Raw genomic sequence first — 72,089 nt, forward strand, 5'->3', positions numbered from 1 at the left:
GAAGAGAGACTGAAGGAATTGGTGAAAGAATCTGAAAGTGTCTTCAAGAAGAATAACTTGAGAATGAATGGCTCTTGGGAGAATGGATGATTTGTTAAGATACTTGGATGATGGTTGGAGGAGAAAGTAACAATGATAATGATAACTTCATTTCATTAAGCAATGAAGCAGCACAGCAGGAATTCTGTTGGAATATGTTTTCTCTTCTTCTGACTCACTGTCTCTCCTCCTCGTGGAGTTCATCTGATGAGTATCCAGATGAAGTTGCTTGAAAGAGGAAGCAGCGGCAGCGAAGGTTCTTATCAGAGTCACGTTGCCTGGCTGAGGTTTGACAGAGGGTGTCACATCATGTGATCTGCATTCCCCAGTGATAAGGCCACGGATATAAAGCTGGGTGTCCTCAACAGGCAATCAGTTCTCTTGCAAGTGATACAGTGGCCGTCGTCGGCTTCTTCCAGTGGAGCCCTTTGTGAAAAGACTTCTGAGGATTGCTTCACTCACCCTAAGGAATCATCTTCCTTCCTTCCTGTCCCTCAGAGTCAGAATCAGCAGTCACAATGGTAAGAGATTCTTGATCATCTTCTCATCACCCACAAAGACTGGATCTCATCAATGCTCCTTTTCAGGGTCCATCTGGCCCTCTGGTGAGTCATGAAAGTCTCCACATCAGCCTGGTCTCTTTGTTTCCAGTTGAAAGTCATCCCATGAATTCCCCGCCCTAACTAAAGTCACTTTAATAATAATATTCATCTAAAATGATCCATCCAAAATGCATCATGTACCAAAATACAGCCTTGCAACAGACCATTGTAATTACGTAGCTGATAAGGACACAAGTCTGATAATAGGAGGTGTCGCTGAGTGAGGAAATACCTTCCTGATAAGTGCGTTTCATACTAACACAGACATGTATCTATGTATGTATGTATGTATGTATGCATGTATGTATATATATATGTATACAGTATGTATCTATCTATCTATTTACCTATCTATTTATCCATATATTTATATAATTTCGCAATGTAGTTACCATTATAATTATTATTATTCTTGTTATTATTACTATTATATTACCAATGTGTATAACTAGGTTTGAACTGAGCTTCAATAGTAAGAATTTCACCACCAAGCTTGTCCTATCTACTTGTGTGTGTGTGTGTGTGTGTGTGCAGTGACGTTCTGGAGATAAGACAGACAGACAGGCGAGGAGGGCAGCAATTACGATAAAGACTTGGCGAATGGAGGGAGTGGACACGACAATAGACGATTCCTGTGAGACCTCGCAAGAAGGGGATCTAATGAGGTCATTGGTGCTGCTTCCTGGCTGAAGGAAATTAGGTCTCTCTCTCTCTCTCTCTCTCTCTCTCTCTCTCTATAGATCTCTATAATATCCTGAATATATATATGATATTCTGAACGTCATTATTGCAACAACACCTCTTCATATACTTCTATGATGAGTATATATATCAACGATAGGGTGATATTCCGTCCGTCCGTCAGTCTGTCTATCTCTATCTGCCTCTGTCTCAGTGGATGGTCATGAATAGATCATTCCCTTCCCTTCCCTCCGTCAGCCATCAGAAGAAAAACGCTCCCAGTTGGAGGAAGAAGAGACAAATAACAGGACAGATAATGAGGCCAGCCCCACGGGAAGGGAAGGGAAGGATCTATTCATGACCATCCACTGAGACAGAGACAGAGGGAGAGACAGACAGACTGACGGACGGACGGACCTGTCACCCCTCTCGTGATCATATTCACTCATCATAGAAGTCGTGAAGAGGTGTTGCAATAAGTGACGTTATCGCTTATCACAACACTAATAAATGTTCCTCATCTTCCTAGTTAGCTTTCCAAAATGAATCGAAAGATATTGAAGAAAATCTTCTTTTTCTCCCCGAGAGTCTGGTATAAGATAGAAAGTCTGCTTTCTCTTATTGTCCTCTTCTTAGGAGCCCAAGAAAGAAAGAGTCAACGTCATGTCATGGTCTCCTGAAGGAGACGTGCAATTCAGTCCCACAGAGAGAGAGAGAGAGAGAGAGAGAGAGAGAGTGCTGATATAGCCACTAAAACACAAGCAAGGGGGAACCGCACTCAAGCAATTCAGCAACTTCCAAAACCTTTCAGTAATTCGGAATACCTGATTACACGCTACACAGTAAATATCGGTATGAATTTAAATGAACTATATCAGGGTTTACAATACGTATCACACTTAGCAAATTGCACACCTTGGAAAGCGTATGTACACAAACCAACAGTCATACCTCATATCCACATACACAAAAATCATGATAACATTCCTTAAAGGGGACGAAAATTCTTATTAAAACTTAAATACACAAGGTATGAATACCAGGTATAATCTTGAGACTTGCAATGCTATACAAATACTGCATAAGGAGTGACGGTAACTGGAAGACACTGAATATGGGATAAGCATTATCCCTTCAAATGATCTCGGACTGACAGAGAAACTCTCCCTGAGTTTGAGACCACCGATGATATCTTCCTGGGACGAGGTAGCCAAGGCTCACGTGGAGGAAGACTTTGACGAAGTAGAGTTTCTTCCTGGGTGGCGTTAAACGGATCTTACACGGTGAAAGGACTTGTTGTTACTTCAAAGGGCTTGTTGCATTTCCTGTAGGATAAATTGGGGCTCAAAGTATAAGAGTTAGTTACTACACCCTTTGCGAGATCAAATGCTCATTCGTAACTGACTTTCATTTCCACCAACCTCAGGAAGGGAGCAAAAGCAAGAGTGGCTGGTTCGGTCCCAAAATTGGTCAAAGTTTATATATTCACCATTTCAGAGGTTTTTCATCGGCTTTCCACAGCAGCCTTTCTTTTGGGTCTCTCGGAAGGTGATGGTAACATGTCAAGGTTAGGCAAATCCTTTGATTCTGAGTCTCCACCATCATCTAGGGATAGATAAGGTACTAGATTATTAACGTGGAGCTTGCAAATCTGTGTAGTCAGTCTCCCCAAGATCATTGGTATAAGTTCCCTTGATTCGACCTAAAGGGTGATTGTTGATCTTAGCATCATCTTCCTTAATCAAAATAATGTCCTCCTCTTTTAGAAGATGATGAGTCACAGGGCGATCGACATCTATCCTTCCTGTCAACCGCTTGTCTTTAGAGTGCATGCATAAACTCATGGTGGTAAATATCTATAAGTTTATTCCTAATCCAGGATAGCTCTTAAAATCTACCAAGGCAAGGGACGAATTCTTCTTCGCCTGAGGTAAAGGGTGTCAATCTGGAATGACACTGAGAGAAGGAGAAGCTCATGCCCTCTAGCTAACATTTCGGGAGTTATTGGTCCAGGCAGGTCTTTAGCTGCACTGTCTGTCCCTGGGAACCTTTTCAAAAAATACTGACTGTCGGTTCACCAAGTGGACAACGCGACATAGGGTAAACTCCAAATAAAGCAAGAAAGAATATTATCTTTTATGGACCCATACAGAAGCCTCTTTGTTAACTGGACACAAATCTCGGCAAGGGAGCCTGACTGACGACATCCTTTGGAATATTGCTGACAAGTCAAAAGTTTACCACCTCGCTCCTCAGAACACAGCAGTGTGTGTGTGTGTGGATCATTCACGAAGGAAGTTATAACATTAGCTCCTCAGCCTGCATCTCTGGCCTGGATGTGTGTATGTATTTGAGAGGAGAGAGAGAGAGAGCAAAGATAGAGAGAATTAGACCTAAATCCAAACCCAAAAAACCTGATTTCCCAAAAACTGTTTCACTGAGTTTCTTTTTCCCTTTCATTTTTCAAGACAGAGAGAGAGAGAAAGAGAGAGAGAGAAGAAAATAGAGAGAATAATTAGATAAGAGAGAGAAATAATTATGAAAGAGAAATTTGAATAAAATTTTCGACCTGTTCCCTACATCCAATGGACCTGAAATGTTGCGTGGTTATCAATAAATAAATGACAATAAAAAATTACAGGATCAGTAATAATAAGCAGTGACCTCCAGTGACCCTACAGTGACCTCTCCCAGTATCTCAGGATTTGTATGAAACTCTTCTTCGGATTTTTCACAACCTCTTTGCCTCGACAGACTATCAATTTTGTTAGCTACAATCATAAATCGGTTACAATTTCTGTCAAAACCAAAAAGTATAAAAATAATATACAATTTTTTAACACACTTTTATTAAAATGCACTAAAAAATGTGAAAAATAATTTTTAGAAGACACTTACCAGGATTTTCTTGCAATTAATCGTGTCTAAAAATTCAGCTGAGATTGAAACGTGAAGAAAATGCTACAAAAAAAATTATATATATCTCTTTCTTTCTTGTAGCATTTTCCTTCTTTCAGAGATTTGGAATCTATTCTTGATTAGAGGGTAAAAAATCCTATGTATAAGAAATTCTTTTATTTACTTTTTAATTTTAATGAATTTAAACCTTCTTTTACAAAATGTAATTTTTTTACTTAACAAATATCCATTTTAGTCTGACTTTATATTTTGTATAGTATTTAAGTATCATTTTATCTGGTTTAACATATATATATGTATATATATATATATATGTATATATATATAAATATAAATATATTCATAACCATTATATATATATATATAATATATATATATATATATTAATATATATATATATATATATATATATATATATATTATATGAATATATTATCTCATTGGTATATATATGATGTAAGTTGCTATATACAATATATATATATATATATTATATATATATATATATATATATATATATATATATATATATATATATATATATATATATATATATATATATATATATATATATATATATATATATATATATATATATATATATATATATATATATATATATATATATATATATATATATAATATATATATAATATATATATATATATATATATATATATATATATATATATATATATATATATATATATATATATATATGATATATATATATATATATATATATATATATATATATATATATACAATATAAATAATTCCTTTAGTAGCATCATATATATATCTTGGAATATTCATATCGTCAGAGTGTTTTATTCTCATATATCAGTTTCCGGCGAAAAATCTAGACGTCTCTCTCTCTCTCTCTCTCTCTCTATATCTCTCTAAAAATCTCTCTCTAATTAATTCAATATTTCATTTATTTTTTATCACGACAACTCTTTCCATACTCTAAGGCAATTCCAAGCAACTGCTGACTTGCAACTCGTTGGTTGTGATTAAGGTGGCGTTAAGCCAACACGGGCTATTGCTCATAGAGCAGTTTCTCCATGTGGAGGGACAAGTGCTGCGACGTATATGTAACCCCCCTTGGATATAACAGATATAATATTCCTTGTAGGAATATACGTAACATACATATACCGATTTTGCTATCTAACTCCAGAAGGCAATGGGGTTTCGACCCTGTCTCCCTCCATCTAACACTCAACCCACGGGACCTCCCCCTTAGGTCCCTTTCATCTCTTTTTCTCAGCCTTTTGCTGCTCTCTCTCCCTCTCTCTCTCTCTCTCTCTCTCTCTCGATCTCTCTCTCTCTCTCTCTCGATGTCACAAAGATCTCTTTCGTTCTCGCATTCCACATTAAAGAAATGAAATGGATCATTTAAAGAAAACACAATCTTTCCTACAAAAATAGATTTATTATTTAAATAACCCAACAAGTAATGAATAAACAAAGCAAAGATTAAAATGCATCATAAATGAAATTGTCAAGTAAAAAACATAATCTAACCCTGACTAAAAAATCTCATTATGGCTAATAGCCTGTAAATACCAAAAAATTCTCACATATTCCATTATAGACTTTGTAAGTCTAGTCTGGTCTCAAAAAAAACCACAAAATCTACTACATTGCAAAGGTTTTGCAAATGTCCTCTCTATGATCACACCAACATGATAACATCATGTTCCTCACTATGTTCTCAAACCACCACCACCACAGACATCTGTCGAAAGAATTAAGCACAAATAATGATCTCCCAAAAATATGCAAGTGCAAAACACAATAATGAAAAGTCTAAAATGCATGAGTAAATAGCATACTGGTAAATATAGAACACAATAAAATAGAATATTGAAATGGTAAAATATTCATATTAAATCCACTTCCCACACAAGTTCAAAAATGTCTTGAAACATGGTAAAAAACAAGTCCACAATTCACACAGAAAAACAAGAGTCTGAACTGTACCTTATTCTGCCAATTCTAAGAGATTGCAACACTCCAAAGATAATGTCTTCACGATTTCGCTCTAGCTCCACTAATGAACGATCAAACTAATTTTTGGGCAGAATTAGACACAAAATCTAGATTTCTAACGTACGAACTCGTTGTACGCATATACCAACTCGGTCATCACCTGAAAGAGCCAATATTGTGTGTTCATCAAGTTAATTGCTGATGTAACAAAGTATTTGCTGAATACAAAGAATTCTGCAACTGACGACTTTGCCCCAGTTCCATCTTACAGCTAACTCCTTTCATCACACTATATAACTTAGTAATATTAAAGCGGCCATATTTTCTGAAATAGTGCTCGGCCACCCCATAAGAGCGTCTCGCTCTCCTAATGGCAAACTAAAACAAAAAAGCATATGTATAAAACATAACAAATAGAGCTATGCTCAATTAGCAATGTCTACTGAACTGCAGTGTTTAAGTACTGCTCTCATGACGTACTTGCAAAGTCACTGGGGTCATTTTCTTAGAGCCCTTGCATTTAGTCTTACAAACACAAATAAGCTTTACTACTCCCACAACAAGAATTATCAGTAAAATAGCCACTAAAACTATTAAGATGGATGGCATAAAATATTCTGATACTCGACCATCAACGGATCATCGTCTCTCTTCCAACGGTGGAACAGTTATTGGCACCGCTGTTGAAGGTGCTGGAACTACATCATGATCATTATGCATATGACGCATGAATATCTTCTCGGAACTGTTGAACACAGCATGGCTAAGTACGAGAAAGTCTGTGGACAATACTCTGCATGAAGCGTCAAACAGCTTGGATCCTTGAAGATTGAACGACGTCGACTTGTTACCTCAGCACATCGTCGTAACAGGGCATTCTTTGCAGTAAATGGCAGTGAGAGTTCTGGTGGTGATCATGTGGTATTCATGTGGAAACCGTATAAAGTCACATTCTGTCGGAGTCTGTCTATGAACTAATGATAATTCACAACCACCCACAGATACAACTCACTGCAACTGGAAAACATTACTGTCACACACATACTTCTCCCTAACTAAGGTACAACCTGTCTTATAATCAACTCCCAAACCTTGATATTGATCTCCCAAAATGAACATGGTCTCTAATCCATTCCATGTCACTACTAAGTCTCCAAAAGCACTCGGAAAAGGTCTAATAATAAAACTAAGAAAAGGCTTCATTGTGCTGACAAGAACGTATACTATTAATCCCCGATCAGACAATCTCACCCTCAAAACATTATAATATAAATACAAATCTCCTCCGTGAACAATAACTTTCCCCATGTAGATAAGCGGAATTCTTTAGAACATTTTCTAAGTATCCTAAAGGTAACATATCACCATACACACGACCATCTGCTGCAGCAATAATTGCTTTTATCTGCATTTGCACTTCTGTCCTTAGAGAATCAGTTTCTTTCTCAATATTAAGAAAAATATGTTGGATCGTAAGAAGTGCTATTGTCACATCAAGATCTTCTTTCAAACCTTCTACTGTAACTGACAAATCATTCAAAGAATGTCTCATTGTTTCAAAACCACTTCTCAACTTCTCATTACTTTCTTGCAACTGATTTAACTGTTTCCCCTGAGCTATTAAGTCTCTTTGCACTTCTGCTACTTTGACTAAACTTCCAATGGACATCGCTCCAATCGCAGCAATCACGCCAACACCTAAAAGAACTAAAGGTGCTGCTCTTTTACTTCTCCTATTCTGTATAGAAGGTGAATTTCCTTTCCAGAAGTAACGTTTTATCTAATCCATTCAACTAACTATCTAATGTTATTTTATCTATCCCGGGTCAACTCTATCTAATGTTATTCTTATTTCTCTCATTAATCTAGTTAAAGGAACTGGTAAAAATCTCTTATTCTCTAACTTCATCTAAAATGAACACGACGAAAAAAAAAAAAAATCACAAAAAAAAATAAAAAAAATATACAATATATACAAATATCAACCCATTTATCCCTCTAAACTATATACAAATGTTCCATTACATCCCAACTTTCTTTAATTTTGAAATATGGGTTAATTTCGTCACACCAGTATTTACATCTTTTACTACAAATCTATTCCCTTTCTTGATCTCTACAATCTCAAAAGGTCCATGGAACTTTGGACTTAATTTATAATTCAGATCATTCCGAACATTCACTTTAACAAACACTCTATCACCCATAGAAAAAGCTACTCCCCTCGATTTCGCGTTACTTTTCTCTACCATTGCGCGTGAACTAAGTTCAAGTTCTTTACTGATACGCGCAAATCTTTCTCTCGCTGTATTTATCAACGAAGTAACCGTAACATCGCCCTTAACTCGCTCTGGTAACAAATCAAAAGGTCCTTTCAACTTGTACCCATACAAAGCTTCTGCTGGAGATATCTTAATTGTGTCATTCATCATAGTGTTGATACTATATCGCACTTCATCCAAAGATCTGTCCCAATGTGTATCGGAACCACCCACTGTCATGCGTAAAGCTTCGATTATTTTCCGATTCGCCCTCTCACATAACCCGTTCGCTTCTGGTCTATACGGGATTATAGATACTTTCTTTATTCCCAGTAAATTAGCAAGACCGTCTACTAAAGTCTTATTAATAAATTCCCTACCATTGTCTGTGATCAGACATTCAGGAACACCATATCTACAAATTATCCCCTTAAAGAACGCTATAGCAACTTCCTCAGCTGACTTGTATTTCAGTGGGAAAATCTCAACAAAACTAATAGATGTTAACTCGTCAACAACTACTATTATATGGACCCTAGGATAAGACTGTGAATGCAGAGTTAAAATGGATATTCTAATTACAATACACTACGCATAGAATTTGCACAAACACTGTGACAATAATTCTATATATGTCTGTATGTGCATTTTTGAGGGAAACTTACAAATTGGTATTGTATGACAAAGGTTATAAATAAGTGTACCTATGAAGATGAATAGAGTACATATATATAATTCAATTATTTGTGAAAATTGCAAAAATGTGTATGTATTATCATATAAACAAAAACTGCACGAATGTATAAAACATATTCGACAACACAGCAGACCTTGTCAGGGAGATAAGAAGCCTTGCTATCTGTGCTGTGTGCAGTGCCTCTCTTCAACTGGGAGCGCTTTTGTTAGGGCTTGTGGAAGGCAGACGAACAGTGGGACACACACATCTCTCAAACCCTCCCACGATCAAACTGACAAGTCAGAACAATTCATGGTGAGCTGTTGGTGCAATGCATGACAATGCCACTGATCACCAAACTCTGCCTCGAGCATTCTGATACAAGGAGAGACTGATAAGGGAAAAGGCTCCTGTTGTCCCGAGAGTTTGGGACATGATGGAAAGTTTGCTTTCTCTTACTGTCCTCGTGTTTGGGAGCCCAGGAAAGAAAGGGCCAAGGTCATGGGTCACCTGAAGACATCCACTTCAGTCCTAGATGCGGAAAGAGAGTATGTGTGCATTGACGGCATACAAGCTCACATATACACACAGAAGGCGCAGACGTAAAAGTTCTTATCAAAGAAGGAGTTCCATCGCCTGTTGATGTGGAACAGAGGTTGTCAAATCAGATAATCTGCATTCCTGAGTGATAAGAAGATAAGGCCTGGACAGATAAGGGACAAGGAAGGCCTTGTGAGCTGTGTTAAGAACTCTGTTGTCCGGATAAGATAATCAAAAAGGCTGTTTTTTTTCACTTTAAAGTTTGAATAACATATCCAAGGACTTTCTGGGCCTTTCAGAAAAACTGCCTTTACTACGATAGCTTGTGAGCTAAAGAGTAAGATTTACCAGCAGTATGACAATAAAATACTTTTCATTGAGAGGGTCATTGAAAACTTGAATGTAAATGCCTAGATTTATTACAATAAATTATTTGCACATGTCCCTGAATCATTGGCTAAGGGCACAACACATTCACCTACAACCCCCATTCAGACCCACAGTTAACCTTCATGTAAACGATAGTTGGAGGGAAAGTGCTGAGGAGAAGGGAGGAAAAAGCAACTTCTGCACTAAGTCCGTAACAAGTGGGAGATGCAAGAAAGAGGGAAAACCTTAACCCAACTCGACACAATATTACAGCAATATGCCATTATATACACACGGTCCCCACCCCGGACAAAAACACAGCAATAATCTCCGCACTGAAGCAGTTTATCAAATGAGTGATGGTTTCAATGGTACTTCTAAATATTGGTCGTCCCAAGGCACTAATGCTCAACCATATGAGAATGAGTCTGTTTCGGATACAAAGACGGCACAGAATCAGATGCTTACTCTTCTTCGTGACCAAAGGCCTCCTAACGGCCCTCAGAAGATCTCGAGTCAACGTCTGTTCGCAGGAAGATTCTGGAGGCGCCACCATAACAATAGACGAGAGCTCAGGATGTGGGCGATGACGATGGTCTCAGTTTACCTGAGAAGAGCCCGAGAGCACACCCGTAGGCACAAAGGGGGTCAGGTGTGTGCATCCAGTGGCATTAATGCATCAGTAGCAGCCAATCCCACTTGAAGCAAGAAGTCCATCCAAATATAGCAGGGCAATGGTGCAAGGTGGTGATCGCCACACTGAACAACGAGCCGTAAAAAAGACGAGATCTTCTCTGCAGGAGAGCCAAACGCAATCTCTTGTCAATCCAGACGCAAATATGTAAATCGCCTCTTAAACAGTCCAGTGTGGCAGGAGGCAGAAGACCAAACGAACGAAACACTCGTACATGAAAGTAAAGAGAACTTTTCATGGGCGGAGTACCAATTAACAAATAACAACCTTCGGTGGGAGAAGCACAACAAAACAAAGCTCTAACCAAGAATTCGAGGCTCAAATGAACTAATGAAACATTGAACAGCAATTAATAAACAAACGTTTACTTTAACGGAGCCGCGAGGTAAAAACTTAAGTAGCTGCTGCTGATCTTACAGCAGGCAGCAGAGACGAAGCTGGGTGCCCTCTAGTGCTCCTTCCGTTTCCCTGTGGGTGACACAGCGGTCGTCTTCTTCAGTTGTGAGAGAATTTACCTGAGGAGGATTGCATCACCTCCGCCTGTAGGAATCTTCCTTCTTTGAATTCGCATTCCCTCAGTTAGAACCACCTTGTTTTGGATTCAAACTGTCTGGAGAGAAAGAGTGTACGAGAAATTCTTTTTCATTGAGAGACAAGAAGAAGAGTTGGGGATAGAAACATAGACGAGGTGGCAACTGCTGTAGAAATCATGAACTGTTTCCTTTCATCTCCTTTCCTACACGTTTTCCTTCTTCCCTTTGAGTCAGTGGTTTTCAACCTTCTTCATTCCGCGACCCCTTATGAACAACTCAGTATGACTGAAAATCCCTTTAAGATTTTTTATTCAATAATATGTAGGGTTACCACATTTTCATCAACCAAAGACAGTACAAAAGGAATCTACATTCACTATGACGGGTCTCAAACCTATCTACACGTTTTCATTTATTCCTCCTTCCTAATCTGTTCGACAGGTTTTCCTCCGACAGGTCGCAAGTTTATGTGAAAACACTATTTTTTTGCTGTTCATTTCTGCTTCCAAATCTGTTAGGCCTTTTTGCTCTGAAGGGTCCAAAGTCTATTTGCAAACACGACTTTTCGCTGCTCACTTGACGAATGGATACGTTCCCTCTGAACACTGGAACATTGTTGGGTGAATGACTGCTTGTCTTGAGCATTCTGGATCATTTTTCTGCCTGGACGGAACGCCCACGACAAGGCCTCAAATCCGGGACGAGTCCCGGCCAAACTTTAAATTCATATGTAATTGTTCTGGTACAAAAATAGCACTGCACTGTAATAAATTTGCTACTTGCATTAAAAAGATATTGTTATAACTATTTCTGTTAAATAAGTTAAATTAGAGACTGTTTTGGCCTGATGATCAGGTGTTGCTTCGCGTAACGGCGCTGAAGTTGAAAAGAGCTAAAACATACCCTTGCTCAAGAACGATCTCGCCACCCCCCCAAAAAAGGCTGGCGACCCCTCTTGGGGTCGCGACCCCAAGGTTGAAAACCTCTGTTCTAAGTCCTCAGTCTCTTCATGACGACGGTTTGAGGCAGAACTCAAAAGAGGCTCACTTCCTTGCATGAAGGAAGTGGTGTCTGTTTTCTGTGCTTTGAATAGACCCTGACAAATGAACTGAGTCCTACAGCCTTCTTTCTGAAAAGGATTCGTTGCACTGTTGATCACGCAAGAGGAAGTAAGTTCAGAAGAACAAAATTTTCCCATAAGTAGCATCATTTAACAAGTAAAAAATGCGCCTAAGTTTCTTCGGCACAATCGAGTTTTCTGTACAGCATATAATGCTGTATGAAACTTTCAGCCTCGGCCCATGAAACTCTTAGCCTCAGCCATGGCCAATAAAACTCTTAGCCGCGGTCCATGAAACTCAGCCACGGTGTTGTGGTGGCCTGTGTTGTTGGTAGGCTACCTACAGCGGTGCCAGACGCACGATCATGGATAACTTTCACCTTAAATCAAATAAAACCTACTGAGGAGGCTATAGGGCTACAATTTGGTATGTTTGATTGGAGGGTGGATGATCACCATACCAATTTGCAGCCCTCTAGCCTCCTCAGTAGTTTTCAGATCTGAGGGCGGACAGAAAAAAGAGCGGACGGACGGACAAAGTTTTTTTTTTTTTTTTTTTTTTTTTTTTTACAGAAAACTAAAAATGGGTGAATTTGGGAATCTGAATTGGTGGGTTCTCTGTACACTTTAAATCTGGGATGACTAAACACTGAAAAGCTACGACATCTAAAAGGGGAAACCATCTTCATTCTTAGTTTCAGCTTTGACATTCAGACTGAGGCAAGGGACTGAGACTGGACGTCATTATACAGTATGGCACAGCACATGAAAGTTCGCGAACACTGATGATATAGATGGACCCATTAGAATGAAAATGAGAATAGAATGAGAGAGAGAGAGAGAGAGAGAGAGAGAGAGAGAGAGAGAGAGAGAGAGAGAGAGGACAATAATAACAAAATAAATGTCTACTTGATATATAAACTGTCCTTATCTGGAGCTGATAAGGACACAAATCTGATAAGTGGAGGTGTCACTGGGTGAGGAAATACCTTAATGATAAGTGTTTCTCATACTCTCTCTCTCTCTCTCTCTCTCTCTCTCTCTCTCTCTCTCTCTCTCTCTCTCTCTCTCACACACACACACACACACAGAACTCCTTATTAGCTTTTAAGGCAAACATTCCCCTCCTTTTTTGGGATTCGAACTGTCTGGAGAGAGAGAGAGAGAGAGAGAGAGAGAGAGAGAGAGAGAGAGAGAGAGAGAGAGAGAGAGAGTATGCAAGTAAATCTTTTTCATTCCGAGACAAGAAGAGCAGTTGGGGATAGAAACGGCTCACACTGGGCAACCGCCCCGGGAAACGGATAGTTTTACTTCCATCTCCTCCTCCGTTCCTTTGAAGTTTAGAGAATGGTGCAAAGAATTGAGATTCAATATTAATACACAATATGACACAGCATATATGAGAGAGAGAGAGAGAGAGAGAGAGAGAGAGAGAGAGAGAGAGAGAGAGAGAGAGAGAGAGAGAGAGAGAGACGACATTATTTCTAAAGAAAAATTGACTGTTTAGTAAATAAATGAGAGAGAGAGAGAGAGAGAGAGAGAGAGAGAGAGAGAGTATGATTTTTATCTAATATGTCTATTTATTGCATAAACGTCAGAGAGCGACACACAGAGAGATAAAGAGAGAGAGAGAGAGAGAGAGTAATAATTGTATTTCAAAAGAAACATTGTCTATTTAGTAAACATACGAGAGAGAGAGAGAGAGAGAGAGAGAGAGAGAGAGAGAGAGAGAGAGAGAGAGAGAGAGAGAGAGAAGACATGACTCCTAAAAATAATTGCCTATTTAGTAAGTAAACGAAGACAAAGAGAGAGACTTTTTCAGCTATCACGATCTCTCTCTCTCTCGTTTATACGCCAAATAGACGACTTTCAACCTTATCAATAGAATGAGATTTGTCTAGTAAGACCACACTCTAACCTTTGTCTGGGCGAGTGATAACCGAGTGTGAGAGTGATAACAAAATACCTTTCTTGGATCTTATAGTCTCACGACAATGTGAACGTTTTAACACTTCAATTTACTGGGAGAAAACTTCAGATGTTTAGTCACAGCTTTTATGGTTTTAAATTAAACTCTTTATCTACATTACTTTATCCTGCTTTCTCATTGATATCCAGTTGAGAGTTCTTTTCACGAAAAAATCTGTTTTTTACATAAATATTTTATGTGTAATTGATTTCCCCAAAATATTTTTCACACGTATGTTTTCAAACTTCTTAATGAGGTTTTTATTCCAAAAGTCTCCTTACCTCCTGTGTCTAAGCCTCCATTTTATGCAAAAGCACCTTTATTCCATTAGAAAAATTTCTATGATGTACTAAGAAAACTCATATTTAATTATATACCTGCAATTATATTGAACACCATCCCAACAAAACCCCTTCCTCCGGGCAGCTTGCTTAAATTCAAGGATAAACTTGACCCTTTGATGACCACATGTGTTGTGTACAAGTTCAGTTGACCTAGATTTAATCTAGGGACCTACGTGGGATCCACGCAGTGTTTACTAAGGGTCAGAATTGATTACCACAAAGGCGTTAGCTATCGTACTGATATAGCAAACTGGCTAATCCTGAATTTTCCAACATCAGACAACACGCCAAGAAATGCAAGCATATAAAGATTTTGAAATATTGGGACGGACACTGAATGAAAAATTACTGGCAATCTTGACCTTAATTGAGCAGCTGTTGCCTTTTGTCATTTCTGGTCTGTTCCTTTTGACTTTTCGCCCTTCCTTCCTTTCTTGATGGTTGGTTCCGCTATAACTGGTTTTAATTTTTTTATTTATAATGTGTTATGTCTTATATTTGTATTTTAGCACTTTTAATGTAGAGGTTGTGATGGGGATCTCATTATTATTTTTATATAGTTGCTCCATTTCTATCTCAACCCAGCCATTTCATCTTTGACCTTATGCCTACTTCATTTTAAATCTTGTATATATTTCTTTGTGTCGTTATCAACTGTTCTTGTACCTCCATCTTTGTAGCTTATCCCCTGTACTTGACAAATGTTCGTATCTCTTCTGGCCAGGATCTCCTACACTTCCTTAGTGTTTCCTACAAGTATCAAACAATATGACTAACTTCACATAATGTCAGTAAGGAGGTGTGCGAATATTGTGTGGCTAATTACCCAAAAATCACATGAAAATGTTGCATACATATCTCACACTGCAGTAAATGAGCCCAAACATGGTCATTCAACATTAAGGGTGTTTTCAGAAGAATGAGGATCAAATCTACTGGTCACGTCAATGAATGTTTTTACAGTCTGTAAAATACTGTACAAAAGTTCAGAGCAAGATGAGAAACTGAGTGGGGTTTCAGGGTGCAAACTTCCCCCCCTCTACACACACACCAGACATGCTTGATTAGGCCCTCCTCCCACGCCCCACCCTATAAGTAAACCAGTCAGTGCATATTACATATGCACTGACTGGTTTACTTATAGGTACTTTGCCTGGCTGAATATTGGTAGCATTTATGCTTCCGTCCAGACAGTTGGACCTTTGCTCTGTACGTAAGCCACCAAACAGTGTGCTGATGTTCACAATTTTGCAATCACATGGGTAAAAAAGTCATGTGCACAGAGGCATTGTGGAAAGTGCAGTTAACTTAGGAGTCCCTTTACTTGGTTCGAGAAATGCAATTGTAAGAAATTACTCTGTTCCACCTTTGTAGTTTGAACCTCTGTCATATGATATGGTTGTAGAAGTCCATCAAATGATTGTGGTTACAATATTAGTCGAATGGTTATCTGGAGTTAATAAACTTTGGATACTATTTGCATTATTTGTACAGAAACTTTTACACTTTTGTGATTGTTTTCCTGTGGAAAATTCTCTCTCTCTCTCTCTCTCTCGTGTCTTCCATTTGTTTCTGCATTCCTAAGTAAAATTTTCCCCCTTCTCTTCTCCTCCTTCTTCGGGACGTGGACCGGACCAGGTCCCTGAATGGTGTAGTCGGTGGCAGGGCCAATACAGATAGGGTCTGTTCAACTCAGGCGGTGCAGTGGGGGCGAAGCTAATACTGTGACGTCACAAGCATTACGCTTCCGGGCTTATTTATTAAATTAACTAAGCAACCTTTAGTTTTTATATATTTAATCCATTGCATGGTGTGTTTGATAAAATTAGTAAAGAGATTACATGCATGAGATGTTTTTCTAACACCCATTCTATCATTTAGTCACCAAGCCTTGTTTTATTTTCACATAAAATAGAGCAGACTCATCACACATAGCTACTACAGCTTTCTTCTTTATATGTTTATTCTTTACTTACTGATTTACTTACCTATATATGTACTGGTTTGGTGTATTATCTTCAAGTGCATTTTTATAACATGACAACTTGGTTTCACTTATACTCTCTCTCTCTCTCTCAGGTAGTGATATTATCAAGACTATAAATAACTGTTAAGAAATTATGTTATTCCGTCACTATTTTCATATCTCATTTTGATAAACGAACTATTTTTTGTTTATGGTAAAGGTTAGAATGATAGGTTAATTATATTTTCCACACCTTATTATGAATACCTACTAACTGTTATACGATAAATACACAGAAAATGTGGATATGGGACTGTGTAAAAAAAGAGCCATTTTTGGTTATACGAGGGGTTGCTTTGGGGGATACATTGTTACTGGGTCATCCAGCATGTCGGAGACACAAAATCTCGGTTCATACAGGGGTATGTGGTACAACTGTTGAGTACCTGGTGTTTTTGTACCTTACGAGGGAATGGATATAAGTAGTGGATGATGATAATGGATCAGATGTACTGTACAGTCGGCCAAAGAAAAATTGGCGCAGTTTCTTTATTCATAGTTCGTTATGGAAATATTGCCATATGCAGGTGCCATATCATTTGCTTTTCAATCGTGACAGCCTCAGAAGCAATTGGAATTTGGCTTTGCTTCTGCTCGAGTCTTCACGATGACCCAACATATCGTACAGTACTGGTGTGTCGTCGTTCGTCACCTACAGCCGATCAATAATAATGAAGCCTGTCAATATTCTTTAATAGCAAAGTGTAATTCAACTAATTTTGTCCTTTGATCAATGAAATAACTGGCATGGCACATTTAGTTAGCCTAAATTTGACTTCCGATTCTGACCCGTGATTACCTACAGTTTGGATGCGTCATGTTAATGAATGTTTAAACCGACAATATCTATATTAATCTGCTTTATTTGATTATTCCCGTTATTCTTTTTTATTGACAAAGTTCTCCTTTGTTCTTATCCTTTTCATTAGTGCTTAACATAATTTACTCATGTCAAAAAGCAACATACGAAATCAGACGAAAACAATTTAGTCTTTCTTCAATCTAATTCCTCGCATGTCATCCTGTTTCATCCGCACAAGGCGGAAAGCTGTGGGAGTCAAAGCTGAAGAATACATTAGGACAAAAGAATTACTTTCATAAAAGCATTCTTGGGTTAATCTTGATGTAGATATTCATTTCTCCTAAACAGAAATTAATTAGAATCAGCTTCACACGTATGTCTAGACCTACTTCCATGAGCATATTATACGTAGCTGAAAGGTTAGAAAATATGAAAGGTAATTTTCTCATTTAAGTCTATTTCCGATATTTACAATAAAAAAATATATATTATATATATATATATATATATATATATATATATATATATATATATATATATATATATATATATATATATATATATATATATATATATACACACACATAAAGAAAAAAAGTAGAAATCCATGAAGTTGTAATGCAGTCAAATAAGGAGTAAAGCTAACAAACAAATGAAAATAAACATATCCATATTTGTAGGTGAGGTGTATATATATATATATATATATATATATATATATATATATATATATATATATATATATATATATATATATATATATATATATGAGAGAGATGAATTAAGTAGGAATTCAGTCCTAACATAGGCCTATAAGTACGTATAGATTCACATGAATAAGAAAATGTTAGAGTAGTAAATGAGCCGAAATGAAGTCAAATACAAAATAACACTGTTAAACTAAGGAGAATAAAATTATAAAATTGGTCACATTATATGAAAAGGCGGCATAACTCATTAAAACTTTGTATAGGATCCTCGTGCATCTAGCACGCATCTATCCTATTTGGCATTGATGCAACAAGGACTTCACAAGTATTTGCTGCTCCCCTGTTTGGCCCTAAGTTTTCCCAAATATCTATTGCATGCTTTATAAGGTTCTCTTTGGTATAAGCACGATTAACACCCTATTGTTGGGTCATGTAGGCCCATAAGTTTTCTATTGGGCTCAGATCTGCAGACTTGGCAGGCCAGTCAGTTCGAACCACGTCTGGATTCTGCTGGAATCATTGCTTTACAACCTCTGCATTGTGGACTGCAAAATTGTCTATGGCGATATATATTAGCATGGGATACGGCAATAATAGTTTTCGAACTGAGGGTACTAAAATGTCCCGTAAAATTTCGATACACTGATTGGTGTTCAGAAACGGTCATCGATGGCAATTACCCTCCCGGTCCACTGGCAGCCATCCATCCCCATGAGCAACCTGATATTCTGCCACTACGCCTTGAAGTCGCGATGTTATTTTCAGCATGTCTCTCCACAGAAAATATTATTTCAAATGACAGACAATTCAATAGAGAGTAGTTAGTCATAAAAAAAAAGAGAGAACAGTAGGCCTACAACTTTACAGACATGTTCTTCCATTTTTATATGTTACAACATAGACCTATCTTATGAATTATACTCTATAAATGAAAATTATAATGTTTCCTAATAGCCTATAGGCATGCATTGAAATTATATATCAAGACAACTATATGAAGATAAATGTGCAGTATAATGCCCTGTATGAACAGTCAAATACATATAGTTATTGATCATTTCTCAGCTTTAGGTCTAGGATATATATACAGTAATAAGGACAAAATAAAAAAATTTCTTTTTCATTTTGCAACTATGTATTATTTTCACTTTATAGTCGAATTGCATTAGTTTTTTATATATAACATAATGCACTCAAGTATATACTACATATCAGTTTATAATAGGAATAAACAGGTCCCATCCTTTTTTCTTTATGCTGTTGCGTTAGCAACGGTTTCCTTGTCGGAATCCTGTAATGCATTCCTGCCCCATGCAACCTATTCCGCACAGTCTGCACACGTATTTGCAGTCCAAGCTCCTGTTTCACAGCAACTCCTGTCATCTGGGGCTTTTCTTTGACAGCTGCAACTATCATATGGTCTAGCTCTTTTCTGGGGCTTCGAGGAGTTCCACTCTAGGCCTGTTTTTCACACATAATTTTTTTTTTTTTATCTTTGATAGCATTTCGTGAGTTTCCATTGTTTTCTGTAAAATTTAACAAATGAAATCGTTCAACTACTGTCAACTTTATATTGAAATGGTAATATAAGGACTATGTTTATACGATACTGCTAGTGATAGCTGTCTCCTATTGTTGCCGAAACGTGCAAATGTGGCCTCTTCCGGTGTGATAGTTTTGATGCAGAACTGGGGTACTCATTTTACGGTCTGCCAAACCAAGTGTGGAAAAAAATTTTCATACTCTTTTTAGGGGTTTATTGTGGCCAGATATATTAGTTTCTTATATTTTATGAATCGTTGTCCTATATTCTCGGCCATTTGCATATTTATATATCTCTTCATATAAAAACGACTGAATAAAAAGCCATCAAAGAGTGGCTGTTTGCGCCGAATCACGAAGCAGCAGAAGTTGATCGAGCCAGGAATGTCTGATGACTGACACGTCGAATGCAGACGACATCAGAATGACAACAGCTTTAGGGATCCATCTAATTATGGTAGCTTAACTTTATTTAAATTTGTTTTAGTAAATGTAAAAAATTATTGTGATTAACTTAGGGGAAGTTACAGGAAATGATCTTTAGACTATGAAGGAAAGCTATGGGTTAAATGACTAAACTTTAGGCTACCATAGAAGTCAGTCCTGTGGAAATGTGGCAACACTGTATTATGGCAGTGGTCGTGATTCGACGTTTTTTATCACTTCGTTTCGTTCACGTGAATTTTGTTATATGGAAAATAGTTTTACGCAATAATATAACATGATGTTCTAAAGATTACAGTGACTGTTTTTAACGCCATTACACAAGATGTACTCCATCTTCGAACAGAAAAATATATTAATCAGGCATGAATCGTGCGTCAGGCAGGTGATCGAAAAATTATGAAACTCTGCCAATTCTAATTTGGCCAACTGTACATGAGAATTTGTGGGTGGATTCTGAACATGTTTCTATGGGTAGGAAGTGTTATAAGGGGGTTTTGTCGGATGATGTGGTTCTTGGTCCTGGCATGGTTTCTATGGCGAAAGTTTGAATGAAAGGTGTGCATAAATCCAGACAGGTTTGTATGGATGAGTGTAACAAAAAGCTGAGGGGGTTAGTGTGTAGGGGTTCTATAAGCAACGTATCGAGTTCAGGCAATACTTGGGTGGAGTTGTTAAACTGTAATGATTCAGTTCGGAATTCTCAGGAAGGTACCTATGCAGTCGATTTTGTTGACTGGGTTGATGAAGATAATTCTGTTGCTATTGTCGGGGACATGTGTAAATTTTCAGAAGGCAGGTTTTTACATTTAGGCTTAAAGGGGATGGAAGATGTTCTGGCTGAGTTTGTGACATAGTCGCAATTTGTTTTGTTAGAACACAAGGTTCATTTAGAGGATAAGACTAAGCCTATTTTTGTTCCTTCATATCGGATTCCTTTTAAGATTAGAGAACAGATAGAGCAAGAGGTTAATAAGTGGGAGGAGGAAGGCATTGTTAGGCCCAGTTCCTCGCCTTTTAATTTTCCATTGTTAGCAGTGCCTAAGAAGGATGGTTCAGTCCGGGCTTGTGTGGACTTTAGGAAGTTGAACGAGATTCCTGATCATTAACCTGTGGCTGTTTGCCAGATTTATTTGTTGAGATTGGGGGCAAGAATATTTACTCTTCAACTGATCTGATGCAAGGGTACTTGCAAGTACCGCTTAGCGAGGAGGGTCAAAAGTACACGGCTTTCTCTTTGTCGAAGGGGCATTATGAGTTCACGCGGATGCTGTTTGGTTTATCAGGTAGTCCTATGACATTTACTAGGCTAATGAATACAGTTTCGCATGGCTTGTTAGGGAAATCCTTATTCATCTATATGGATGACATCTTAGCTGCCAGTGATTCTGTAGAGGAACATTTAGAGGTTCTTAGGGAAGTCTTTAGAAGGCTTAGGTTAGCGTGTTTGAAGATAAAATTAGCAGATAGTATATTTGGGTCAAGTCATTTCTAAGGAGGGTGTTAGAGTGAATGAGGATAAAGTTGGGGCAATTGTAGATTTTTCTACTCCCAAGAATAAGAAACAAAATTGGTCTTTCTTGGGTATGGCTGGGTTTTTTCGTAGGTTTGTGAAACGTTTTTCTTCTTTAGCGTCTCCTTTGACAGATGTCCTGAGGGATGATGTGCAATTTGTATGGGGTGATGGACAGCAGTCAGCCTTTCAGAATATTAAGGATGCCTTAGTTAATCGCCCAGTGTTGAAGTTTCCTGATTCTGATCGTCCTTTCACTTTGGTGACAGATGCCAGTCACAATGGTATAGGGGCCTGCTTTATGCAGAAGTTCGATGGAAGACTCAATTCGATTGCATTTTACAGTCGGAAGTTTAAGACACAGATGAACGGCTGTGGTCGGTAGTGGACAAAGATGTTATTGATGGGCAATCAAGTCGAGGTTCTTACAGATCTTAAGCCATTGTTGGATCTTTTCAATAAGCCGGATATTTCCACTAAAAGAGCTAGGTGGTATTTAACAATCAAGGATTTTGATGCCAAGCTTAGGTATATAGAGGGTAGACAATGTCGTAGCGGATGCCCTTAGTAGAAGTTTTTTTGATTCGGAGGGTTCTCATGTATGTTATGTATCTGAAGATTGCATACACTGGGTTACTATGTTAGTATTATTATTATTATTAAAGTAGTTTAACCAGACCACTGAGCTGACTTTCAGCTCTCATAGGGCTGGCCCGAAGGATTTGATTAAAATACTAGGTCAAGGCCTGAAATCAAGCGCTAGGACCCAATAGATCATCCGATACAAAGATGAATGAATTAAAATGAAATTAAAAACTGCACATAGGCACATCCTCTCATACAATAAATACATTTACTCAGACTTCCTTAAATACATACTAAAACGGTATATTAAAATTCAGAATATAAATTAAACAAAATGTTAAAAATTTTTCTTTTTTTGTAAAATTCAAATGTTAAAAGGGTTTTCATGCTTTTATTATTTACTTATTTTTATATTTTGTTAATTAAATTACAGTTCTTCAAGAACAACAAAATTGGAATGATTGAAAATGTGAAAGATTCTGACAAAATTTCTTTCACTGATCTATTTCCAAAAGGAGACATTCGTTGTTGGTTATACTTTGGACATTCACATAACAAATGTCTGACCGTTATTATTACTCTGCATTCTGAGCACTCGGGAGCCGGGCCATGTGGGCTGCTCATTAAGTGCCCATGTGTCAGACGAGTACGGCCTATTCTGAGGCGTGTTAAAATTACTTGTGCGTGTCTCTCTCTCTGATATGATGAACTCCATTTTTTAACATTAGGTTTTATTTCTTTCAGTTTATTACTTTCAGGTTCTTCATCCCATATATATTGCCATTTATTTACGATACCCATTTTTATGTGAGTTGCATAATCAGTAACAGGGATATTCACATTTGATCTTGTCATGTGAGTTGCTGCTTTAGCTGCTTTGTCTGCATCTTCATTTCCTTTGATCGCTACATGCGCAGGGATCCAACATATTTCTACATTGTTTCCATTATTGTATAATTTATGGAGATATAATTTAATTTGTTGTACTAAATTATTATTTGATTTGCAACTTTGAATAGCTTCTATAGCGCTTCTTGAATCACTGAAAATCACAAAATTATTGAATGGTGATTCTTTAATTATTTTTATAGCTGATGCAATTCCATACAATTCTGCTGTAAATACAGAAGCATTATTAGGAAGAGAGAACTGATAAGTTTTGTCTTGGGACACTGCAGCATATCCTACTCCGTGTTCTGATTTGAATGTTAGTAGAATCTAAACAGGATGAGGACGAGATATTGGCAGACGCGAAAGCGTTTCTTAGAGCGGAATTAGTTAGGAAGGGTTATAAGTTTCCTTTGGCAGGTCTTGAATTAGAGGGTAATTTGTTAGTTAGGAAGATTAAAAACAGACTGAGAAATAGTGAGGATAAGGGTGATACGACGCAAATAGTTGTTCCTAGGAGTTTAGTACCTATGGTTCTGGATATTGCTCACTGTAGGTCTGGGAGTCTGCATTTGGGTATTGAGAAGATGTATTAGAATATACGGGGACTATTCTTTTGGAAGAATATTCTCATGTCAGTGGAAGACTTTGTGAGAGGTTGTTCAGTTTGTAATGCGTGTAAGTCATCGATGGTCGTTTCTTGTAAATTGGGTTCATTTCCTATTCCCAGTAGACCGCTCTCTAGGGTCCATATGGACCTGTTATCCAATTTCTGTGAATATAGTTATGGCCATATGCCTGTTGGTGGTTGTTGACGAATTACCTAGGTTTGAAGAGATTTTTCCTTAGAAGTATAAAACAGCAAAGGAGGTGGCAGTCGCATTCTTTAATGGATATATTTGTCGTTATGGGGTTCCTGGATTGCTGATTACAGATAATCGGGAGAGAATTTGTGAACAAGACGTTAGAGTGTCTTGCGGATGTAAAGGGCATTCGGAAGGTCACTATTATTCCCTATAGACCAGAAGCTAATGGGCAAATAGGAAGGTAATTGAGGCTCTCAGAATTACTGCAGGGGGCAATGATGTAAATTGGGATCGATATATTCCACAGGTGCAGCATAGCACCAATTCTATGGTTAGTGATACCACTGGAATGTCTCCCAATGAAGCGTTGTTTGGCTGCCCAGTGTGGGGCGCGTTCGATTTATTACCTATTCTATCGGGTGATGATACAGTGAAATTGCTGGTCTCTACTGTTAGAGAGAGATATGTGCCTCTTGCTAGGAATCTTGAAGTGAAAACTCAGGATATGGTTGACAGGAGCAATGCAAAGCCAGATAGAGTTGAAGTTGCTGTGGGAGGTAGGGTTTTTGTGAAAATAAATGTCAGGAATCAGTTGAATTATAAACTAGGTTCTTTTCGGGTTGTAGAAGTAAAGAAGTGGAATAGATTTGTTGTTCAAGATGAAAATACGGGAGTGTCTCGGTTGGCACATATCCAAAATTAAAAAGACAGCTTAATGGGGAATCTTGAGGGTTAATACCAATGATGTAGCCTACTGTTGTTTCTGATCATCACTGGTATTAACCCTCAAGATTCCCCATTAAGCTGTCTTTTTAATGGGTTTCAAAGGGGTATGATTTGTAGTTTTTTTTTTTCTTTTTTTATTGGTTTCTCTTTTTTGTTTGTTAGTTTTTTTCTTGTTTCGAGATCTGGTAACTTATAGGTTTACTTAATGCTACAGCTGTTAGGGTTCAGGATAGGATTAACATGGCTTCCAAATTTAGGTTCTTCGACTTCTCAGGTCTCTTCTAGAAGGAGTAAGAGGGCTGCGCCATTGTTAATTGGAGCCGTTATGGTCATAGGAACGATTGCTAGTATGTCAATAGCTAATTTGGTGAAAATTGAACAGGTATCGGCAGAATTAGCTAGCCAAGGTAAAACTTTGAGAACTTTATGAAATAGTAATGAGAAATTATCGGAAGTTCAAATACAGATTAAGGCAGTGGTTGCTGCTTCTAAGGGGCGAATTTTTGGAGATATTTTACCTCTTGGGTCTTGAGAATCGACTTTTATGAATGCAGCATATCTGTATGGTTCACAGGTAATTTTTACTGGGGAGAATTTGTATTGCTATTATAGTATTTTAAAAGTGAGTGTGTCTGATAGGGGATTCCTTGTGGAAATTCCAGTTAGCAACTTGAAATCATTTCCTAGTTATATCATACGACCTTTCCCTAGTGGTTTTAGTGGTTTAGTAATAGTATGGGAGAGTGAGGAGACTGCATACCTTTTGGGGGGGGTCAGTTTCAATCCTCAGCTGTTAACTATAACTCAGGATGTGTTTTAGTTTCATAATAGATATATTTGTGACAGTAGTATCTTTACGCTCATAAACGTTGACTGGTTAGGACGTGAGATGTTAGTACATAACCAGACTCCTTCTGACTGTGACTTTCGAACGCTCCAACATGAGTACAAGTGGCCTCTACGAAGACTCTCAACGCAGTGTTCTGCAAGCAGTGTTAGGTCTCCATCCAGTGCCATAATTCATCAGATACATTTCTTCTACGAAGATCCGCCTCTTCGATGCGGCGTGTAGACTGGTCACACTGAAGTTTCGAGTCCTGAGCTAGAGTGTCTTCAACTCTAGTACTCATATCATCATGCAGCATCTTCATGGGGAACATCAAGTTGTTCTGGTGCCGCCTTTAAGGGAAGTGATCGCCACAATTCCACCACTTCCTCCAGTGCCGGAAGACGAACATTTCCCTGTGCCAAATCAGTACCTCCTCATTGCTGCTTCATCACTGATTGGGGCCTTCGTCATATTCTTCGCGAAGTGGGGTATTTGTCGCGTACTAAACCCTCACCTGAAGATCAGCCTGCCAGGGGTGTAGCTATCCATTTAGTGCACGAATCTGGAAATTAGTAATTACTATTTCCCTAGTGGTGGGGGCAGCACTTCTTTGGGTGGCAGAGCATCTAAAAAGCTTATAGGTCACAAGTATTTTATGAATTACAATTCTAAGTGTGGCAAAAGACATCCTGAAAAACCTTGAGAGAATGTTTAGCTATTACCTGACTCATTTCCTAATTGGGTGAGTGTGTTCGCCAGAAATGTCCAGGTTCCGGTAAATGCATCTGTATGTGTGTTTCTTTTCAGTGGAGTCCCAGGGTGTGAAGGGATTTGTTATGACACAAATGATCGTTCGAGGATCAGCACTGAACATTATTAAAAGTCTTCTGTGAAGACTCTGTGGTTCAAGACCTGTCAATTAAGACTGTGAACATTGCTGTTTGGAGGTAGGAACCATTTTTGATTTCCTAAACTGTAGATTGTTTCTCTCACTTAATCATTTAACATGTGTCTAGTATTTATTACATTGTGTGTACTTTATCAGTAACATGGGAGGAATTCCCATATCTTTATTTTTATGCATTTTGTTTGATAAGGGTTTTGTCTGACCTCTTCAGATGTTTCGCTGAGAAAGAGGTTAGAGGTGTACTCATTGGGAATGTACTGGACTTTGACTTATTTTGACCTATTGTGGGATCACGATGTAGAGACATTAATTAGTTAAATATGATGGACTTTAACACGTCTGATCGGTTGGTGAATATTAATATCCCATTTCATTTCATCTCTTATTTCTTGCAATCCAGTTATGTTAAATATTTGCCAAATAAATTATTTTGGGTAAAGCTTGTTTCACTGTAGACCTGAGAGAGAGAGAGAGAGAGAGAGAGAGAGAGAGAGAGAGAGAGAGAGAGAGAGAGAGAGAGAGAGAGAGAGAGCGAATGTGTAGGTACAGATGTGAGTTGCCAGTAACCTTTTTGATGCAGTCACTATCAAGCTACCAATAGATGGGACTTCTCGACTTTGCAGGAAAAGCTAAGCAATGAAAATTCCTCTTGACTGGGTAACATATACATCTGAACACATAGGTTTATATATGACACATACTGTATACATAAAGGTAATAATAATTATACATGCATCAAACGATTATAATATTTTCTGGAAAAAGTACAAAAAGTTATTTGCCTTTATTTGACCTCATAAGAAAAATATTTATAATATACAGTCCTTTAAAATGATCAAACAAATAACAAACAACTCAGGATAGTCTTCACTTGAAAAATTTTTGTATGAAATAAAGACACACACATTCTTTCAAGAGATTGTTTTTTTTTTCTTAGTTAACATCCACTTAGTGATACTCTTTTGTGTTTATGGTAAATTTTCTATTTAAAAGACGGATTTTAAAGAAAATACTAATTTTAGCAAAGGAATGCACGATTTCATCAGGCGAGGATAGTTTATCCGATTTCTTTAGCTGCGAAACCAAATTTACTAGGCAGTCTTTGACATGATGTTGCACCTCGCCATTTGTGGCTTTGAATCATTTTCTCATAATAAGTAATTGGGATTAGAAGTGTTCAGACGGAAAGTACAAATTCCCTCGCCTGACGCTCTTCATCCATGTGTTGCTATCAGTAGTCGTGCCATCTTTTGTCCCTAGATATGGGAATTTTGGTGATAAATTTTCTTGCCATATATCCCCCAATGTATCTCAAAGATTGTTCTTCAATCTTCTCACCTATATCTGACATTGGGTTATCAAAATTAGGGCACATAATATCATCACATCAATCTGTTGCAGCATCATCATCGTTATCATGAAATTCGATATCACTGAATAGCATAGACCAGTGGTTCTTAACCAGGGGTGAGAAGTCGGTTCCTAAGGGGTGCGAGGATACCTGTGAACAGTTAAAGCAAAATATATTTTTATATACGCATGTTATTTTTTTCTGCAAAAAAATAAAAAATAAAATAAAAAAATAATAATAATAATAATAATAATAATAATAATAATAATAATAATAATAATAATAATAATAATAATAATAATAATAATTGTTCTAAAGGGTCCACAATAATCTAGCTGTTTAAGGCTCGTGTAATATTTTTAAAAAGCTTTCGAACCCATCTTCAGTCACAATGAGGAATTTTACATGTAATGCACAGAGGTTAACCACCGCTGCTCCCCCAGGGGAGTCTGGTTACGGTACCCAAGCTGCGCCCACTGATGAAGGACCTCTTGAAACGTCGCGTCAACCCGTACGGACGGAGATGGAGTAGAATTGCAGCCAGGACTATTAACAGAGAGGAAATCACCTAGTTAGAATAACTGCCTTCGTTCCTCATCATTGGTCTATTTGGAAGCTAACTGCCTATGTCAACGATCTTTAGTGACTTTTTATTGTTTAATTTTTTTTTTTTTTTTTAAGTTTACCTCTGTACATTACATGTAAAATTCCTCATTGTGACTGAAGATGAACCCAGGGCAGGGTTCGAAAGCTTTTTAAAAATATTACACGAGCCTTAAACAGCTATATTATTGTGGACCCTTTAGAACATTCATGAACTCTCGTGATAGAGAGCTTTTTTCCCAATAATAATAATAATAATAATGTGTTATTATTATTATTATTATTATTATTATTATTATTATTATTATTATTATTGCTACAGCAATTCAGTGGGTGCGAGAACTGACTGCTGATTTGAAAGAGGTGCATATATTGAAAAAGGTTAAGAACCACTGGCATAGACAACGAGATGGAGTCAGGCGGCAGTCTGACTGGATGTTACTGCGATGACGTTTCACAATGGCGGGGCTGGTCGGTGGGGTATGAGGTTGAAATGAACTTTGCTGCAAGGGTCTGCCTTTAACCATTCTAGGTGTAACCTTTGACTTGCATCTAACTTTTGAGAAACATCTAATGAAACTTTCAGCAAATGCCGCACAAAAGTTAGGTATTGTTCGTAAGGCCTCATATATTTATAGCAGTGATAAAATCAGTGCAACATTTTTAAGGGCATTTGTCCTTCTTTTACTGGAATACTGTTCTGCCAGATATTTATCTCTTTGACATAGAGATTTATTTCTTTTAGATAGAGTGGTTTGTGGTGGTAGGTTTCTTTTTCTTAATATTAGCAGTTCTTACTTGGACCATTGACGGTGGTCTTTTGTTTGTCACTTTTTCATAAAATGTGTTTGAGCAGAGATCTTTCACATTCACATATGATCCCTGATCCCCTTTGTCTGCCGAGAGAGAGCAACCAGATTCGCTGAACAGCAGAAGCACCAATATGCAGTAAATGTTTTGCCTCGCTCTCGAACTTCTCCAAAGTTCCAGTGGTCCTCCTTTATTCCTCCTCACACTGTTGGAATGTGGAACACCCTCCCAGAGGATGTCGTGCAACTGGATCTTCTGAAGTTCAAACGAAGATGCAGTGCATTACTACCCTAATACTATTCTCTTTACACCTTAATACATTTTTATCTATTTGTTAATTTATTTTTAATAAGCGACAGCTCTTCTTTCTGTGTTTCCCTTTACCTCCTCTTACTTCTTCCTGATGAACACCATATTTTTTGGAAGCTTGAATTCCAAGTCAGTGGTAATAATAATAATAATAATAATAATAATAATAATAATAATAATAATAATAATAATAATAATAATAATAATAATATGGCTTTTCGAGAGGCGCTGGAGTTTACTTTACTGTATTTAATATGACCTTGAAATGAAACTCTCAAAATATCGTAACCAAAAAAAAGAGCAAATAATCAATGGTAGGTCGCCAAGTGAGAATTCTGGTTCTCAACTCTTACTTTATTTACACAAACACACTGGTAAATTTAAAGGTAACGATCACGCTAAAATGAAAATGTGTGATAAATCAATGAACTGGAAATTAGTACGTTAAGTAATTCCAATGCGCACATAAATGGACCATATACAAGGGGTCTTTAAACTTCCAGTAGTCATGCTGTACAATTATATCAGCCCGGTGGGGTGGACTTCTCTGGACAAATCAGGAAACACAGGAGAAACATCTACTTGGTAAATAACACTGACACCACTCCTGGAAGCAAAATAATTCCAGATGAGACTACTAATAAGGTACTATCTCTCTTAGGACGAGTTAATACACAAGTAAAATGGATTGCATTACTCTAATCACTTCTAGCAAGGGAGTGGCATTTGTAAAAGGAAAAGGGATTGACTTAGATTATGAATTGTGAGAGATACTGAGTTAAAGAGAAAGTTACACTGGCTTTAGAATCACAGGACGTACTGTATTTTGCTTCCTTGGATAGAAGAAGATTCTCCAGGTGAGGTTCAAGGGTCAAAACTCCTCCAGGGGTGGAAAATGAGTGCCTGCTTGGCACAATGGCTCAATGCTCCAACTGGCAGAGCCTTCAGCGGACTCAAGTTAAGTTAAGTATGCCTTAGTTTTACCAGACCACTGAGCTGATTAACAGCTCTCCTAGGGCTGGCCCGAAGGTTAGACTTATTTTACGTGGCTAAGAACCAATTGGTTACTTAGCAACGGGACCTACAGCTTATTGTGGAATCCGAATCACATTATAGCAAGAAATGAATTTCTATCACCAGAAATAAATTCCTCTAACTCTTCATCAGCCGGCCGCGGGAATTGAACTCCGGCCAATCGAGTGACAGTCTGAAGCTCAACCGAGTCGGCCAACAAAGGGCGTTCAGTGGACTCAAACAGACTGAGTGACGAACTCTGTCGCTCTGCCCTTTTATGACAGGAAAATGTGCCACAGGCATGCCTTTAGGCGACGGATGCAGCTACTACCTGTGGATTAACAAGAGAAGTCCTTTCTCCAGAAATTTGGAAGTGCAAAAGGGCACGGTTGAGCTATATCAGGTTAACCGATTTGTTTACCAAAATTCAAGCGATCTGCGCACTACGTCACGAGTCCTTCAGTGGGTTGCCAGTTTCCTGCAGCGAGTTGCCAGTTTCCTTTTTCTGATATATACATATACAGTACAGGCATATATGTACATATGTATGTATGCATGTAGGTATGTGTGTGTATATATATACATACACATACATACATACATACATACATACATACATACATACATACATACATACATACATACATACATACATACAATTTATTTTATCTAGTTCATGAAAAGGGTATTAAAACTAGATATAACTTTGAAATAAAACTTTATCCACTAACAACATTATTGAGTAAAATCAAAGACATATTTCTGAACTTTAAAAACAGTGCATATTACTCTAATCGAAAAATAATCTACTCTTACTTACAAAATTATCTTAGTTCATCAAAAGGGTCTGAAAACTAGATATAACTTAGAAATATAACTTTATCAACTAACAACATTATTGAGTAAAAACATCAAAGCCATGTTTCTGAACTTTAAAAACAGTGCATATTACTCTACTAGAAAAATTAACTAATTCTTACAAAATAATTTATTTTTTAATCTTATTGAGCTTATTTTCCATTTTATTGCATAATTTATTTTTCTTTCTTTCTATGTCAATCTTTTTATTCAGATATCTTATTCTAAAAATACACATAGCTTGGCAAAAATAAATTACATCATCTGGGAGATGAAAGCCCATTGAATTAATTTTAGATTCATTTATGGCTAATTTCATTTCCGAGGCTAGCGTTTTTATACAATGTTTCCCTCCTTAAGACTTTCGCCATGAATGGCTTTGAAAACCTCTCATGAAACTTAAGTGTGAAAAAAAGGCCTCAGACAGTAAATGCAGTTGACTTCTGTTAATCTTTTTAACCCAGGAATTTTCGTCACTTTGACTGGCAGCCGCTTTGTGACCTAAATGCGGATACTTCATCGAAAATTTGTTCACTATGTAACCCCCTATATGTCGCAAACTTTCTTCCTCTATGACATCAGATATCAATTTTGTGTTACTCGGATCTGGCTAACATCTCGTATAGGCCCATAAGTGAGTGACATGATAAAATGACCCCTTTTTGAAAACTATAAAGACTGCTTGACCTTGCGTTGCATAATCGCATTTTTGTCATGAAATCAGTGACTTTACACAAAAGATTTTTCTGGTTTTTTAAGTCAGTTCCATAAGCATTTCGTGATTTAACGTCTCCAATCATATTAGATGAATTCATAAGATCGAACCAATCGTTAACCATTGAAATGAATTCTGCAGTATCCTTCCAGTTTTTGCTTTCGAGCAGTCCTCTCTCTCCTAAATACTCAACAGACTTGGCACAGCTGTTTGACATCAGCTGTACATCATACTTAACTCGCTGAAGGTCAGTGTTTTGTAAGTTTAGATAAATTTCACTGATCTTATAATCTAGACCATATTCTGTATGAGTATTACTTAGCATTTCCCTAACACAAGAATCAGAGATCAGCGTTCCATCTTCAAAACAAAACCCTTTAGTTATGAAATGATTTCTTATTAATTTTATCATATGTGGGACATCTGCAAATAAGAATATTTCCCTATTGTGACACGGATTTTTGATTGACACACGCTTACAGTTTATTGGGTCTATCCCGAAGTGCTTCCATAATTTTACATTGCTTGGCCCAAGATCATGCAAGATTGCAATCACAGGATACCCAGCATTCTCTACTGCCTCAATTATTCCCATCAACATTTCATGTACGCAAGATTTGTCAAAATCATAAAAGATCGGTTGTCTCCATTTACCAATTAAACCCCTAATCATTATCACCTGAACCTTTCCATGAGGTTTATATAGTCTGTCCATTCCCTTATCATAACTATACTGTTTTGTGATGCTCATTTCATCAAATGACATTACCGCAAGCCTCTCTTTTACAGTCAAAGTTTCAGCTTTAGTTTTCATCAGACAAAACTGACGTTAATACACCTGGTTCGTAAGGAAAATTTCTAGCTCTCTCATTAAGGGTGCTTGTTGAAGGCAAAGGAAACCCTTTGATATCCCGCAAATAACTCTTGCATTTTGGACTTATACTTCTTAAGGTAAAAGCAGACGATATGTCATCTACTGTCCAATGCTTGGATTTCTTTTTATTTAAAAGTGCATCTGTCTGAGTCATACTGAAAAGTGGTTTTAAAATATCTTCTATCTGAACTTTCATATTAATGTCATTCCTTTCCTTGAGATGTTGCACTTGGGCTTCCAAAGATTTGATTTCTGCCCCCAGTATCTCTATTTTTTCTTTTAACTTTGAAATTTCCCTTTTACATAAGTCGTGTGACAATGCAAAATTATCGTTTTCGATGCTATTGCTAACAGGCATACCTCCTACGGTTTCTAAATGAGTTACCAAAATATTTTCTTCAATTGCAGCTGGACTCTCTTCTGTTTCAACAGTACTTGGTCTGTCTACTGATGCTACGCTTTCATCTTCCAGAAGATCTTCCACAGTTCTCTTCATCCCTCGCTTTTCTGCTCTCTTGAATCCATCTTCAGAGTTTTTAATTAAACCGCAATCTTTTGAAACGAAAGGAAAATGATATGAATTTTTGAATATGACTAACAAAACAATTCACACATACGCACTATGTGTATAAGTGTGTCTGCATGTGTGTGTCGGTGTGAATATATGTATACGTATATATATATATATATATATATATATATATATATATATATATATATATATATATATATATATATATATATATATATATATATATATATATACAGAGAGAGAGAGAGAGAGAGAGATGTGACTGTGCGCAATATATACAAATAGGTATGCACGTGTAAGCAGGACTTTTTAACGACACAACAGGACTTACCTTGCGTGTAAAGATTCAATGATGGTACTACACGTGCTTTCAGCAGCCTTTTGTTTCTTGGGCTTTCAGTACCAAGCAATCGAGACTTCATGTCATCGATATAGTCTTCTGCAGTAAAATGTGCTGAACAGACTAGTGCATTGTTGGTATTGACCTTATCATCACGACGGCAGGCATTTATCCATTTCTTCCTAAATTCGTCGTCTCTTGGAAATCTAAAAAAATCGAACATCTGAACCATTTCTGCTATTAATAAAGCATCCGTAAACTGCACAATTACTAGGCATAATTCCCGCAAAACTCCTTCCCTGTATGTTCTTGGACGTTTGTCTGGTGCTCTGATTTACAACTGACTGAAAGTCCATACTAAGGGAGGGTGTTTTGAAGGGAAAGTTAGTGTGAACAAGTTAATCTGCTTATGGCCTGTGGCCCGGGGTCAAATAAAGAAATCCCAGGTGTATAGGCCCGTGTTAGCCTCAAGAAATGATCTTCAACTTCATTGACAAACAAGAACATTCTGCCTGATTCGTTGTTCTGTATCTCCTCCTTTCCCTCCCTGTCTAACGCGTGACGTCACGCCATCGACTGTCAGACAGGTACCCTGCGCGTCGGCTAACCTGATATAGCTCAGCCGTGCAAAGGGGTTTAACTAGGTTTGGGGCTTAGCTAGAAAGGAACAGTCCTTATCTTCGCCACGTGTTTTCCCTCGTGTATCATTAAATAGGGGAAAACAGGAACCCACCACAAAATCTCCTCTCGCTCCTTATACTATTGCTAAACAATTAAGAAAATAAATGACACAGTGGCGTAAATTCATAATAATAATAATAATAATAATAATAATAATAATAATAATATGTATTATTTGTTCTAAAACGTTTAGTTTCCTTCTTGTTTCTCAATAAAACTCTCTCTCTCTCTCTTACACACACACACCGTTTATGTACAAATATAGAAGGGCATATGTTGTTTTATAAATATGCTCACACAAGGACCAGTCTGCACAAAAGTCTGTGTCTCGCCCCTTTTCAACTTGGCTCTTTCTTTCTCTTTTGGGGGAAGACTGGTTGGACCTAAGTAAGATTACACACTCTTCTTCTTTTCCAACTATTTATTATTATTTCCTTGTAATCAGATTCGCCCAAATAAAATATCTGTAAACAAGTAATTATTTAGAAAATATTTGGGTCAATTCGTTGTGAATTTTCCTAAAATTACAGCAACTTTCCAATATTTTAGGCTATTTTTTTTTATTTACAGGCAAAATATAGTTGGTAAAAATAGACACGTTTTCTGTAGAATTCATGTCATCTCTCTCTGTATTTGTATCGTTTATATATAATAAGTAGACAATATTTTTGTAGAGTTCACGCCATCTCTCTCTCTCTCTCTCTCTCTCTCTCTCTCTCTCTCTCTCTCTCTCTCTCTCTCTCTTTCGATTACATACTACGAGGAAAAGATTTTGCATAATTCATGTCATCTCTCTCGATTTTTCTTTTGTTAATATACTAAATAAACACGTCATCTCTCTCTCTCTCTCTCTCTCTCTCTCTCTCTCTCTCTCTCTCTCTCTCTTTTTCTTTTGTTTATATACTAAATAATCGCTCATCTCTCTCTCTCTCTCTCTCTCTCTATGCTAAATAAACAGTCATCTCTCTCTCTCTCTCTCTCTCTCTCTCTCTCTCTCTCTTTTGTTTATATACTAAATCAACACTTCATCTCTCTCTCTTTCATTTGTTTATATACTAAATCAACACTTCATCTCTCTCTCTTTCATTTGTTTATATACTAAATCAACACTTCATCTCTCTCTCTCTCTCTCTCTTTCATTTGTTTATATGCTAAATCAACACACATCTCTCTCTCTCTCTCATTCATTTGTTTATATACTAAATCAACACACATCTCTCTCTCTCTCTCTTTCATTTGTTTATATACTAAATAAACACATCATCTCCTCTCTCTCTCTCTCTCTCTTTCATTTGTTTATATACTAAATAAACACATCATCTCCCTCTCTCTCTCTCTCTTTCATTTGTTTATATACTAAATAAACACATCATCTCCCTCTCTCTCTCTCTCTTTCATTTGTTTATATACTAAATAAACACATCATCTCCTCTCTCTCTCTTTCATTTGTTTATATACTAAATAAACACATCATCTCCCTCTCTCTCTCTCTTTTCATTTGTTTATATACTAAATAAACACATCATCTCTCTCTCTCTCTCTCTCTTTCATTTGTTTATATACGAAATAAACACATCATCTCTCTCTCTCTCTCTCTTTCATTTGTTTATATACTAAATAAACACATCATCTCTCTCTCTCTCTCACTCTGTCATTTGTTTATATACTAAATAAACACATCATCTCTCTCTCTCTCTCTCTCTCTCTCTCTCTCTCTCTCTCATTTGTTTATATACGAAATAAACACATCATCTCTCTCTCTCTTTCATTTGTTTATACACTAAATAAACACGTTATTTTTCTCTATCTTTCATTTATTTATATACAAAATCAACACGCCATCTCTCTGTCTCTCATTCTCTCCCTCTCTCTCTCTTTCATGTTTATATACTAAATCAACACATCATCTCTCTCTCTCTTTCATTTGTTAATATATTAAATAAACACTCATCTCTCTCTCTCTCTCTCTCTCTCTCTCTCTCTCTCTCTCTCTCTCTCTCTTTTGTTTTGTTTATATACTAAATAAACGCATCATCTCTCAGTCTCTTTCATTTGTTTATATACTAAATAAACACGTCATCTTTCTCTGTCTTTCATTTGTTTATATACTAAATAAACACATCGTCTCTCTCTCTCTCTCTCTCTCTCTCTCTCTCTCTCTCTTCTCTCTCTCTTTCATTTGTTTATGTAGAAAATAAACACATCGTCTCTTTCTCTCTCTCTCTCGTTTTTTATATACTAAATAAACACATCGTCTCTCTCTCTCTTTCATTTGTTTATATACTAAATAAACACGCCATCACTCTCTTTTGTTTATACACTGAATTAACACGACACATCTCTCTCTCTCTCTCTATCTGTTTCGTTATATACTAAATAAACACGTTATCTCTCTCTCTTTTATTTGTATATAAACTAAATAAGCTCATCGTCTCTCTCCCTATTTCATTTTCTTATATACTAAATGAACACGTCATCCCTCTCTCTCTCTCTCTCTCTTTTTTTGTTTATATACTAAATAAACACGTCATCTCTCGCTCCCTATTATTTGTTTATATATTAAATAAACGTACCATCCCTCTTACAATTTCATTTGTTTATATACTAAATAAACACGCCATCTCTCTCTCTTTCATTTGTTTATACAGTAAATAAACAAGCCAAATCTCTCTTTCATTAGTTTATATACTGAATAAACACGTCATCTCTCTCTCTCTCTCTTTTCATTTGTTTATATAGTAAATAAACAAGTCATATCTCCTCTCTTTCATTTGTTTATATACTAAATCAACACGACGTCCATCCCTCACTCTCTCTCTCTCTCTCTCTTGTTTATATACTAAATCAACATGTTATCTCTCTCTCTCTCTTTCATTTGTTCACATACTAAATAAACACATCATCTCTCTCTCTTTCATTTGTTTATATACTAAATAAACGTGTCACCTCTCTCTCTCTCTCTCTTTCATTTGTTTATAACTAAATAAACACGTCATCTCTCTCTCTTGTTTATATACTAGATCAACACATCATCTCTCTCTCTCTCTCTCTCTCTCTCTCTCTCTCTCTCTCTCTCTCTCTCTCTCTCTATCTTTAAATTGTTTATATACTAAATAAACACTTCATTTCTCTCTGTCTTTCAATTGTTAATTACTAAATAAACACGTCATCCCTCTCTCTCTGTTTTGTTTGTATACTGAATCAACACGTCATCTCTCTCTCTCTCTCTCTGTTTCGTTTGTTTATATACTAAATCAACACACATCTCTCTCTCTCATTCATTTGTGTTTATATACTAAATAAAAGTTTCATTTGTTTATATAATAAATCAACACGTCATCTCTCTCTCTCTCTCTCTCTCTCTCTCTCTCTCTCTCTCTCTCTCTCTCTCTCTCTCTCTCTCTTTAATTTGCTTATATATTTAATCAACAAGTCATCTCTCTCTCTCAATCTTTCATTTGTTTATATACTGAATAAACACATCATCTCTCTCTTTCATTTGTTTATACACTAAATAAACACGTTATTTTTCTCTATCTTTCATTTGCTTATATACTAAATAAACACTTTATCCCTCTCTATCTTTCATTTGTATATATACAAAATCAACACGCCATCTGTCTGTCTCTCATTCTCTCCCTCTCTCTCTTTTTCATGTTTATATACTAAATCAACACATCATCTCTCTCTCTCTTTCATTTGTTAATATACTAAATAAACGTCATCTCTCTCTCTCTGTTTTCTTTATATACTATATAAACGCATCATCTCTCTGTCTCATTTGTTTATATATTAAATAAACACGTCATCTTTCTCTCTCTTTCATTTGTTTATATACTAAATAAACACATCGTCTGTCTCTCTCTCTCTCTCTCTCTCTCTCTTTCATTTGTTTATGTACAAAATAAACACATCGTCTCTCTCTCTCTTTCATTTGTTTATATACTATATAAATACGCCATCTCTCTCTTTTGTTTATACACTGAATCAACACGGCACATCTCTCTCTCTCTCTCTCTCTCTCTCTCTCTCTCTCTCTCTCTCCTTCTCTCTATCTGTTTCGTTTATATACTAAATAAACACGTTATCTCTCTCTCTTTTATTTGTTTATAAACTAAATAAGCTCATCATCTCTCTCCCTATTTCATTTACTTATATACTAAATAAACAAGTCATCCCTCTCTCTCTCTCTCTCTCTTTGTTTTGTTTATATACTAAATAAACACGTCATCTCTCTCTCTCTATTATTTGTTTATATATTAAATAAAAGTGCCATCCCTCATAAAATTTCATTTGCTTATATACTAAATAAACACGTCATCTCTCTTTCATTTGTTTATACAATAAATAAACAAGTCAAATCTCTCTTTCATTAGTTTGTATACTGAATAAACACGTCATCTCTCTCTCTCTCTCTTTCATTTGTTTATATACTAAATCAACACGGCGTCCATCCCTCACTCTCTCTCTCTCTCTCTTGTTTATATACTAAATCAACATGTTATCTCTCTCTCTCTCTTTCATTTGTTCACATACTAAATAAACACATAATCTCTCTCTCTTTCATTTGTTTATATACTAAATAAACACGTCACCTCTCTCTCTCTCTCTTTCATTTGTTTATAACTAAATAAACACGTCATCTCTCTCTCTCTCTCTTGTTTATATACTAGATCAACACATCATCTCTCTCTCTTTAAATTGTTTATATACTAAATAAACACGTCATCCCTCTCTCTCTGTTTTGTTTGTATACTGAATCAACACGTCATCTCTCTCTCTCTCTCTGTTTCGTTTGTTTATATACTAAATCAACACACATCTCTCTCTCTCTCTCTGTTTCGTTTGTTTATATACTAAATCAACACACATCTCTCTCTCTCTCTCATTCATTTGTTTATATACTAAATAAAAGTTTCATCTGTTTATATAATAAATCAACACGTCATCTCTCTCTCTCTCTTTTAATTTGCTTATATATTTAATAAACACGTCATCTCTCTCTCTCTCTCTCTCTCTCTCTCTCTCTCTCTCTCTCTCTCTCTCTCTCTCTCTCTCTCTCGTTCTGTTTGCTTTATTTCTCTTAATTTATTGTTAAGATTGCTTTCCCTCCAGTTATTTTGCCATTTCTTCTTAATCACCGCTTTACTGTATCTAGTATAATCTTCTAATGGTAATAATTCTGCTGATATTGGGAGTGTTCTAGCCTCTTTTGCATAGGTGTCAGCTTTTTCATTGCCTTCTAATCCTATGTGAGATGGTATCCAACATAGAGTAACAGATATCTTTTGCATTTTCATTTCATGTAATGTATGTCTAATTTCATTTACAATTTCATTTTTTGGAGTATAAGAGTTTATTGCATTTATTGAACTTAGTGAATCGCTAAAGATGGTTACTTCATTAAACTGGTTTTCATATATAGTTGTTAATGCTGTTTTTATTGCTAGTAATTCAGCAGTGAACACTGATGCTTTGTTATGTAAAGAGGCTTGGCTCTTTATATTGTTTCCGTAAACAGCGAGTCCAACTCCCATATCATCTTTGCAACCATCATTATATAAATGATTATTGCTGTGTACCTTGATATGTTCCAGAGCATACAGTTTCACAGCAAGTGGGTTATTCAATTTATTAACTGGTATTGTACATAGTTTGTTACATATCTGGGGAGTACTTATCATCCATGGAGGCATTATTTTGTTAAAATTGTAAAATCTAATATTATAAAGATCATTGTTAATAAATAATCTATTAGCTCTAATAGGGAAGGATGGGGTAATTTTTGTATTCCAGAAACAATCTGGTTTTTTAAATAAATCTTTGGTTTTAGCTGGACTATTTATAATTTTTAAACCTCTGCACATCGTTGTTGTTTTGAATTTATAAGATAGTGGCATTTCTCCACTTTCTACAATCAAGGATTGGACTGGTGATGATTTGAATGCTCCGGTGGCTAACCGAATCCCAAGGTGATGTACTGGATCTAGCATTTTGAGAATAGTCTCACTAGCAGAACTATAAATTGGACTGCCATATTCTAAAATTGGTAGAACTGTAGCCTTATAAAGTTTCAATAAAATATCTCTGTCAGCACCCCATGAAGTGTGAGCTAATTCTTTTAATATTTTTAAAGATTTTAAGGCCTTTGCTTTGGTATGTCTTACATGGGCCTTCCAGTTCAAATGATTGTCAAAATATAGGCCTAAGAGTTTGACTTCTGGATAAAATTGGATGGGAGTGTTATTCATGGTAAGAACTATATCTTCGTTTCTGAGCTAACGTTTATCCCTATAAAATGCTATTACTTGCGTTTTTTCAACAGAAAATTTAAATCCAACAGATAATGCCCAATGTTCAGTTTTATTTATGGAGATATTTAAGATTCTTTGGATGTGGCGAAGTTGCTTGAAGTGTAAAAAATGGCAAAATCATCAACATATAAGCTGTTGTTTACATCTTGTGGAAGTGTTTTAACTATATTATTGATGGCTAGTGTAAATAATGTGCTGCTTAGTACGCTTCCTTGAGGGATACCTTCTTTTATTTCAAATGTTTCCGATAATACTGTTTCAATTCTAGTTTGAAATGTTCTTTCTGTTAAGAAATTTCGTATGAAAATTGCGAGTTCACCCCTTAGATTTATGTCATATAGAGTTTTTATAATTAAATGTCTGCATGTTGTATCATAAGCTTTTTGAATGTCAAATAAGACTGCAACAGTGATTTTCTTTTGTACAAATCCTCTTTTGATTTGATCTTCTAGTGATGTTTGTGAGTTTAAAGTTGAATGATTTTTCCTACTTCCAGACTGAGTGGCTGCTAAAACTTTATTTTTCTCTAAATACCACATGAGTATTATTTACCATTTTTTCCGTGAGTTTACAAAGACAACTAGTTAGTGATAAAGGTCTATAATTATTTACTGATGTTGGATCTTTGCCAGGTTTGGGTATAGGAATTACTTTAGCATGTTTCCATGCTTTGGGAAGTAGTTTCTTTTTCCACAGGTGATTATAAAATTTCAATAAGTATTCTTTGGCTTTAATGTTAAGATGTATAAGAAGTTCAAAAGAGATATTATCTTTTCCTGGGGCAGAGTTACTACAGGATTTTAATGCAGCATCAAATTCTTCTAATGTAAATGGGACATTGTAGTATAGTTGTTGACTTGTTTCAAAATTAATTATAATTTTTTCTTCATTCCTTTTTCTATTTCGAAAATGTTCGTCTAAATTCAAGCTATTACTTATTGATTCTAGGTGGCGACCTATTATATTTGAGATTTCTTTTAAATCATGAACTCTTTCTCCATTATGTAATATTGGGGATCTAGGTGATCGACTATATTTGCCATTAATTTTTCGAAATCTATCCCACATTTGTTTAACAGTGTTATTTGAGAAACTGGAAACGTAATTGTCCCAAGATGACTTCCTATTACTAATAACTTTTTTCTGAATTGAGCAGATATTTTATTCAATAAAGGTTTGATATAATCAATTTCCAATGCTATTAATACTAAGACTTTCAATGTATATCGGTTACTTTTATATAATTTGTTATATCTTTGGTTTAGTCTGTCTAATCGTCTACTTATTTTGTGCTTCAGTTTGATAATTTCTGAAAGTTCTGTAGACCACCATGGAACAGGATTTATTTTTGGTTTATAAGTAGTCATTGGTATTGATTTGTGTCCAGAACTAATTAAAAATCTGTAAAATATGAATTAATTTCGTTGTGATCATTGTTACTTTGGAAAGGGGAAATATTTTTGGTAACTAAATTATACTTTTCCCAGTCAGCTTTTTTAAAATTAAATTTTGGTATAAATTGTTGATGATTATCTTCAAGACATGTGATTACAATTGGGTAGTGATCACTGGTATAAAGATCATCTAGAGTATTCCACTCCAATCTGTCTACTAATGAGGTGGAACAAATAGACAGGTCTACAGATGACAGGGTCCCATGAATTTTTGAAAAGTATGTTGGGGTTTCATTTTCATTTAAACAACAATAGTTGTAATTAAGTATTAGACTTTCTATGTCTTTACCTGCTCTATCTGCATCTATGATACTGGCATCCCATAAAGGGTGGTGAGCATTAAAATCACCTAAAACTAAAATAGGTTCATTGAACTGTAATAAAATGTTTGATAAATCAGCCATATCATAATTTTCATTAGGTTGATTATAAAGATTGCAGACTAAAAAGCTAGATTTGTTTGTTAGATGCAGGCGAATTGAAGAAATTTGAAATGAATTACTATTAACTGTAATTTTATCATACGTTCCGCGATTATGAACATATATTGCTGTTCCTAACTTGCCTTCTCCTGAAACGGAGGAGGCTAGAAAGTAATTACATATTGATGGAACTGGATCATTAACATGTTGTAAACATATGCACATTGGTTCATGTTGTTTTAGGAGTCTTTGTATTTCACCCAAGTGCATTCTTGTTTTCAAACCGTTTATGTTCCATTGAATAATAGTATAATTGAATGGGATGAAAGTTAAATGATTTTGTATAGTTGATTATTAATTTTTTCAATAATTTTCAAACAATGGGTAATTATTCTCTTAATTAGATTTAATTTTCTTTTTGGTTTTTTGACATTTCTGTGTAAACTTCTGAATCAATAGATAATTTAATTTCTTCTTTTCTGGCTAAGAAATTGTTTAATACTGCTATTTTACTCTCACGATAATATAGCAAGTGTCCAATACACATACAATCTTTGGTATGTAATTCTAGCTGACTTGAGGTATTATCTTTTCTAGTTAAGAAATTCCTTATTACGTTTGTCAATTTTTCCTTATTTAAGGGTTTTGTTTCTTTGCAATATTGCAAAAAGCACTTATGGCATCCACATCGTTCATGATGAGGTTCAGTTTGTGGTGTTATACCTTCTTGGCTACACTGTTGACACTCACAATTATCATTTTGCCTTCCTTGGATTGATTGAATTTTGTCTTGAAATTTACTTGGAAACACTGGTGAAGGACTTATTTCATCAATGTTATCTAAATTAGTGGATGTTTTCCTGTTGAGTTTGGACATTTTTTTCTTCTTGGTGTCATTGGTGTTAACCTGAGTTTTTGGGGGAGAAATTATTTCTCTACCTCGTTTTCTTCTTGTTTCGTCAGCATGATTTTCTTCCTCTTCAGAGTCTATTGATTGCAATTCTTCATCTTTCATTAGTATTTCATAAGGGTTGCTTATTAGTAATGTGTTACTAGATTCTCCAAGAGACTTTATGTTAATTTCTATGTCTGTTGACCTTGTCGTTTCTTTATCATTTGCTTTTTCAGGTGTTTTAACATTTTTCTTGGGTAATACTTTTTCTACGGCATCTCTATATGATTTATTTCTAGCAGGGTCCATCAAACCTCTTGATTTCAATTCTTGTTTTCCTTCTGGAATTGACATGCCAGACCTGCTTATTAATAATTTTAGTTCAGTGTTATATATGTAGAATGGGCATATCTTTGATCTGGCATGGTGGTCTTGCCCACAATTACAACATTTTGATGCTCCACAGTTCCAAGTAGTTTCGTGATCTTCTGAGCCGCAGAATGCACAAACTGGATCGTTTCTACATTTGTTTTTAGTGTGACCATATTTAGAGCAGTTTGTACATTGAAGAAGCTTTGGTATATGGGGTAATACCTCTCTTCTCTGGCCTTCTATTTTAATATTAGGTGGAAGAGTCTGGCCTTCAAATTTAGTTTTAGCTATTCTCAATTTTTTGCCATGATGCCTTTTATTTGGGATTTCATATACTTTTACGTTTACAATATTGGGATATCTCATTTTTAATGAGTTCAGTAGTAATGTCTCATCTGGTAGGCCATCACTATCATTACTGGGTGGTAACATTACTGTTCCCTCAATACTGTTTAACTTGTCATGTCTTTGGACCGTGACTTTTATTCCATTCATATTATCAAGCTTTTGATAAGTTTCCGACTAAATTTTTGTGGTAGCTTCAACTATCCATTCTTTTCTTGTTATAGATCTGCATGTCATTTCTTTGGTCGGGTACTGAGTTAATAAAATATTTTCAATTTAGCAGCGGTCAGTTCGGTTTCTGTTTTAAAAACCAAGTATCTTGGCCAACTGTCATATCCAAATAATGAATCGAAGTGTATCAATGTAGGGTCTGGTCTATATTCAGGTCGTCTATTTCGAATTCTGTTTATTTTTCAGTTTTTTCATTTGTTACTGGTACAGTTTCCTTTTGTGGCACAGAGTATGGTTCCATAGTTATTATGTTAGATATGGGTATGGGTCTAGAATTATTCACTTCTTTATTTAAGCTTTCCTGAGCCAGTTCCAAGTCCGATCTACGGTCGTCAACAGGAGTTAATGTATGATCCATAGATACGAGTATCTATGTTATTTCTGCCAGGTAGTCCTCCGCTCACCATATTCCCTAATAAGACGGAGCCCAACAAGGGAGGGATGTGTTATGCGACTGTAAGTGGCCACCCCTAGAGGCTACAACCTGATTATACACATGGCTGCCAGAACTTGAGGCGTCATCAGTCCGTCGAGATCAGACCCAGCTCTGGGAGCCATGTTTGACATAAGATTTTCCCCTCGCTCGGGCACGTCAGGTACTCGTATTCTACGGGTGGAGAGGCATGTCAGTCCTCTTTACCCTCCAAATCAGAGGAGCAGTTAGAGCCGTAATTCAATTTAGGTCCAATGTTATCAACTAATGGTCATTCTTGATAGGGGAAGAAGATAGGGATTGAAAATGAAGAAGGCTTGAAAGTGGACCGAGCTTAGTCTGGAGGCTCAGAACTGACCAATGTAGCATGGTTAGACCTCCCAGGGTAGGGTACTACCCCACTACCATAGCCCAGTTCATCCTTGCAACACACAAGCCCCACCACCACATCAAGGTGTCGGGCCATTGGTGGGGTCTCTCTCTCTCTCTGTTTCGTTTATATATTTGATAGACATTTTCTATACAATTCACGTCTCTCTCTCTCTCTCTCTCTCTCTCTCTCTCTCTCTCTCTCTCTCTCTCTCTCTCTCTCTCTCTTTGTTTTTATGCTAAATACACATGATATTTTGTAGACATCACATATTCACTATCTCTCTTTTTCTTTATTTTTTAAACAGACAAATTCTCTGCACATTTCATGTCATCTCTCTCTCTTTCGTCTATATGCTAACTATATAAATTTCTCTATTTCTATATCATTTACATATTGAATAGACAATATTTTTAGTAGAATTCACGTCTGCTCCTCTCTCTCTCTCTCTCTCTCTCTCTCTCTCTCTCTCTCTCTCTCTCTCTTTTGTTTATGTGCTAAACAGACTTTTTTTCGCGGAATTCTTGTTATCTCTGCAGAATTTACGTTCTCTCTCTCTCTCTCTCTCTTTCTCTCTCTCTCTCTCTCTCTTTTTTTTTATATATTAAATTGAGAAAATGTCACATACGCTTTATCATTCAGGAAACTTCTTTAGATCACACTAAATGTAAGAGAGAGAGAGAGAGAGAGAGAGAGAGAGAGAGAGAGAGAGAGAGAGATTTACTATATTCCACCCCTCACCAAAACTTATTTCTCTTCATCTCTTTGGATGACTCACTTTAAACTTTCTTTTCAAGAGAGAGAGAGAGAGAGAGAGAGAGAGAGAGAGAGAGAGAGAGAGAGAGAGAGAGAGAGAGAGATCTGCCCTCACACCAAAAACTGATTTTCCTCCCAACTGTTTGATTGAATTCCTTTTTCCTTTCCTTTTTTTTCAAAAGAGAGAGAGAGAGAGAGAGAGAGAGAGAGAGAGAGAGAGAGAGAGAGAGAGAGAGAGAGAGAGAGAGAATATTATCTGGCCAAAATACCTTTTTCTGATTTGAATGAGGGTAAGAAGGGGAGAGAGAGAGAGAGAGAGAGAGAGAGAGAGAGAGAGAGAGAGAGAATCTCTCTCTCTCTCTCTCTCTCTCTCTCTCTCTCTCTCTCTCTCTCTTCTTTCTTTCTCCTCTTCAAAGTTCCCTTGTTTCTGCTTCCTTCCCTTTCTCCAGTCTCCACCTCCATCAGTCTCTTCCCTTCTTTCTCCAGTTCCTCAGATTATCCCTGGTTCCTCCTCCTCTTATTGATCTCATCACGAGTAGTCAAGTTAAAGCTGATATTAACATTGATTCTCTTGTTATCATTATTGCTGATGTTTCTCTCATTCTATTTCCTGCTTTTAACTGCTCTTATTCTTTTCTCCTTCTCAGGTTGTCTCTGCTTGAAGTGTTTTGCAAGAGAAAATAGGGACGCACAAGCGTAGACTCGCTGTGCCTCTTAGCTTCCCAGTGTTGATTATTGAGAAAACATGGCTTCTACTTCAGAATCACTTTTTTCTCCAGATGATTACATCAACTTGAGATATAACCATTTTGTGAGAAAGTATGGAAAGAAGACAATTCATTTAGTGATGATGAGGCTCGTGTTTCCCTGCGGACAACACAAGAGAATCGACGAGATTCTCATCGACCTCGAAGTTCCACTACAAGGGAAGAAAAGTCCCTTCAATGCCCAGGAAGCAAAAAATCTCACAGATAAGCTTCCAGAAGATCTGGACATCACAATGATGAACAAAATCTGCAAGGCTCTTTGGCGAAAGAGGGTGAATGACCCTGGTGACGAAATAAAAGGGTTATTTAAAAAAATCAAAGATGAGAGGAACTTTGTTAGTCATGAAGAGCCTCATATGTCAGACACTGGTTTGGAAAGTAGACTCAGAGACTTTCAAGCAACTCTCGAGGAAACTCTTGAGAAAACAAAGTCTCTCTTTCCAAAACACAGTGCTGCCATTGACCAGCTTAAAGCAGAGATCCAAGATGCTGTTCCAAAGACCCTAGAAAAGATCCGTGAGAAATACGATCTCTCAAACCCACAGCAGCGACAAAGGTTTGAAAAAGAAATAGAAGAGTGTGGGAGTGAGCTTTCTGACATGATACAAGAATCCTCTGAAGCAGAACTCCTGTCTCTTAATGAACGCCTCTCTCAGATTTTGCCCTACGACTGGCTCGCTCAGTATGGCACTACAGATCCACGTAACATCATGGTCTCTTTACAAGTGGTGGATGATCAGGAGTTAAATGGAAGTCACCATGGCAATAAAAGTATTAGTGCAAATCAAAAAGAAATCCTCAACAAAGACAAAATGGGAAAAGACTTTGAAGTTGTAATTATATCTGGTGATGCAGGCTCTGGAAAGACCACAATTCTTTGTTCCTACGCAGAGGGATGGTGCAAGGGGACAATGGATATGCCAGAACTCTCTTCCTTCAAATTTCTACTTTTAATGCGGTTCCGAGATCATGACCACGCCAACTTTGATGATTACCTTAAAAGCTTGATTCCAAAAACTGTTGCTCGATTTTCTTTTGATCTTGTCAAATTGGTAGTCCTAGATTCAATGTGTTTGGTCTTATGTGATGGCTATGACGAAGCCAACTACAATTCAAGAAAACTCTTTCAAGAAATATTAGCACTTAATTCAGATAACATGAAGTTTGTTGTCACAACACGTCCAGGGAATACAGAGGGACTAACAGATATTGCTAACAAAGCAAAACGTTCTAGAGTCAACCTCAAGGTTTCAGGTCTTCAGGAAGAGGATATGAAATTGCTTACAGAAAAGCTCATTGGCCACCTGGTGAAAGATGATGTCACCCAACAGGAGCAAATGAAAAAAGAGCTGCTTCAGAAAATAAATGAAATGAACACTGGCACTAGAGCCATCCTGCAGACCCCACTGTATTTTAACCTGTTCATTCTCCTTTACATTGACTGTCCAGATTTAAGGGATGAAATGAGCACCAGGACATCAGTCTACTTACAGCTGAGAAAGCACAAGATCAAGAGAATCTCCAACAGGACAGGAATCCCTGCTGAATCACTGGAGGAATTTGATGCACTGTACAGAAAATGGTCTCTGAAACATTATATTGAGGGAAAATATGAATGGTCTGAGGCAGATGTAAGAAGCATTAAAGAAGAGATTAGTTCTCCAGAGGTACTTCAGAACTTTGATGCCATCATGTCATCGTATTTCTCCATAAAGACAACAATGAAGCATCTGGAGATTGTAAAGGTATACTGCCATAGACACAGAAGTGAGCAGGAGTTTGCAGCTGCAGGCAGCATCTGTGATGACATCATCACATCAAGTGGAATGCCACAAGGAGGAAACATTGTTCAAGATGTACTGCAGTCGAAAGGATTATGCGATGGAAATAATCTATGCCGGTTGTTTAGGAAATTAAGAGAAGTCATTTCCTTCATACCAGGAATACTTTATGGTACTGAGAGAGATGTATTGTATGATAAAATACATGAATTACATGAACTCTATGTATCATGCTGCCTCTCTGTTGATGATAGTGATGATGTTGATGATCATAAAGGACATGATGTTTTTTTGGAACCATGTATTGAAACTGGTTTAGATAATAGGGTTTTGGAATCACTTGTGTCACAGATGGGGAGAGAAACTTCTCTGAAGAACCGAGTAATATTCTATAAAACCAAGAGTCTTTATGTCCTACCATCCTTACTGCCTGAACTGAGGCCCAAAATGATTTCATTGGGTTTTTCATCAGATGTACCAAGGGAGCTTTCGCAACTCAATGAAACTCTGGAGGCTGCTGTTGTTCATAAGATTCGTACAGAGATTGGGATCTATATACGTTTAAGGGAATACGCACAACTTTCAGGACAGATTTTACATCCAGTGGATGAATTAAGTAAGTAGGAACTTCAACATTTATTCCCTTAATTATAAAATACTAAAACCTTTAGCATAACTCAAACAGCTTTACCTTTTTAGTCATTCTCTGCTTCTTCTTCATCTTTGGTAATGACCTCATGAGTTATTTTTGTAGAGTAACTCTGAAGAAGAAAAAAAAGAAAAGGCATCGAAAGGAAAGTAGCACTGTCACTGAATTGCTTGTTTCTTTTGATAAGAGATTTTAAAGAGTTATGTCAAGACATCGGCGTGTGTGTGTTTCTCTCTCTCTCTCTCTCTATATCTCTCTCTCTCTCTCTCTCTCTCTATATATATATATATATATATATATATATATATATATATATATATATGTATATATATATATATATATATATATATATATATATATATATATATATATATATATATATATATATATATATATATATATATATATATATATATATATATATATATATATATATATATATATATATATATATATATATATATACATAATATATATAAATAACAAAAAAAACAGCAACAGTTTAGTTATACTGCCGTTCTTCTCTATATATCATTATTATTATTATTTTCTGTTGTTGTAGACGAAAATATCAAAGCCTCTAAACAAAATCCCTTTTTTTTATCCCACAGCCCTGGTCATTTTTGAAGTTGATGGATACCAAGACTTAGAGAGCCTTAGTCCCATTTCTCCGATGACTTCAGCAAAAGAACTGAGACTGATATACTACATGTATTCTGCTCTTGAGGACCGTATTGCCAAAGTCATAAACAGGACGATTCCAACAAATAGGGAAGAAGGCACCACTGATTTAGTGATTAAATTATATAAAGGTGAGTATATATCAGTATCATCAAAAGTCAACCGTTACGAAAGAAACTGTTCCTATTCCTTTTCCCTCTTCTGTCTTCCTCCTCCTCCATTATGAGCAGAAGTAAAAAAATAAAGAGTAGCAGGAGAAGAAGAGACCAGGAAAAGGAAGACTTTCAATATGATGGTGAATAATAGTATTGAAATTAACTACATTTTATGCTATTTCTATTTTACCCTGCTGATTTACTCTGAAATTATAATAGTAAAGTGATTTTTAGTCAATTTATATATACAGTATATATCTATATGTATATGTATATATATATATATATATATATATATATATATATATATATATATATATATATATATATATATATATATATATATATATATATATATATATATATATATATATATATATATATACTGGGTGTTTCAAGAAATTAGAGCCCCCTCCACAGAACAAATGGAAAATTATGAAGTTTTCTGCTGTAGCCTATCTCCAAGTACATTATTTTAAGTTTCTTTTAAGCTATTTTTTTATTTTACATTTCTTGTATTTTCAGACTGACTGACGGAGTTAGGTACAGCCATGGTTAACGACTCAGAGGAAATCAGATGGATTGACTGAATCCAGGCTATAACCTTCAGAGAGGCCAGAGATGCTAGTGCATCCCTCATTTCACATTCCTGAATAGCTAAACACATTAAAAGAGATGAATCCTTTGTTAAAAGAAACAGGAACAAAAATCCATATGACTGTCATTGCAAAAAGAGTGAGAATCTTGGAAGGCCTGAAGTCCTTTCTCAGGAGTCAAAAGACATCATAGCTGAGGCAGTGGGTAGACCAAGAAAGTCTTTACATAAATTGGCGCTTGAACTAGAAACAAAAAGGGGAAAGAAGAGAAGTTATAGTGCTGTATATCGTGAGTTGAAAAAATCTGGTATCAAGCCATTTCATGTTATCAGCAAGCCCAACATCACTCAGCAACAGAGAGAAGACCAAGCATGGTTTTGTGGTTCATTTCTTAAAGATTGGGATGAAGCTGACTTTCTCCATGTTGCTGCATCAGATGAATTCTTCATTTATACAGTCAGAAGCCAAATCATAAAAATGACATCATTTGGGTTGCAAAAGATGATATCAGCGATGACGTGCGCTATCGCCAAGTTGTGAAATTTCCTGAATGTTTGGGAATTTTTCTCTGCTTCACAGCCAAACGGTTAATGTGTATCATCAAAGAAAAAGACAATCATGGAATGGAGAATATGGAGAATACTTCAGAGAAACTGTGCTTACTGGTGGAGTATTTCCTTTCCTCAAGGATCCTGAAAATGTGTTATCTGTTGAAGAAGTCACATTTTTGCATGATAAGGCACCATGTTTCAAGGCTCTTCAGACACAGGAGCTGCTTCAAAAAAGTGGTATCGATTTCTTCTTGTCAAATGAATTTCCAGGTAGCTCCCCTGACCTTAATGTGTGTGAAAACATTGGTAGTATCTTAAAGGATTGTGTTGAAGCGCGCACAGTGAACTATGATGGTATACCAAGCCTCAACGACCTGCAAAGAGAGGTGACCTAAGTGCTCAGGGAAATGGAGTTTAAGTTTCAGCTTTTTTACTATTTGCTGAAATCATACCCCTCAAGAATGCAGGCTGTGGTACAGGCAGATGGAGGCTACACAAAGAGAAACTTAAATAAATACCTGTTCTGAATTACTTTTGTTTTTGTCCATATCAATTTTAGTTTATGCTGTAGAGGAGGGGGCTCTAATTGTGAAACACCCTGTACACACACACACACACACACACACACACATACATATATATATATATATATATATATATATATATATATATATATATATATATATATATATATATATATATATATATATATATATATATATATATATATATATATATATATATATATATATATATATATATATATATATATATATATATATATATATATATATATATATGTATATATATATATATATATATATATATATATTTATATATATATATATATATATATATATATATATATATATATATATATATATATATATATATATATATATATATATATATATATATATATATATATATATATATATGATATATATATGTATGTATGTATGTATGTACATAAATATATACAGTATATGTATATATATATTTATACACACATTTATATATATGTGTGTGTGTAATATTATATATATATATATATATATATATATATATATATATATATATATATATATATATATATATATATATATATATATATATATATATATAATATATATTTTTCATAATGTTGCCTTGTAATATGCATATCCTCCTATAATTTTGACATATTTACTTTTTCATGTGTTATGTTTGATGATAATGGTTGTTGAAGAGTCATATTTAGTTTGGCATCAGATCTCAAAAGAACTAATGATTAAGTAACTTGATAGCGTAATTTAGAATTGTTAATACAATTTTAATAGTAACGTAGTTTAAAACGAATATCTTTCTTGGTAAAAGCGTAGTATTTGAACACGTGTGTGTGTGTGTCCAGGAAGGGCTTGTTTCATTTCAATTGTCATCAGTTGAGATAAGAGGGAGTGCTTTGTTTTGGGTTAGTGATGACAGGTTTGGGATAACAAATGCCGATTCGTCCCGTATGGGCTCAAGACGAGTGATTTCACGTTGTTTCATGTTCGAGTCATGTACGCCACTTTGAGAGAAAGAGTAAGTGTCTTGATCAATTACGTCATGTTTTGTAAGATTGCGTTCAAAACGTTTTGCTGGGATGACGTAACTTTCTTCTAGAAGCTTCTCCATTGTATCTCACACCCAAAATGCTTTAGTGACGTCACCTCCCTGCTTCTAGAACTTCCCTTTTATATCTTGTAACCCAAAATGCTTTAATGACATCATGTAATTGTTTTACGTGTTACTGGAATCCTAAAATTTGTTTCATTCTGATTTCTGAGACCAGTCGAATTGGTTCCCTCTCTCTCTCTTCGTTCTTAGGAAGAGATCACTTTTAACGTAGTATTTTGTGGTCACATATTAACATTAACTTTTGAGATCTGAATTTAGCAAAGTTATTTAGATTGTAACGGCGCCTGGTAAAAAAGTGTGTATTGTGGTAACGCAGCTGCAGCAAGTGGTTTACAGAGGTTTTCACAAGTTGTGTAAGGTAACATGAATTTTACTTATTAATACCATAGTATGATAAGTTAGGAAATTTTGAACGAGTGAAATCATTATTGATAAACCTTATGTGTATTTTTTTCTATTTACAATCTCTTTATATTTTCACATTTTTTATGTTTGTGATGTAACATTTATTTACATAGCATTTTAAATATTTCTTGGTATAATTTAACATTGCATACTTGATTTCATTTATTAAGAGTTTCTTTTCAAATCTTGAGTAATTCTTGATAGTTTAAATTTTGCTTGATTAATTTAAATTCCTGATAAAGTTTTTGTGATTTAGTTTTGTTGCATAATTTAATTCAAGAATTGATTAAGTGTTGTGTTATTTTCGAGTAATAATAAATTTTTCAGATTGTGAATTCTAATTAATTGTGAATTCTAATTATAAACTTTGAATATAAAAATAAATTTTTGTATTTAACATTTTTAGAAAAACAGTGTTTCATTTGTTGATCACTGGTGAATAGGATTGATTGTATGTGCATAAGGCAAAGTGATAAACATGTTTTGTTCTTTTAGTTTTGCTAAAGTGAATTAAGACCAGGGAAACAGTTAGTGATGCCCTTTTACTCTAGAAGATTTCTAGTTAAATTTTTGATACCTCACACATATTCTGATAGACTTAGTTTGATTTTTCAAGTGATTGATAAATAAGTTTTTTCTTAAGGGATCACTGTTACCTTTAGAGTACTCAGTCATAATAATTAATGTTATGAGAGTTCAGGTATCTGGCTGAAGTGAGGTATATTTTTGAATCTTGAGATTAGTTGTGTAATAACCAGGTACTTGATACGCATCTGACAATATATATATATATATATATATATATATATATATATATATATATATATATATATATATATATATATATATATATATATATATATATATATATATATATATATATATATATATATATATATATATATATATATATATATATATATATATATATATATATATATATATATATATATATATATATATATATATATATATATATATATATATATATATATATATATATATATATATATATATATATATATATATATATATATATATATATATATATATATATGTATATGTATATTATATTTTTATATATATATATATATATATATATATATATATATATATATATATATATATATATATATATATATATATATATATATATATATATATATATATATATATATATATATATATATATATATTGTGTGTGTGTGTGTGTGTGTGAGAGAGAGAGACTGTTGAATAAAAGTGAGTGCAGGGCAAGTAGGCCAACAGTAGTTGTTAATATCCTGTCATTTATGTCTTTCCTCAGATCGGGACTTAAAGCTGCTACTCCAGTCGCTAACCGTTTCGCCTTTGAGGTCAATAACTATTCGTGTGTCTCCTGGTACAAAGATTGGTTTTGTTGAAGAACTGAAGGCACTCTGCAGGGAGAAGGGATTTGGAGAATTACATATTCACTGAAGAAGAAGAAGAAGAAGAAGAAGAAGAAGAAGAAGAAGAAGAAGAAGAAGAAGAAGAAGAAGAAGAAGAAGAAGAAGAAGAAGTTGCTGTTGTTTCTTGTGAAGTGCAAATGGTGTCTTTTATCCCAGGTCTCTTTTATTCCTTTAGTGTCTTTATTCTTTGTTTAGTTGTTTAGAGAGAGAGAGAGAGAGAGAGAGAGAGAGAGAGAGTACTGTCAATAATTATACCTATATTGATCATGCCAATGCAAACTCCACAGAGGCTCATCAGCAGCGAGTCTTTCCGTCACCGCACCTCTCTCTCTCTCTCTCCCCTCAACCCCCTCTAAGGGTGGCTTCACAGGAAAAACGAGAGGTTATTCATTGCCTCATTCACACTTCCAATGATGAATCAGGGGGGAGGAGGAGGAAGAAGAAAAAGAAGACCGCTGTGTGGAAGACTTCCATTTTATAAGTATCTGAATATACCTTTATACACCCATCTCCCTCCCTAGCATTTTCTAGGCCCTCCTCCCTCCCTCCCTCCCTCCCTATGGTCTCCCATTCTTCCCACATGACCAAGCCACCTGAAAGCACTTTCCTCCATCTTTTCTGTTGCATTTTTTATAACTGTAATATTGCTGTCAATAGACGTCTATCTATCTATCTATCTATCTATCTATCTATCTATCTATCTATCTATCTATCTATCTATCTATCTATCTATCTGTATGAAAATACTGAAATGCCAAGGATGCTTTTGTCACATTTTATGTGAATGTTTAAGGTTTGCAAATACACTGAATGCTTACATTGTGTATTTTATTAGCCATGTTATGCCACGGAAAACAAGAAAAATGCACTAGAAGAAAGTCCTTCAAAATAATTCAATGATTAATTCAACAGAACCACAAACAGAATTGATGAGAACTGCAATCAGAAAGCAAAGTCAACCAGTCAAAAGATTCAACTTGTAAAAAGTTTGGTCAACTTGTCAAGAGAACAAGTATATTACCAAAATTATTTCATGATAAATAATGCAATAGTGAGTTGGTGAGTAAGTGAGTCAGTCAGTCAGACTGTTGACCTTCCAAAAGCATAACTGAATTAGAAAAGGCAATCAATGAACATTTGGGAAATGGAAATCTGTTTTGAATCTCAAAAGACAAAAACCCCCTTTGTTTCAGATGAACAGCTGAATAATGGAATGAAAGTCTCTATGAACACTTTATCAGAAACTTTGAAATGTCAAAAGTGAGAGACACTTTCATTTTATTAAGGGGAAGGGAGAACAATATATCGATAGCATGAGAAATAAAAACTTGAGGAGATGAAATAAGAGAAAGACTTCCATGCCTAATTGAACTTGCATAATTATGGGCAGAGTTATACTACCGTCTTCCTCCACCACCTTTGGGGAGAGAGAAAGAGACTGTCTGGGACTTTCTCCACAAAAGAGTCTAATAAATTATAGTCCATGTACGACCTTTCTATACATTTTAACGAAGGCAAAAAGTGCAAAGGCTTGGAAAAGGTAGGAAGAGGCCTGTTATTAAAACAAGGGTTTTTTGAGACAACTGGAAAAAAATTATGAATAACTGACCAAGCACTGGAATTACACAACTCAGATTCAGTTGTAAAACTGAGAACTGGAAGGAATTGATCAAAGGCACAGAGAAAATAATCAAACACAAACCAGAAGGATGAGGAGGAGGAGCAGGAGCAGGAGCAGGAGCAGGAGCAGAGAGAGCTGTTTTAGAGCCAAATACCTGCTGCTGATACCACTACTAATGCTTGAGACCACTGACAGGAAGGAGGTCCAGTGTTGTACCAGATGTGTTTTGAGCAGACGACAAATCCAGAGGAGCTGTCTTCTGGTGAGTTTTACAGCCACACATTTCTTCCTCATCATTTGTTTTCTAGAATAAATGAATATAAACTGTGGGCTTAATTAATTAAGCCATTAATGCACATATGCAGGACAGAGGTTGATACAAAATACTAGGAAGTTCAGATCAGAATCACTAGCTAATATGATATTAACAAACATGTCTAATCTTGTTGCTGACTAAGCCACATTTTCGCAGAAAGACTCCAAGTATAAAAAGCCTAGTGCCATTTTGAACTTGAGTGAGTGAAGAAGACAGAATCAGTAGCATCACCACCTTGTACACAAATGGAAGTCTTCTCCTCCATACTCTATGTCTTTTACAAATCCATATGGCTGAATACAATGCTCTAAAGATGAAGAACCTCTTGAATTAGAAAATGTTGAATGCTCTTGCTTTATTTTGAAAGCAGACAAGAACAAAAGATTTTAGTGTGGGAGGATTCCCTGCCACTGGTCATTGTTGTGAACAGATTGACTCCCTATCCGGATTCTTTACTTAATATTCTGATATAGTCATTTCATCTAAATCTTTGCATATGTATAACTTCACACTCCTTCATAAATATGCACACTTGCAATAATAGACTCTTATAAACTTATATATACATGAGATGATGAGCATATTAGTTTAACACATTTTAACACATTTGGAGGTACAAACATTTCAGATATAATATACATACATACATATATATATATATATATATATATATATATATATATATATATATATATATATATATATATATATATATATATATATTATAATATATATATATTATATATATATATATATATATATATATATATATATATATATATATATATATATATATATATATATAATATATATATATATATAATATATATATATATATATAATATATATATATATATATATATATATATATATATATATATATATATATATATATATATATATTATATATATATATATATATATATATATATATATATATTTATATATATATATATATATATATATATATATATATATATATATATATATATATATATATATATATATATATATTATATATATATATATATATATATATATATATATATATATATATATATATATATATATATATATATATATATATATATATATATATATATATATATATATATATATATATATATATATATATATATATATATATATATATATATATATATATATATATATATATATATATATATATATATATATATATATATATATATATATATATATATATATATATATATATATATATATATATATATATATATATATATATATATATATATATACGCATATATATATATATATATATATATATATATATATATATATATATATAATATATATATATATATATATATATATATATATATATATATATATATAATATATATATATTTATTGATTATAATATATATATATATCTTTTGTATAATGATTTATATTTATGATTATAATTTTTTTTATCACACATTACCACAGGTGAAAAATAAGAGACGAGGTGTAGGTCCTGACCGGTTTCGACTTTATTTCCAAGCCATTGACGAATGACTGATACAGAGTATTAGAAGTCACACACACACACACACATATATATATATATATACGTATATATATATATATATATATATATATATATATATATATATATATATATATATATATATATACATATACAGGAACAGTACTGACGAACATACACAACATACACATCGTTAGAGACTACATATCCAGCCACAGGCCGGTGTCAAGGTAGTAGTGGCCTTCAAAACTCATTTGGCTAAAAATCACAGTATACTCTCAGGGGACAATGCTGATATACATACCGACCATAGGCGACATAAGATCTACACCTGACTGGTGTCAGGGAGGCAGTGTTTGGAAACTCATCAGCACTGCTGCCCTGTAATGTGTTTACAAATATGATAATCTTATTTTCATACATCTCCACTGCCTGCCTTTAAAATTTAAATAGTTTACAAATTTCTTTTGATATGAAAGGATCAAGTTTATGCATCCCTTGACTGATATTCATATTATGGCTGTAACTTTCTTTTATAAAGCTAGATTCAATGATACACAATCCTTTTTGCCCCTTCCCAGTTGATAGCATGATTGTTCTCACCAGCATGTACAAAAATACCACTGTTCCCCTGTGCATATCTCACACATTTCTTCTGCTGTTCAGTTCTTTTTTCCAGTGCTTTACCCTTTTGGGCAATATAAAAGTTGTCACAAGACTTACATGGAATTTTATATACACACCCTTTAGTATTGTCAGGGGAGTTCTTGATAAGTACATTTTTCATTGTTTTATTGTTCTTAAATGCGACATTAACACCAAAATTCTTAAGAAGATGGGGGATATCTTTCATATTATTATTATAAGGCAGTACAAGCAAATTTTTTTTGTGTTGTAAGGTTCATTTTGGTTTTGATACATAGTCTTTTTTGCCGCTTCAAAGGCACTATTTAATACACTGTCAGGATATTTCAATTTTTTGCCTGCATTCCTTATCTTATCTATTTCCTCATTAATATATTCAGGGCTACATACCCGTAATGCTCTTAAAAACATAGATGAAAACATTGATTTTCTAACCTTATTGCTTTGTCCGGAATAGAAATGCACATAGGAAGAAATATTAGTGGGTTTCTACACACACTGTATTCAAACCCACTACTATTTCTTCGCATGAGGACATCCAAAATGGGTAAGCACCCATCATTTTCCATTTCCATAGCGAATTTAATTGATTGTACTAATTGATTTAACTTGGCAAAAAAGTTATTTACACCTTGGTTCCCTGGCCATACACAAATTATGCCGTCAGCCTACCTAAACCATGTTACATTGCATGGGATTATGTTGTTTAATATTTTCTTTTCAAAAAATTCCATATATAAGTTACTTAACACTCGTGAGATCTTCAAATTCTTTTTGGTGTCCAATATCTTGATGTTGATATGTTTTTCCAATATACTGTAGTTCGTTGTATTTCACCGAACGGTTGGCCTTCTAATTCCAGCAAGGAATTAGTTATCATTGATCTTGGTATCAGTGGTATTTTCTGAAGAAGCAGATAGTATATTTAGGGCATGTCATTTCTAAAGAGGGTGTCAGAGTAAATGATGATACTGTTAAGGCATTTGCAGAGTTTGTTACACCCAAGACCAAGAAGCAGGTTCGGTCATTTTTAGGCATGGCGGGATTTTTCCGTAGATTTGTGAAGGGTTTCTCTGTTTCCGGATTTAGAACGTCCATTCACGTTGGTAACAGATGCGAGTAGTGATGGGATAGGCGCATGCCTTATGCAGAAGTTCGATGGAAAACTCCACCCGATTGCATTTTACAGTAGGAAGTTTAAGACACGGGGGAGTAATGAACGCTCGTGGTCAGTAGAGGATAAGGAGGCGTTTGCCGTGGTCTCATCACTCGTGCATTTTAAGATGCTCTTTATGGGCAATCAAGTAGAGGTTTTGACGGATCATAAGCCATGGGTGGATCTTTTTAATAAGCCGGATCTTTCACCCAAAAAAACCCGATGGTATCTGACAATCAGGGATTTTGATGCTAAAAGAAAGTATATAGAGGGCAGACAGAATGTTGTAGCAGACGCCCTTAGTAGAAGTTTTTCTGACGAGCAAGCTACTCGTGTATGTTATGTATCAGGAGATACCATAGATTGGGATATTAGTTTGGTAGAAACAAAGCAAGATGAGGATGAGATTCTGAGAGACGCAAAAGCGTTTCTTAGAGGGGAATTTGTTAGGGAATTTTGCAGGACTTGAACTAGAGGATAATTTGTTAGTTAGGAAGATTAGATACAGGTTGAGAAATAGTGAAGATAAGGGCGATACGACGCAAATAGTTGTTCCTACGAGTTTAGTACCTACGGTGTTAGATATTGTTCACAGTAGGTCTAGCAGTCCTCATCTAGGGATTGAGAAGACGTATCAGAACGTACGAGGACAATTCTTTTGGAGAAATATGTCCAAGTCAATAGAAGACTTTGTCAGAAGCTGTTCAGTCTGTAATGCATGTAAGCCATCGAGGGTCGTCTCTTGTAAATTGGGGTCATTCCCGATTCCTACCAGACCCGCAGCAAGAGTCCACATGGACATCTTGAGTAATTTCTGTGAATCTAGTTATGGCCATAGGCACCTGTTGGTGGTCGTTGACAACTAGGTTCGTAGAGATTTTCCCGTTGAGGCATAAAACAGCGGAAGAGGTGGCAATTGCATTTTTTCATGGGTATATTTGCAGATACGGCACACCAGAAGTTTTGATTACAGAAAGCGGATGCGAATTTGTGAATCGTACTATGCAATGTCTTGCGGACGTAATGGGGATTAAAAAGGTTAATATTATTCCATATAGATTGGAAGCGAATGGCTTGTGCGAACGAGCAAATAGAAAGGTCATTGAAGCTCTTAGAACGACCGTGGGAGGTAATGACCCAAATTGGGACCGCTATCTTCCACAGGTCCAACATAGCATTAATGCTATGTCTAGCGATACCATTGGAATGTCTCTCAATGAAGCGCTGTTTGGATACCCAACGCGAGGCGCATTTGATCTATTGCCCATTCCAGCAGGTGATGATACTACTGTAAAGTCGCTGATTTCAACTGCGAAAGAGAGATATGCGCGCCTTGTGAAGAATCTTGAAACGAAAACGCAAGATATGGTAGACAGGAGTAATGCAAAGCCAGATAGAGTCAAAGTGGCTGTTGGAGATGGGGTTTATTTGAAGATAAATGTCAGGAATCAGCTGAACTATAAGCTGGGTCCTAAGTTTGAAGGTCCGTTCCGTGTTGTTGAAGCAAAGAGGGCAAATAGATTTGTTGTCCTGTATGAAAACACGGGTGTGTCTCGATTGACGCATATTTCTAAGATCAAAAAGACGGGTTAATGGGTATTAGCATGGATGCATTCCTGGGTTGTATTGTTGTTATGATAATGGGTAGGTTACGGGTCGTTTTTCCTTTCGGGTTTTAATGGGTTGTAAATGGGCATGACTTGTAGTTTGTTGTAACTGGGGAGGACGTTTGTCTGTAGAGTTTTACAAATCTTTAATAGTTCGAGTTCATTGTGATTCTGATGTAAGCTGCAATACTTAGTGTAAATTGTGTGCAGAATACGGGTAGAGTTTTGTAGCTATATGAATTTGAGTTGTTTTTATGGATCGCATCTGCGGTTAGGGACTTCATCGTTCGCACTTGGTGATAATAATGGGTTACTTTGAGTTACTGGTTCATATTCACATGACTTTGGGAATTGTGACATTGGCTAATTTCATAAGAGGTTAGACCCGTGTGATATTATGTATGAATGTTATGGTGTGTATTTGTCGTCTGACGCAATATCTTTTTACAGAATAAGGGTTTGTTATTTAGGATTTTGTTTTGGGGAGGTATTTAGTATATCGGACCGAATGGGTCTGATCTTTTACAGGTTGGGATATGTCAGTTAGGATTTAGGAGAGGTTTAGGAAGATTTTAATAGGGATATCGAATTCGAGTATTTGGGATTTTTCAGTTCTCTTAAAAATTAAGAGAGCTGTGCCATGGGTAATTGCAGTTGTTAGGATTGTAGGAGCGATTGCCAATATGTCAATTGCTATTGTGCTGAGAATTTGTCGGGTATTGAACAATATTCGCTAACCAGAGTAGAACTTTGATGTTTTTTACGAGATATGAGACCTTTCAGATGTTTAGGATTGCTTTTCGTGAATTCAGTATATGGATAGGGTTCTCGGGTAATTTTTTTTGTACTGGGTAGAATTTTAATGAATAGTCCCATAGAGTTAGTGTACCTGATAGTGGGCTGACTGGAAATTCCCGGTAGCAACTTGGAATTGTTTCACATTGAGAACATATGACTTTTGCACTAGTAGTCTTATTGGTCCAGCAATAATATGGCATAGGGAATAGACGAGTTACTTTTTGATATGACTGTCGATATGACCGACTTACGAAAAACACCACTTCCTCGCAACGGAGCTGTTGGAATAGCTTCACCTTCCTCAATATATGAGAAAGCTGTCAACGATACACCTGAACTTTGGTGAGACGATCCAGGGCTTTGGAGAGATGTCGGGCAGGACGTCTACATATCGCCGTAGTTACTGAGAGATGTTGGGTTGGCGCAAAGGATTTACGAGCACCGTTTTCAATATGGGCTTGTGCAGTCGTAAGCCATTCACCTTGGTCAGATCGCTGGGAAACGTAGGAATACATTCAGCTTGGACTGGTGCAGTTGCAAGCCTTTCATCTTGGTCGGATCACTGGGGAATACCTTCACCGTTGGCGTGCGCAATTGCAGGCCATTCAGTGTGATGCAATACCAGGAATGCAATCATCTCAAGTGCTGCATTTCTTAAAGAACTGATTGTGATATAATATCTGTGTTATGAGATATATATAAGTTTTGCATCTAGATCTTTCGATTAGACAGTTATCAAGGTGAGGACACCTACTGTAGTAGTAGGTGGACCGAGCTACTGTAACTGGTCACGAAGGTGACCTTTGGAAAGACGATTTCAGCTGTTCGAGAGATCATATGACTATGCACAGCATGTAAGAAAATGCTGAGTCTTTCGCTTGCAGAAAAAGTCAACGTCCTCAGAGACCCTTGGTGACAAGACACGTGGAGTGGAAATGCATTTTCAGCAAACGAACCTTCGAGAAGGTTTTCCGGTTATTAATCCTGTTTTACAGGAGGCGTGTCTTATCGTACCTTGAACTCGACCGATGTCACGAGAGTGTGTTCAGATGTGCGTTGACAAACCCATATATTGCGAGTTTTTCATAGAATGAGTGGACAATGGGATCCGTATTCAGTGACATTATTAGGTGGTCTGTGTAACAGGGAAAACACACATCGAATCTATGTTTCCAGAGGACTATGGTGAAGTGAGTACCGCTCATAAACATTTTAAATTTTTCTTTCAGACTCTGGGCAAAAGACGTTATCCCGGTTGCAGTGAAATCTTGTGTTTCTGCTTTTTTTTTTTTTACATTTTCTGGTTTTTAATATGACGCTTGTTTTTTTATATAACGCTTGTATTTTTACAGGTATTCCTTCCTCCCTCCCTCCTTTCTTCTTTTCTCCACGTTCCTCTTCAAGGAAGGGAGTGGTGTGACATTTAATTATGAAATGACCTGAATGTAATTAAGTGACCTTTTATGATTTGAATGACAGATGAATTATTTCTGTATTTCCTTAAATAATTGGGTGTTTATGATTTGGACCTTATTTCTTTAGAAGATTTTCATAGTTATGTTGAATCATTCGATTTCATTCTTCGTAACTTATTTGAAGCTATTTTCATTTTTTTTTTTTTTTGCCAATAAAGTTTCTAGTTTTGTAACTTAGTATCTCATTTCCAGTAGTCCTTAGAATTTAGTTAGGGGCAGAGAATATCTTATGATGTGAAGTTGACAGATCAGCTAACACCGCCAGTCGGCCCTCGCTATCATACAATATCTCAGGAAAAGGGAGATACCAACCTGTGTTCTTAAAATGGAGACTTAAATAAAGTATAGGCCTCGAAACCGGCCTATTATATATATATATATATATATATATATATATATATATATATATATATATATATATATATATATATATATATATATATATATATATATATATATATATATACAGTATGTATATATATTACACTAAAAATCTGTCTCGTTTGTGTTTGACTGCACACTGGAAATTCTGGGGGCTTCTGGGGCTTCCATCCCCCTACCCTTCCCTCTCCATTCCCCTATGCCTCCCCTTCCCTCCCCTCCCTATCCCATCTCCTTCCCCTCCACTTTCTCTCCCTCCTCTCGCCATCCCCTCCTCCTTCCCATCTCCTTCCCATTCGCTCCCCCTCATCCTCCCCTCCCCCTACCCCTTGATAGGCCCAAACACCAATTCCTGTCACAGTTTATCACTGAAGTTTCCATACAGCCTGTTTGTTGCATTACCTCCTCTGATTCTTTTTCTCTTTATCATCCACTGTGTGCACTCATAATTTCATGCAATGATTTTGCAGCCCTCTAGCCTCAGTAGTTTTTATTTCATTTAAGGTTAAATTCAGCCATAATCGTGCTTCTGGCAACAATATAGGATAGGCCACCAACGGACAGTGGTTAAAGTTTCGTGGGCCCGGCTCATGCAGCATTATACCCAGACCACCAAAAGATAGATCTATTTTCGGTGGCCTTGATTATAAGATATAAAGAAAACTCGACTGAACTGAAGAAACTTTGACGCATTTTTTTTACTTGATTCAATTTTTAGCTAAAAGGGGGAAAGTATTTCCTGACTCATAGCACTGACTAAAGTACAATGCACCTCTAATTCAAGAGATTGAAATGCAAGTATATCAAGACGAAAGTATTTTCATGCAGGGCTCTATAGAGCTAATTGAAGAAACTTATTTAAGACCTCAGCATTCACCATGAATTTAGTAAAATTATTAAGTATAAGAAAGATATAAAGATCAGATTAAATGATTGACTGTCATTCAGAGTTTTCCCGGGCAGCACCTCGTGCTGCTACAAGTAAAACTGTTGTTTCAAAAACAAATATTAAAGTTAAATTTACATTTTTTTCACATTAAACTAAAATGGTTCCTGCTGTAAAGTTATGATAATTCCATTCACGCATACCCAAATATACTCTGGTGTTAGAAAACTGCCTGAAAATGGCTTCCATTATTGTGAGAACCCCATCTGGGAAATTGGGTCTGTGCGACCTTAAAGTGTGCCAGTGAAACGATCCGGAAAATAATCCTCTAGAGAAATGTTCGCACTTTGTCATCGACAGCAGCACTCGTTGGAATAGTTTTATTCAGGGGTTGAATTAATTCCGAGATCTCGTTTCATTCAGCATAAACGATGTCGATACAATTTGGAAAACTGTTGGAGCATTCAGTTCCTACTCTGCTACACTTGTACGTAAAAAATACCACGAATATTAATGTCTTAATATAGCTATTTTTTTCTGGTTTAATAATAATAATAATAATAATAATAATAATAATAATAATAATAATAATAATAATAATAATAATAATAATAATAATAATAATAAAAATAATAATAATAATAGATTTATGGCTTTTTCTTTTCTCATATTCTCTAGGTATAAAAGTTACAGGATTTCAACTAAATCCAGAACGAGTTTAACTGATAATATTGCCAATGAACTCGTGTGTGTATATATATATATATATATATATATATATATATATATATATATATATATATATATATATATATATATATATATATATATATATATATATATATATATATATATATATATATATATATATATATTGTATGTGTGGGGGCTTGGCTGGTGAGTTTATTACTTAATTAACATATTTTATGAGGCCCTGAGTGCCAAGAACGCACATAACCTGTCATTTAAAGCTAAAAATTTAACCTCAAAGACAGACGGTTATTAATTGAATAAGGTCACCAGTTGAGAAGAAAACACTGACACAAAGAATATGTAGTTGGCTAGGAAATTACTTGAACAATCGCCCAACTTCGGACGCCGTCAATTTTCCCTTTGCTTCAGTAAGGTTTTAACACAACGGATTATATCATACGCAATTTAGCCCTGGTAAAGGCTATTCCTCTTCCGAACAATGGGGTCGAGACATACGGCTGTCTAAACGCTGGAAATTACTTATTTAACCTTCTCTAAGCCCTAGTTACTTCATGGGAATAGTTGAATGTCGCCAAGCAATATAAATTATTCTTAATCTAGACTTTATAAAAGTAAATTGTTTATACCATTATTAGTAGATGGTGGCGAAGAGGGAACAATAGAAAGGTTGAAATACAGGGGAAGAAATATTAGCAAACAGCAGATATTGTCAAATTCAGACTTACCGTTACGTGGTTTGCTTGCGCCCTGCAACAGACGATACGGCTTCTGGAAAACACACGGACCTGTTGTTCACTAATGAAAAGATAAAGGCGGGGGGGACTAAGGACACCGTTTTGCCTAAACACAACGTGCGTTCTCAGCCATAGCATGAATCTCTCTGACCTCCTTCGCTCAAAACAAGGCGCTGGGAGCGCCCCCAGTATGTATTTATGCCTCGGGGCAGTCTGAAAATTTGATAAAACAATTGCCGAACATAGAACGGGGAAAAGGAAGCTTAAGACCACCTTCAATGAAGGTTACTTGGTGAAACTTTCCCTATGGGTTTAGGCCCTAATGCTCACTAAAAAGATGTTAGTTTTAAAATACCTGCACTACCCCTCCCGATACAAAGCCGCCTTCTCGTCTTTGTCAGAATGATATTCCTACAATAAAAATGCATAGAGGGCGAGCAGCAGAATATTTATATATATATATATATATATATATATATATATATATATATATATATATATATATATATATATATATATATATATATATATATATATATATATATATATATATATATATATATATATATATATATATATATATATATATATATATATATATATATAAGAAACGTCCTTAATATCCATTCACTCTACCTCGGAAGTAATATATTTTCATATATGTTACCGAAGGGGAATTTTTAGTTGATAATAAGTCCACCGTCCCGTGGGATCGAACCAGCGACGGACGAGGAATCAGGACTACATATGAAAATATATTACTTCCGAGGTAGAGTGAATTGGATATTAAAGGACGTTTGTAGCTTTCTGATTGTATATGAATCACGGTGATGTGATAAATAGTCATATATATATATATATATATATATATATATATATATATATATATATATATATATATATATATATATATATATATATATATATATATATATATATATATATATATATATATATATATATATATATATATATATATATATATATATATATATTAGGAACAATCGTTTGCCGATTGTTCCCTTAGTGGGTTGTTGCCTCCTCTGTTTGTTTGTTTGTTTTTCTTGCTGGTGAGTTGACGTTTGGTGGATGGTGTCAGATTTCGCCAGTCAGGTCCAGGACAGCAGTGGGTCACGGCAGCAGAGCAGCGGAGAGCATTTTTTTTGGACGCGATGGTTGTCGTATCGACTCTGTCATGGGAGTCCAGTCTTGTGGAACTGTGTCTGAGGACGTGATGGTTGCTGTATCAGCTCTGTTTAGTTGTCCTGCACTGTTGGTTTTACGGCTCTTGATTTATTCCTTTATGCTGCTTGTTTTTTTATTTATTTTATTTATCATTGCTAATGTTATTTATGATATTATGCTGCCTGTGGATTATTATGATTCTTTTGAATTGTTGCCACATGTGTATTATTATGATTCTTTTGAGTTGTTTAATTGTGAATTTTGTTGTTGTCTCACATTTTTATTGATTTGGTCATTTTAAGTTTATTTCTCTCCTAGACCTGACTCACTTGTAATTTTTGTAAGTAAGTTAATATTAAGGTAACTTTTTGTATTTGTTCTGCTCCTCCCTCCTTTATTTGTCACCTCTCGTCAGTCATTACAGCCCCATAGCTTGTTTCAGTAAAGAACCTGTAGATCTCGAGAGGCGAGATCGTAATATTGGCGACCTTGCCAGGATTGGTTCTGTTTTGGCTGGCGGGGGTGTGGCAGTATCAGGGGAGAGTATTCTGTTTGTAAAAAAAAATTTTTATTGTAAATATTTTTTTTTTCTGTTAGGTGGGGAGGTGTTACGAACAATTGTTTGCCGATTATTCCCTTAGTGGGTTGTTGCCTCCTTTGTTTGTTGTTTTTCTTGCTGGTGAGTTGACGTGTGGTGGATGGTGTCAGACTTCGCCAGTCAGGTCCAGGACAGCAGTGGGTCACGGCAGCAGAGCAGCGGAGAGCATTTTTTTTGGACGCGATGGTTGTTGTATCGACTCTGTCGTGGGAGTCCAGTCTTGTGGAACTGTGTCTGAGGACGTGATGGTTGCTGTATCAGCTCTATTTAGTTGTCCTGCACTGTTGGTTTTATGGCTCTTGATTTATTCCTTTATGCTGCTTGTTTTTTTTATTTATTTTATTTATCATTGCTAATGTTATTTATGATATTATGCTGCCTGTGGATTATTATGATTCTTTTGAATTGTTGCCACCTGTGTATTATTATGATTCTTTTGAGTTGTTTAATTGTGAATTTTGTTGTTGTCTCACGTTTTTGCTGATTTGGTCATTTTAAGTTTATTTCTCTCCTGGACCTGACTCACTTGTAATTTTTGTAAATAAATTAATATTAAGGTAACTTTCTGTATTTGTTCTGCTCCTCCCTCCTTTATTTGTCACCTCTCGTCAGTCATTACAGCCCCATAGCTTGTTTCAGTAAAGAACCTGTAGATCTCAAGAGGCGGGATCAGAACATATATATCATATATATATATATATATATATATATATATATATATATATATATATATATATATATATATATATATATATATATATATATATATATATATATATATATATATATATATATATATATATAAATATTCTGCTGTTTGCCCTCAATGCATTTATTTGTAGTAATATCAGACTAACTGAGGCGGGAGAAAACGGTTGTCTCAGCCGAGTTAGTGTAGGACATTCAAAATTTAATGCCCATTCATAGTAAGGACAGGTAGCATTAGGGACTTAACCCCATAGGAAAAGTTTCCACAATTAACCTTATGATAGGTGGTCTTAAGCTTTCTCTTACCTGTTCTGTTCAGCGGATGTTTTGACAAAATTTCAGACCCCAAGGGCATGAAAAGACGCCGACCCTGTGTGTCTGACCCAGCAAGTCCAGAAAGAGAAACAGGCTTCCATCACGAACGCACATCCGATGCGTTTCGGTCCTTCACCCCTTTGTCTATAGTCTTATGTTACTAGTGAAGTGGCGAATTAATCCCAGAACTTCCGATCATCCGTTGTATGCACAACAACCAGTTGCCCAAGGTAAGTCTGAGTTTTGTTCAAAACTCCGTCAATTTACTAGCCTCTTTCCCTGTATTTCCAGTTTCCTTTGTTCCATTGTTCCGCCACCATATAAATAGCCAAGCACATTTTGCTTTTACGAAGTCTAGATTAAGCATAAGTTATATTGTTTTAGTGACATTCAACTATTCCAGTGAATTAACTAGGAATTAGGGAAGGTTAAGCAAGTCATTTTACATCCTTCATGCAGCCTTGTGTCTCGAATCCATTGTCTGGAAGAGCCCATTGTGTTTTAAAACCATATTAACGAATAGGAAATGGACTGATTCCGAAGTCAGGCGACGGTTAACATAAGTCCTTAGTGACTGTATATTATTTGTGTCGAGGGTTCTCCTCGACTGGCGACCTTATTCCATTTATAACAGCTGTCTTTGAGGTTAATTTATAGCTTTAATTGACAGGTTCCGTGTGTCCTTGGCACGCAGGGCTTTATAAATTACGTTAATCCAGCAAATAACTCATTAAGCCAAGCCCATATGTAACAATATATAAATATATATATATATATATATATATATATATATATATATATATATATATATATATATATATATATATATATATATATATATATATATATATATATATATATATATATATATATATATATATATATATATATATATATATATATATATATATATATATATATATATATATATATATATATATATATATATATATATATATATATATATATATATATATATATATATATATATATATATATATATTATTTATATATATATATATATATATAAATGATTATAAAATATTATAAAGGATCCACATTATACTTAGCTCTGTACTTTTCTGTATTTATTGCTAGTCATTATCACATCTTGCATTGGTTGATGTATTACATAAAAAAGTAAAAAATGTGCCGAAGTTTCTTCGGCGCTATCGAGTTTTCTGTTCAGCGTATAATGCTCTATGAAACTCTTGGCCACGGCCCATTACTCTCTAAGCAGCGGCCCCTGAAAATTTCAACCACGGCCCGTTGGTGGCCTGTGTTGTTGGCTCCTATAGTGGTGCCAGATGCACAGTCATGGCTAAATTTAACCTTAAATAAAATAAAAACTACTGAGGCTAGGGGGCTGCAATTTGGTAAGTTTGATGACTGGAGGGTGGATGATCAACATACCAATTTGCAGTTCCCTAGCCTCAGTAGTTTTTAAGATCTGAGGGCGGACAGAAAAAGTGCGAATGGACAGACAAACAGCCATCTCAATAATAGCTTTCTTTTACAGAAAACTAGAAACGGTAGGCCTATATAATTGATGAAACCTTGCGTTGTGAGAGTTTAAAAAACTCCTGTTACTGGATACCACTACCATGTGAGAACTGGTTGAGGTACAGTAACTATTATCTTTACTGTTTTTCATTTGTGCCCTGAGGGTCTGAACTCAAGCTTCTTCCACTGAAAATTCAGCAGTGCTTTGGAAAAGATGTGAAGAGCAATTTGTGTGGGATTTCATTTCTTGTATCTCGGCAAAAGTTCTCCAACTACGACACCAAATTCCCTGGCTACATTCTGCCCTAGAGTGGAGTAAGCAAACTTTTCGAAATTGAGATATGCCACCTACTGGGCTCGTGAAACGCTTATACACAAGTTACTGCAGTTTCAGAATGATTCCTCAATGCTTGTTTGGGGGATGAGGGGGTCCCCTTTGCAGTATCTGCAAAATCAGTAGTAAGGCAAGGGAAAATTGCAATATCAATCATTTTTCTTTGTATTTTTGCAGACACTAAAATCTTCCATTTTCGAGCAGTATCGCCTCTGAATGCAGCTTCCAAACTTTATGACGTCCTATTTGAGTCACAAGAAGCAATTCTTCATGAAACTGGAATGGATTTTTTGCAGAGATCCATCCGTAAATACTATATTATATTCTGGTACATGCACTGTCACTTGAACAGTTTAATCATACACTAAAGTGAGAACGTCACGACCAACATTTCATGAGTCTTTACAAAAACTATGACCAAAATCACCTTAGGGCCTATGAGGGATGTTTCTTAATTCTTCCATACATACATTTTACAAGTTTCGTTTTTTATCTTCATTTAATGGGTTACACTGTCCAGTGGTTCTTAACCAGGGGTGCTCATGGGTTGCGAAGCTGTTTCCTAAGGGGTGCGAGATGCCTATGAATAATTAAAGCAAAATATATTTTTATATATGCGCGTTATTTTTTCTGCAAAAAAATAAAGATAAAATAAAACAAAATAAAAGAAAAATAATAATAATAATAATAATAATAATAATAATAATAATAATAATAATAATAATAATAATAATAATAATTATTATTATTATTATTATTATTATTATTATTATTATTATTATTATTA

At 35.4% G+C, this 72,089-nt stretch overlaps 1 protein-coding gene across 1 annotated transcript; it reads left to right on the top strand.

The window, feature by feature from the left end:
* The first annotated feature begins 424 nt into the window (after positions 1–424).
* Positions 425–55,549, top strand: LOC136838035 (uncharacterized). The gene is made up of 4 exons (XM_067102892.1): positions 425–560; positions 46,787–49,303; positions 49,948–50,148; positions 54,690–55,549. The coding sequence occupies exons 2-4, from the start codon at positions 46,885–46,887 to the stop codon at positions 54,839–54,841; spliced, it is 2,772 nt and encodes a 923-aa protein (XP_066958993.1). The 5' UTR covers positions 425–560; positions 46,787–46,884; the 3' UTR covers positions 54,842–55,549.
* The last annotated feature ends 16,540 nt before the right edge of the window (positions 55,550–72,089 follow it).

Source organism: Macrobrachium rosenbergii, unplaced genomic scaffold (genome assembly GCF_040412425.1).
Source record: "Macrobrachium rosenbergii isolate ZJJX-2024 unplaced genomic scaffold, ASM4041242v1 13908, whole genome shotgun sequence".
Classification (NCBI taxonomy): domain Eukaryota; kingdom Metazoa; phylum Arthropoda; class Malacostraca; order Decapoda; family Palaemonidae; genus Macrobrachium; species Macrobrachium rosenbergii.

Excerpts from the sequence above, each read along its gene's own strand:
- LOC136838035 (XM_067102892.1), top strand. The coding sequence starts at position 46,885 with ATGGCTTCTACTTCAGAATCACTTTTTTCTCCAGATGATTACATCAAC. Across the intron at positions 49,304-49,947 it reads ACATCCAGTGGATGAATTAA|CCCTGGTCATTTTTGAAGTT; the intron begins GTAAGTAGGAAC and ends TTTATCCCACAG. Across the intron at positions 50,149-54,689 it reads AGTGATTAAATTATATAAAG|ATCGGGACTTAAAGCTGCTA; the intron begins GTGAGTATATAT and ends GTCTTTCCTCAG.